The sequence below is a fragment of the Poecile atricapillus genome, chromosome 18 (assembly GCF_030490865.1).
Source record: "Poecile atricapillus isolate bPoeAtr1 chromosome 18, bPoeAtr1.hap1, whole genome shotgun sequence".
NCBI classification, from domain to species: Eukaryota; Metazoa; Chordata; class Aves; order Passeriformes; family Paridae; genus Poecile; species Poecile atricapillus.
The window spans coordinates 3912625-3984713 of record NC_081266.1 but is presented as its reverse complement, the minus strand read 5'-3'; the positions used below and the strand labels follow the sequence as shown (position 1 = coordinate 3984713).

At 39.1% G+C, this 72089-nt stretch overlaps 1 protein-coding gene across 1 annotated transcript; it reads right to left on the bottom strand.

Moving 5' to 3' along the window:
- Window positions 1–20212: 20212 nt before the first annotated feature.
- Window positions 20213–50470, bottom strand: SLC15A5 (solute carrier family 15 member 5). Its single transcript, XM_058852791.1, has 9 exons — window positions 50158–50470; window positions 47868–48090; window positions 43393–43562; window positions 40671–40891; window positions 38046–38232; window positions 34311–34499; window positions 30003–30134; window positions 22019–22127; window positions 20213–20357 (listed from the first exon to the last, which is right to left on the bottom strand). Exons 1-9 carry the CDS (start codon window positions 50468–50470, stop codon window positions 20213–20215), a joined length of 1689 nt encoding a protein of 562 aa, XP_058708774.1.
- Between the last annotated feature and the right edge of the window lie 21619 nt (window positions 50471–72089).

The following is a 72089-nucleotide window of genomic DNA, read 5'->3' as shown; positions in this document are numbered from 1 at the left end:
GTCTTGCTGCATTACAACTGGTAGTGAGCAGAACTAACACACTGAGCAAAACAAGTGGACTGGGACATACCCCGTGCCTTGACAGAAAAACAGCTGAAGGGAACACTCTTAGATTCTCCTTTCTTCTTCTCTGCAAGTAACCTGTGATAAATATTGCATTTCTCAGTATCATTGGGAAAAATCAAAACTGTTTGATCCTTTCCATATGATATAGGTAGCTATATATGAGAGGGAGAAGGATATATAAAGTAGCAGGTACAGAACAGCCAGCAGCATTTTATCAAAGGAGAAAAGACCCCAGAAGACACCAATCAGCCAGCTACACAGTCCTGGGTATTTTGGATAGAGCTGCAAAACAAAGTGGGCACACACACAGAAAACAAGGGGAAGAAAAACATATGAAAGGGCTGTGTTTAAAAAAGAACCCCAAACCAGCTATGATAGAAGGGGTTTTTTTTATGTTTTAATTTCTTCCTAGAGTACAGAACCTCTAGGTGGGGATGTGGTAATGTGGGCAAGGCAGGGCAGAGAGCAGCAGGAGGCCTGAGGGGCAGTGCTGAGCACAGGTGAGCTCTGCATGCTGGAGGAGCAGAGACACTTCTGTTCTCAGTCTCTGGTGCACAGCAGCCCTCCCTCCTCCTCCTCCCTCCCTCCCGTGTGACAGTGGGCACATCACCGAGTCTGTCAGATCTCCAGCTCTCCCAGCTGGAAAAACACTGACTATCCTACCCACTGCTCAGGCACATCGGGTTGTTTCGTGCAGGCTCTGAAAGGGAATTTTGAGTTGAGTTGCAGTAACTGGAGAAGCGCAGAATGTGATTGCTGGAGTTGTGGCTGCTCATCGCAGATCAAGGGCTCCACCAGAAGAGGAAAAGCCTCCTTCCAGAGGCTCAGAACAGCAGAAAAGGTGTCCACACAGTCTCACCAGAAATACCACGAGCTGCTGATTTCTGGGATGCTCTCAGGAGCTTCTTCCCAGTTACTATCAGTAGGACAGAACAAAGCAAAAATTTTTCTCTGTCAAGCAGAAAATTCCTGAGCTCTAACTTCTCAGTCTGTTCAACTTTTCACTGTTTTGTACTGCTTTGCATCTGAGCCCAGAGATATTCCAGGGGTTTGCCTAGCAAGAACACAAAGCCATGCCTGGACAGCACAGATCTCTCCAAGCAGGCTCTGGAAAATCAGCCATTCCCTACCACACTGAGAGGTCTCAGCACCTGGAGAGGAGAACAAAAAGCATCCCTGGAACGCCCCACGCTGCTGTGGAGGACACTGGTGCTCTGGTAGGGGCTGAACAGCCCAGCTGAGTGACCCAGAGCCCCTCTCAGCCACGGAGGGAAGTCCGTGCTCACTTTTCTGCCAGCACAGAAAATCTGCCTTTAAATTCTGTCCCACGCTTCAGGAAAACTTCATGCCAGGAGTTTCATCAAAGCATATGCTTCTGCAAAAGAGCTTTAATGAATCAATGTTTCCTGACAAAAAATAGCTTTTGCCAGAAATCCTGTCCAGCTCCCCTATTCAGTTATCTATCTCTAAAGACCACAGTCCTCCATCTGCAAAACAAGGATAAGAATTTTACCTTATTTTTATGAAGCACATTAGGATCTAGGGGTGAGCAGCTCACAAAATAAAGAGCTATTAAAAACTGGTGCTTTCACAGGCGGATCTGAGAGCTGCCTCACTCTAAGATTGGACAATGGTATTTAAATGGGCCTGACAAAGCAGCAATTTTGGCACAAACAGGCCCACATTACATTATTTTAAGATATGCAGTCATTCCCCTGCAATTGGAGTCCAAGGATGATGCCAAGAGCTTTGGGGAAAGGAGGGAGCAGGAGGAGGGTGTATTTCTTTCATGTGTGCTTTACTTTTTAATAGCTGTTGGGATACCTGTTAAACTAAACAGCAATAGCTGTTTATTGTAATAACAGCAGCATTATAAAACTGATCAGCTCCATTTTCAGAAGCAGGCTGTGCCTCTGTTTGTTTTTCTGTTGAGGAGGGACGTGTCCCAGAGGATCTCCCTTTGGGAACCCCTGTCTCAGCATGAAATGAGTAACACGATTTATGTAGACACTGCCAGCTTCTTTCCCTCCTCAGACAGAAAATGGCTTTATCTAGTCAGGTAATGTCACAATAAAGTGGTACAGTAGAAATTTCATCACTGAGTGGTCTAAAAGAGACAGATCACCCAATCTGTATTTCCACAGGCAAACAACGTGCTGTGCTCAAATGGCAGCGAGCAGCAAAGAGAGAAGGGAAAAATCCCCAAACAACCACAACACCAAACTCCTGACGCTAAAACACAGATTTTTAAGCCAAATATTTTCATGAGGGGCCAATTATAGCAGTATCAAAGTGGGATAAATAGGAATGAAGACAATGCAATGTGCTGATCAGATTTAGAGAATCTATTAGATTTGCTTTTGGTGAGTTTTTCAAAACAATTCTTGATTTATCAACACACAGGGTTTGAGTTCAGAGGACAGGCCCCAGCTAACAGCATTCAGAAGGATGCTAGCATCTCTCCAGCACAGCTGCTCCTCTCCAGCTCAGAATGGGGCTTTTCCCAGTGTATTTGCACATGTAAAGATTATTATGGGGATTATTAATAGCTATTTTTTTTTAATAAAAGGGGAAACATAACCAAGTGGGCTTTTTTGCTATAATTCTTGCTTTTATAACATTTTTCCTGAGTCAGAGCCTGGTAGTGGGTACAAAGCTCCCTGCCCAGGCAATGCCCAGCAGTGTCACTAATCTTGCAGCTAACCTGGAGCATCTTTCTCATCTCTCTGTCTAAATAAAACACCATCACTTCCACGTCTTTGTGGTTTTCAATACCTGAATACAAAACCTCAGAAACAAGCTGCAGCCACATTAAATACATAATGTCAGTGTCACATCACTCATGATTTCAGCATAGAAGAGTTTCTCAGCCTAAGGAAAGCCCCAGTGGATGTAGTTTGAGGGAAAAGAACATCATGTATGAGGCAGTTGGCTTGGTCCACTTTTGCTGGAAAAGACCAATTAGTGCCTCAGAAAATAAGATCCTTCCAAAAAAATCCAGGCTTTTCTTGCAGCTCCTCTCAGTGGCTCTGTACCACATCACCAAAGAGGGATGGGGATGCAGGAACTGGTGATGGGATTTGGTAAATGAAGGGAAAGGAGGTGCCTCACCACCTACAGAGACTTTTACTTGTTTTCAGAGGTGTGAGAGCTTACAAGCTCCCCGCCCTCAAAAGCAAAAGCAGATATAAAACAAAATGATGTAAATCACTACTGTCTCAACTGATTTAGGCAGCTGTTGTTGCTGATGGTATTTTTGCATCTCAACATTCATGAATAAATTCCTTCATCTTAAACCTTATAAACATATAAGTTCATGAAAGAAACCCACATGACTCCTTTTATTTTTAGGAGACTGAATAAAATATTTATATTCCTCTGTGTCCCAAATATCAATTACTTCTTTCCACAAAAAAAAAAAAAGTATACATGCAACGTGATTAAAAATTTACCCTACTACAAAACAATATACAATTAACTCATACATTTCCAGCTTTCCTTGACAGACACATACTGCACACATCCACATCCATCCTGTTTAAACCACACACGCCATCAATTCAGCCTTTCAAATCTGACAGGTGAGTAAAAAATACAGCTATTATCAGACAATGCATCCACATGATCTCCTGACAGCTGCAAGCACACACTGGAAGAAGTCAGCATCCACTAATGTGTGTTGGATTGTTGGATACCAGTCTTTTTTTCCTAGGTTATAAGATTATCCTAAAGTGCTTTAGCTTTAGAATTAATTTTTAGAGGAATTTAGACAAACACAGATTCTGAAATGTCCATCTATTTTCTTCTTTCTTGTGGCAGCTTCCCTCTTCCAAAAAAAAGAATATCCAGCAAAACCCATTAAAACTTTCTCCCAGTAAAGCTTTCAATTTTTTTCTCTTCTGGAAGAAAGAACACAAAATTCAACAGCAACATTTGCTTTCATCACTGCAGTTTACATGTGAGAGATGAGAAAATTAAAACTTTACTTAGAAATGCTTTTTAAATGTCTCTGTAATCATCTTACAGTAACAGCCATGAAAATCAGTGGGATTAAAAAAAATTGAATAAAAAATACCTAGTTAAAGAACCCAATCCAATCAACAAATCCAACCAGGAAATCAATGCTCACAAAGCAGAAGCAGCACTGAAAAGATGTGTTGTTGTTGGTTTTTTTTAAAATCCTACATCACCTTCAAAATGTTTCTTTCTAGAAACTGTCCTCGATCTCTCTAAAAATTAGCTTTAGTGATATTTTAATATTCAGACCTTATGAGTCAAGAAAGGCTGAAATCAATAATGAAATATGCACTGAAATGCCATTTATGAAGACCAGATCCTGCAGCAAAATACAACAACTAGCCAAAATTTATTTTCCAGCCCAGAAAACTAAGGGGTTATTCCAATTATTCTTTAAAATTAAGTAGCTGTGCTACAAGCAAGTGTCAGCTGGTTACACTTAAATCAGCATAAACCAATGTAGATCTTCTAATGTGGTAAATCTTTTAAAGAAGATTTTTCTTTGTACCAATAGGAAAGGGACCCTGCTGCATTCACATGAGACATATTGAAAAAGCTACTTTTTTAATATTTTTAGTAGCTACTTCTTAGTTTTTTTGTCTTCAAAAAGTGCTCAAACTTCCTAAAAGTAAAGATTTTGCTGGTTTTGGGTTTTTTTTTCAGATATTTAGTGACATCACCTCGCTAAGCTGAACCCCCAGGAAGGCCCCCATACTGCTCCTGTCATTTCTGTGGCCCCCCAAGATGTAATTTTTGCAGTTATAAGGCTCACTCCAACATTAGAGGAGCCACTCTCAAGCAGAGGAGAGCAGAAAAAAAAACAAAGAGAAAAGGAGAAAAAAAATTTTTGAGAAAGAAACTCCCCAAGTCTGTTTGGTGATCTGCATCCCCACAGCCACAGGGCATTTGTGGATTTAGTTCCTTAGCTGTGGATCTGCTGTGGCAATCATTTCCAAGATGAGAGGAACTGCCTGACCTGTTGGAAACGCCCCCTAAAGTGGAGAAAAGAAACATTAAAAAGCTGTTCAAGGCTCACAGTAGAAAGATTGCACAGATAAAAGTAAGGAATAAGTGAAACTTCTCAAGTTCTCTTGGGAGGTTGATTACACTCCTGTATTCAGTTTTGGAAGATGGTGAGGCTGTCTCCACTTCCCTATTTCTGGCTTCCTACAGCCTCTGCTAATATAAAATAGAAGGACTTCCCATCTGGATGGGTCTTCTGACAAGCAATAACAACATATGACTCGATGATTTCCAGCAGGAGCATGGAAGAATGCACAGTGGAGAAATGGATCTTGGAATTCAGCATTTTGGAACTTTTTTCCATTCTCAATTCCATGAAAAATTCATTTGTGCTATTAAAAACTGTTATGGCGGAAACCCAAAAACCCAAGCCAATTTCATAATGGGAGGCAATTAAGTTGATTGCTGAATGATAAACACCACATCTTTCTTCAATGGGATACTGTTTTTGAGTAAGCAAACTGCTTTTCTGTTCATGATTTTAAGAGAATGCATCACAAATCTCTCTCTCAAAAGTTCAATGGGAAGCAAACATTGATTAGAGTGTTCTTTAAAATCTCAGCCAATTAAAGAGCTTATATACCAATACTGGAGGCAGAAAAGAAAAAGCAAAGTTACTCTCATGCTAAAGTACAGGAATTAGGAAAAGTGCCTCTATGAATCCTGACCTGTATTTTTGCTTTCCAGGTGTCTACTCATTTTTAGAACGTCTTCCTCTGGAATCTGCAGGCTGATTTGAGACTGGAATGAGGGAGTTACTAAAAAAGAAATAATTATTGCTTTGCTTATACTTAAATGGCAAAGTTTATTTCCTAAGCAGGGCCACAAATGTGCTACAGAAGTTTATTGATTTATTCTCTTGGTCCAGCCTATGTGAACTGTATAGATTAAGATCCTTTATTCTGAAAGCAAAATCAACCCCATCAAGAATTGACTCTTCCAACCTAGGAGTTAACAGAGAACACAGAGAAATTTAGTGCTGGGGAAACCTGAAAAGAAAAATACAAGATTAAATCTGCAGTAGAGATCAGCTTTGAAAATAGTCAGGTAAGAGCTGGGGGAAATAATTATTTGCAGATTCCTAGATTTCGGGATTTTTCTGCTGCAATGAAATCATCAATGACAAAATGCCAGACCTTATTTTGGTTTGATCATAAAAACCTAAGTTTAGATTCCATCTTCTGTAAACCATATACATGACAGGTGAAATGTAGGAAATGTAAAAAACCCAAACCCAATAACAATAACAAACAAAACCTTATAGCAATGTTTGGACTTTATATGGTTGAAAAGTTCCACAGACCATACCATACAATGGAAAAGACCTCTTAGACCATCATGTCCAACCTTCAGGCACACCCTGATGCTCATAAATGATCAAGTCAAGCCAGGCAGCAGAATGAAACCAGGTATTAAACCCCAAAATGTGCAGTCATGATTCTCATGATCTGGAACAGACAACATTCACCAAGAGCTGAGAGGAAACTCAGATCACATGGAGTGATGTTTTCAAATAGCACAAGCTGGAGAAAAAGCTTTAGTTGGTTGGGATATGTGATATTCCTCTCTTGTTTCTCAGAATTCTGGTTTTATTGTTTCATAGGGCAGTGACAATTTCCCGAGGTTAGACGCTCTCCATCTGCTGTATTTGAACAATACACAGAGAAACCAACTCTGCACGTAATCTGAATCTTTGGACACACTGAGGAAAGCAACAATGACACTAAAAAAAGGTGAATATTCTTGGCAAGTTGCTCCTCCCTTCAACTCTCTTCTGTATAGGTGAGACACAGCATTGACCAAAAATAATACACCATTTAAAAAAAAAAAAAAAAAGCATTTTACACCGTTTCATTAGGGAAACCTAAGGCTTTTGATGCTTTGCTGTGTCAAGAGACAGGAGGAGCTCATTGAACGATGTATTAAAAAAGAAACTAAATAAGAAGTACTTTGTGAAGCCATGAATGTGGCAGGGACAGGGAAACAGTGCAAGCTACAATAACTCCTCTCAGAAAAGCCACGGTGTGCAGAAGCACCGGGTGATTAAAGCACAGCAGATTGCAAGGAAGGTATTCCAAGCCAGGAGCCCCAAAGCCTACACGAGGACAGGATCATTTTTAGAGCAATCTGAGAATGTTTTGTGGGAAATGCTGGCTTATCGTGTGCTGACAGCAGGGTCTGGGTGCTCAAGGTGATGTTTCACCAGAGCTGGATTTTCACAGGGTGCTGGGGACTCCTCCAGATCACACCTCCTAAAGGGCAGCCCAAAGGGACTGCAAGGTCCTGCCAGAGCCATGGAAGTGATCCCAGAATTTCCCCTCTCATTGCAGAGGTCAACTGGCTGGGGTGGATTTGAGGAAATCTGTACCTTCAGCAGCTCAACTCAGTCTTTGAGATCTCTCTCTCAAAAGACGTGCTTCAATTGCATTTATTCTAACCAAGTGCAATCCTCTGCAGGCTGCAGAGTTTCTCCTTAGGTTTCTATTTGGATAAAGACTGGGCTTAATTAATTTGTGAAGCTCTTAAAAGGCATACAGTCAGATAATTTAAAAAAAAAAAAAAGTGTGGCAGCCTGACATGACTCAGCAGTCAAATATTTTCATTCAGAGCCATTTAGCATTAAAATTCAAACAGATTCAGGTGCCGTTAGTTATTTATGAGGGAACGAATCTCAATTAAATATCCTTGATTTGTTCAGAATTCAAGTTAGAATGAAGTTTTTATTTCCTTTTAATTGCAAGCAAACAATATTAGTGCTGAAGGCAGACAAAACAGCGGTATTATCTTTATTCATTCACCATTATTACTAAAGAGTAACAAGAAAAAGCAGCAGAAGCCCCCCAAACCTCCATGTCTTCCTCCACCCCTCAAGATATCCTTTCTAATCCCATAAAAGCATCTGTCTATGATTTCAAGTGGAGTACCTGCTGTGCAGGATGCAATGCCAATCCAATTTGTGTGCAACAAAACCAAATGGGTTGAAATGAACTCTGCATTTTAAAGATGTTTTTGTTTAATCATTACCGTCACTCCTCTCTAATGAATACATTAATCAAGCAAAACTTCAAGCGCGAGCGGAAAGGCTCATCTCGAGAAACGAAAAAACAAACAACAAAAAAAAACCCAACAAACCCCCCCAACCTTCATGATATCCGCTGCTGCTGTCAGACACCCTACACTTCCCTTTGGCAGGGATTGAAAATGCGTTTTCCTGAGGGTTGTTGGGAGATGTGAAGTAGGAGCAGCAGAAGGAAGTGGAGGAGGAAACAGCTGAGCTGATTAATGGCCTGGGACACAGGATGTACAGCCCAGAGCTTTCCTGACACCCCCTCAGATGTCCAGAATCCCACTTTACTTTAAGGAAATATTAACAGCCTCCCCTGCAGTTAAAGGCCAGGTACATAATGTTTATTTGGACCTTTGAAATGCATTTATTTCAAAACTCAGTGTTGGGTAGGAACGATTCACCATGCGGAAGATTTCCAGCAGACAGCAAAAAGCGCAAGACTTTGGCCTAAGGACAAAGTGGTTTTTAAAAATTAGGCTTTGTTAATGCTCACTTCTGACATAAATTTAATCACACCCATTATTAGCTTACGATGTTCATCCATATTTTTGAGGTAGGTATTGAAGATGAATTTGCATGGGAAAATACCAGCAGGGAAGAGAAAAAGAGAGAACACCACGGCTTTTCCAGTCTGGTATTCCCACCATCTCCATCACCCAGGAAAAACGAAGGATTTGTTGAAATTTAGCCATCATGGTACACCAGAAAAAGCCAGTTATTCTGCAAATAAAGTGGAGGTAATCCAATATAATTTGCTTGAATGTCAAATGCATTTTAGTTGGTGTTTTTTTTTTTTCATTTATCTGAGTTTGCCTTGTTGAAACTGTCACACTCTTCCACAGAGATAAAATTTAAAATCCATTACTTCTTTCTTGCTGTTTTTGTACATCATATTTTTTCCAAATGATGGAAGCATTTTGGCTGGTCACTGCCACCGTGGTACCACGTGGGAAGAGAATTGCTGTACCAGAGTTGCAGCGTTCCTTCAAAGGCTTTGCTCCAGAGCTAGATCTTTTCCAGGAGGAATTATCATACTGCACTCCATTAAAGGATCATAAAACTTTTAAAGGCATTTTATGATTAGGCCAGTGACCTTTACTAGAATTTCTCCCGTGGCTTCCACAAATTTTATCTCAGTGTGGAAATGGTAAACAGCAGAGGAACAATCATACTGTTTAAATTAATTTGCAATTTGACAACAAAATAGAGGCAGTCTTTCCACTATTAGAGGAACTAAGAGAAATGTAGTAATATTACACAAGATTATAATTAAGTAATTTAAAAATAAGTTAATATTTTTATGTGCTCTGTCAGTCCCTGGAGTATTCCATACCTTTTTAAATATTTCTGAATAAAATGAGGGAGCGGATTTGACCCCACTGATACAGAGGAAAAAAAGACATTTTTCTGTTCTGATGCTAAAATCAGCTTATGCCATTTTTGGAGTTATCAAGAGAGCAAAGGACAGTTGGATCTTCTGCATGACAACAACAACAACAATATATATATATTCAGTTAATTTAAATTGATTAAACTTAAATTAACAAATTAAAGAAATATATATATATACATATAGTACGAATTTAGCAGGACAGGATAAGAAGCATCTCCCATCCTCTGATGGAAAGGTCTGGAATTCACAGTTATGCTATATTGTGACAACCACAGAACAGGTCTATTTTTATTTGTATATTTTAAAGTCTATCTTGTTCAGAATCATTCCAGAAAAAAAAAAACCCAAAAAACAACACTCAGTCGGGGAAAATGGGAGGTTCTGCTTCCAGGACGAGCAGGGGCTGAATCTGATCACTGCCAAGTTCAGAAAAGGGAAGGAGACAGCTCCTCTCAGCCTCATTACAGACGCCAGATGAACCAAGGTGCACATGCATTATGCATGAGGTAATTTGAAAAAGTTGTATAAAAAGTTTAAGTTGTGATTATTTGTCATCCCTTTTTAAAAAAAAAAAAATAAAAAAAGTTCCCTGTGACCACTAGCAATAACATTTATTTACCAGTTATTCCGGTGTTCTGCATTCAAAAGAATAGCTCATATTTCCTTTACTCTTTCTTCCAAATCCTCAATTTGAAAAGCAATTAAAAGATATCCCCAGATATTTGTCTGCGAGAGACTCAACTTCCTGATTTCTGTTGCTGATAGATACGAAGCAACATCACATAAGGGGAAGAAAAAGACGAGAGAAAACAAGTCATCCCAACCTTCTGTCAGACACTTTACAGCATAATGAGCTATGATGAAAAACAAGTCAAACGCTGAGAAAACAAGAAAGCTTGGAAATTTGATCTCCTTGACGGGATCGGGAGTAATTAATTATAACCCATGTGACCACTGGATGTCCCCACTGTTCCTGGAATGTGGCACAGGCACCAATTCCTTGGCAGCTCCAAAAAAATGACAAAGAGCCTGCACTGATGGTTCCTGCAGAAATCAAATTCCCAGCGCACGCAGAGACGCGCGGGGAGCAAAGCAGAGACCAGGGGAACAGCAGGTCTCACACACACTCAGAAACACTCTTTGAATCCAGCCTCCACCAGCTTCACTCGCTGCCTACTTGCTGGTTAATAATGCAGCAGAGGGTGAGGCTGGGGGACAGATCCTCAGAGGGAGCCAGGAGAGCAGAATTACTTCTGAGGAGATGTGAAGGGAGGCTGGATTAGAGCCCTGCGTGCCACGGGGCAGACAAAAAACACCCTTGTGCCATAACAGGTGAGAGGAAAGGTGAGCAGGAGCAGGGATGCCAGCACAAGGCCACTGAGAGCTGCCTGTCAAAAGCAGCCAAAAGAGCTGAAAAAACAAGGAGAACATCTGTAACGCCGTGGGAGGCTCTTCATATCAAAAGCTTCGAGGGCCCCGGTGGATGAAAGCTGGAGAAGGCAAAGGAAAACAAAAACAAACCCCAAAATACCCCAGGATGACTGCTTGTACACATCCTTCTTTTGAGGTCAGGTCATGAAAGGTTTAAGTTCATGTAAAGGTACAGAAGGCAACGAATTTTTATTTATTTTCAAGTGTGACAAAAAGCTATACCTAATTCTTCCATCAAAGAAGTGTCTCGCTTACTACGATAAAAAGGAAAGATCTCATCCTTTTTTTAAAGGAAAGGATTTCCTACAAATAGATTCTAAAACTATCTTCAAATCAACCACGTGCCTATTTTGTGGACTTAGAAAACTCAAGCTCTCATATGACTTATTTCACTCTTCTAATGAGAGGTTACACCACAAAAAGCCCCAGATCTGTCCCCACCTCCTGTCATTAGCACAGCTCCCTGATGTTAGATGTTGAACTACAAAGCTATGGAAAGGGCAGCAGTGGCTCAGACAAAATAATATCTGAAGAATGTGCACTCTGTAAAGGTGATGTGCAAGTTTATTCTCCCTCCTCCATCCAAAATCCCCTTCCTACTACTTGTAGAAGCCTGACCAGGGAAGTGGCTGGACCACAGCCAGCTTCACCTTGGGCTTCAAAGAGCAAGGCACCAAAACCCCAGGAGTAAAAGCACTAGCAGACAGAAATGTAAACTGAAAACAAGCTCCTGAATTGAACATTAAACTAGATCACACCAAACTGGCAATTAGGATTATGTTTAGCTATTGTTTGTATTCTGATTTGTTACAGAAGCTTTTGGGACAGAGGAAACACAGAAGTAAAGGGATCTCCTTCAGCCTGGGCTGCTCAAAGGGTTGATTCAGAAGGCTTTTGTGTTTTGTCCTTCATTTTCCCCCCCTCACACATTGTGTGAAAGGATGACTGGTCTGACACACTGTGGATATTCTTTTGTTCAGATTTCAGATGTTCACAAAACAGAGCTGCACTGAAAATGCAGCAGTTTTTAGGGGGAGAGCCATGGGGGAGGGAAGTACATGAATATATTTGAATAATAAACTAATTTGAGGATGTAATGGTTTGCAGTTAAATTAATTAGGCACTCTGACTTACTGGACAGTGTCTTCAAGCTTGTTCTACTTGTTTTGAAGTGATGCATATGTACAAATGTTCCAAAAAACCTCTGGATAGCTTCTGTTCCCTCCCTTTGATCTCATCTGTACCTTCAGATCAGTGAGTGACCATAATACAGGCACTTTGTATGAAAAATCAAATGGATAAAGTGATTTGCTGAGATTTCACAGTAATAATAACAAAAAGATATTGTTACCTGTTAGGCTGACTTCTGGTAGCCACCACTCTCTTTTGCAGCACGTTGTCTGACAGACAGAATTCATTGTGTACATCTCAGCCTTCCAAAAAGTAGAGTTACTATCATGGCTCTTCATCCAAAGATCTGAGATTGCTAAAAAAACGTCAGGGATGCTTTATGACAGCTGCTCAAATTCTGAGCAGCTTCTTTACAGCTTTTGGCTCTCAGAGAGGATAAGTAACATATCTAATCCTGATTACTTTCCCAGGGTTGAAAGGGAGACTGTGCACTCTCATTTTCAGACTCACTGTTGGAAAGCTGGTGCTCTGGCACCTCCTCCCTTCTCAAAACATTGCATCTCCACTTGAACCCAGGTTGAAGTCAAGTAAGAGGGCCCAGCCCTCTTCAGCACTCAGTTTTTTGCACCTTAACCAGGTGCTATAACTGAATAGACCTCAATTATTGCTAACTTGTAAACTTAGGAGAAAGTAGTAGCAAAAGCAATTGCAAGGGTTAAAATCCCTTGAGCCAAATATTTTGGACACAAAAATTCAAGATCCCATCCAGTCTCTTGGGCCTGCAGGCCAGAGGAGGAAGAGTTTAATTATACTTATGTAAGCAAAAGAGGGATTATTGAGGTATTGCTAAGGATCCTCTCCAGTGCCTCCACAGGAAAGGCTTTGCCCATGCAAGCCAATGACAATTGAATGCAAAAATATTAAATTATGCCCACAACAAAGAAAAACAATGACAAGACTTGGGCCAAGTTTAGTCATGCCTTTATTTTGTGGCATTTTTTTCCTTATCACAGTCATTAACTCAGCAGAGAAAAACTCGGTCCAGCATTGCTACACTGATCTCTGATTAATGTTTTAGCTAATCATCTGTGATATAAAAATTTGTGGCTGTGTAGTCCAGCCTCAAACACTCACACTGCCTTCCTAGAGCCCTGGTAAATCAGAACAAGGCTACACAGAAAATCCTGTCTTGCGCTAAGGAGTCTCACAAATTCAGTTTTGACTTTAATAAACAGATTGCTTCCTGAGTTGTTATTATTAGTGTGAGCTGGACAGCTTGAATTAGAGAATAATTTATTCCCTGTGCATTTCTAATTACAGAAAAGAGGTTCACTCACTGACACACTTGTCCGTCTTGTTCTTTCCTGTCTTTCAGGCATGGCTGATTGCAGCTAAATAGACAGACCAGCACAAACTGCATGAGAAACACAACTCTGTCAAAAAAGGACTGAAGTGTTACCATTAATTATTCTGGACCATGTGCTCATTTACAACAGATCTAACACGAGAAATATTCTCAGAGGTGTCAAACAGCCTCAGTTTCATAGGTGCATGGGGGTAGCACTGACTAAATGTTTGACTGACTGGTAGGATGTGACCTGCCAGAGACCCTTGAAGCTTGGGGATTTCATGTGCAATTTGTGTTTCAGCATTCAATAGATAATTTAAATTGGGCCACTCTCTCTGAGCATTTCTGAAGGATCTACATGCCTGAGCCTGTATCAGATCTGCACAAGTATCTAAAAAAACCCACAACAACCCCCCCCTGAAAAGCAGACAAACAAACTCAAAACACTTATGAACATCTGTGCAAGTGATTGTTTGGAATTCATTGCATCTTAAAGCTCGAAGAAAGTAAAAATGCCACTTACTATAGAATGTTGAAAGGTAGGTGCAACAATCACTGGGTGCATAGGAAGAGAGCTTGAAAATGCTAGCTGGGGGAAAAGAGCAAACCCCAAACCACCTTGATTTAGTCAACCCTTGCTACAACACAGGCTATTGTTTTAAATAATTGAGCAGAGAATAGTCCATTTCAGCCATTAATCAGATGATTCTTGACTTTGCAAAGTTTGTCCAGCTGGCTGATAATTCACATTTGAGCTGTCAAGAGAAGCAACACTAGATTTACTAATTTATACCCTTCATCTATTTAAGCCAGAACTACAAAAGCAGCCTTTTCTGGCAATTTTAATTTGTTTTAAAATAATAATAATACACAAATAGATAATTCAGGTGTGCCCTTACTGCCACTGTATTTAGTCTTTTTAACACCTGTGCAATCTAACAGACAAGTCCTTCCTCCACTCTCACATATTCCCATAAACATGAATTTCCTATCCCAAGGAGCAGCAATCAAAAGCTGCAAGGAATAAAGTAATACCATTTTCAAATGGCTAATAATCACCTCCCTCCCCTCTTCATACAGTTTGCTTTTCTCTGTCCTTGAAACTGTTTGCTGATTTTTGCAAGGCCTGCATAATTTCTCTACTTGTATCTCTGCAATGAAGTTTCTTCCTTAAAGTCAGACATTTCCTAGTTCTTTTTAACAGAATGTGTAAGGCTGCATAATATTTTTTGCTGTTAAGGTTTTACACAATATTCTCACCTTTAAAGTTTAGTTTACAAACAGCTTAAGTTTAAAGAGCATTTCCACTAAATGACAGCTCTTTATAACCAGTGACAAAGCTTGTTGAGGGGGTTTTCATCTGTCAGCATGATATTAAAATCTCTCAGGTTTTTCTCCTGAATACTTTAAAAGGGAACAATTTCAAGACAACAGCAAAACCCTATGAGCTAAGGTGAGGAAATTCAGAATTTCATGTAACTCTGGATTTGCTTTCAAGCAGAATCCTCTTGCAACCTTTTGGTCAACATTAATTTTGAATTAACAGTTTTTCTTGTTATGAAAGATTGCTCCATCCTGCCAGCTAAACAGGCAATATCTTCATGTCACAGTCATTGACCATGCAGAAAAACCAAAACAGATAACTCACTGTGACTTTTTATTGAGTGCTACTACTACCCCCAATCCCATGGCAATCCTGCTTCTGAACTTCACACAAAATGACAATAAAAGCATTCTGGGTCTGCTTTCAAAAGCTGCTTTTTAGCAGGCTACAAAGCAGGTAGGACAAACATCCACTGCTTTAAGGTTTGTTTTTGTGTTGATGTCCCCACTGACTCCTCCTGGACTATTGGGTTTTTCAGATTGTTTGCTAAGCGTTACAACTTTCAAAACATTTCTTCTGATCTGAAAGGAAAAAAGAATGTATATTTTTAAATAATAAAAAGAGAATCCAGAAAATATGCATAGCCCTGCATTCAGCTCCAACACTCTGCTGGGTATTGAAGATTCAGTTTCAAAACCTCTGCTCAAAGCTAAGCTGTGACAGTGCAACCACTTGAACAGGAGTTTCCCATCTGAGCAGAAAAGAAGCCAAAGCCTCAAAAACATAAAGCTAATATCTGCAATATTTTCTAAACTTGGGCATTTTCTCAGTAGTTAGATAGGAATGAGAATATTTTGCCTCTACATAAAATTGTGGTGATGTCATGGACTACTCCAATTCCTTTATATAAGCTGGGGAGAAAAAACAAACAAAAATTCAGCCTCAAGACAAAATAAACAAAGTGGGAAAAGATGTTGGTCCTGCAATATTTAAAAAGAAAAAAATTCTGCCGATTTTATTTTGGAAATAAAAAAAAAAAAAATCTATAAATTGTGTTTACAACTTGGTAGTCATAAGGTGTAATATCCAGTACTCTCTGGAGATGAAATATTTCTGAAACACTGAAAAATCCCTGTCAGAACAGCTTCTTTCACTCTTATTACCACTGAGTATTAGAACTGATTAAAGAGTCATCATCAATACTAGTAGATTTCACAAGTTTTAGATGTCAGCCTTCTCTGATTAATAGAAATCTATGTTTAAAGTTACAGACTGAAACCAGAATAATTTAAATAATTTTTATAATATAAATGATAACTTAATAATTTAATTTAAAATAATAATTTAAATAATTTAAAGCACAACATCACCAGAATATGACGTCTGTGGTGAGACTTCCTAGAGACCAGGTAGGAGAAAGAGGAAAAAGTAATTTTTATTCTATTCAGAACTGAGAAATCATGAGGAGACTTGTGAATTTCCTTTTTTTTTTCAGATGAAAAAAAAGCAGACTTCCAAAACATTCTCTGGAAGGCAGCTGCATTTGCCCTTGCCAGGACAAATCTAATACATGTTATAACAAACAGACACCAAGCTTCAGTTCAAAGCTTTAGTTCTGCAGTTCTACTCTATAATGCCACAAGGAAGGGATTCTCCTACCTCACAATTCCCACAGGAACTGAACAAGACTGATTTTCATGTCTAGTGGATCATGCACCTCTTTCTTCCATCCCTGGCAGAAAACAAGAGATTCTAGAAAATTTACAAGGATTTTCAAGGTGCGTCAAGAATTTTCAAGTAAAATCTTCCACTAAAAGAAGGGAAAAGAAATCCAACATCGAATGAGACAGCTCAGTTTAGTGCTGTAAAATTACCTCCAAGGTATTTTGATCAGACATTCTAAGAGTTCTCTACCAAAAAAAAAAAAAAAAAAATTAAAAAATTATAAATGTTATTCTTTTGTACTTAGCCATACTGACTGAAACAAGTTAAGTAACTTGCACAAGGATATTCAAAAGCCTGTGTAATTGTCTAATGTAGGTTTTACCTTCTGACTACCACTGCTGAGCCTTAACAACTCCCTCTTTCCTTCACAAAGCTGCAGGCTTCAGCAAACAAAGCATTCCTTATAGCTAATTGGTATTACATAGGAATTCAACTGCTCTTATTTACAAAACTACAGATTTATGTCAAGCAAAGCCAATTATGCCTAATGTTTAAACTATTGCAGGTGCTCAATGACATTGTTGCTAGGCAGTAGAAGTGAAATTGCTCTTTTAATGCATCTTGTTCCAACTGGGAGCATGTGTTTTATCATCAGTGCAAACTTAACAGATGGAGATCTTAATCCTCTCCATCGAGTTCTCTTCAGCCCCTCCCTCACACAAAATGGTGTCCCATACATTTAGACTTAACTGGGGTGGTCTCTGAGCTGTCTGGGACAGAACTCACATTTTGTTTTCTGTGTGTCCATGAATACAGTATAAAACAGACATTTAATCATCAAAAAGACACCCCCAAACTGTGTCAGCAGTAATCAGAAATACATCTGGCTATTCAAGGCTAGCAATGACCTTTGAGGAGCACAGCATCTACTCAGTTATAACCAGAGCTGCACAAAAAGCGACTTCTTCCCAAGCCAAGTCCAAATCTAGAGTCCTTTATACTAATTTCACTCTGTGCTGGGAGAACAGTCAGAAAATCTAGGCAGTAATCAAACAGAAAACTGAACTGGGATGTTTCTGGTCACTCCTCCTCTAGGAGGCAACTTTTTCCACAATACTTTTCAAAACTATAGAAACACGTGTATCCCAAATTTACTTTGTGCACAGCAATGCAGAATGGCAATGGGTGACCTCAAACACAAGCAATCAGATTCTAGTGCTTCGTTATCTCCCCAGAAAACTGCCATGGATCAACAAAAGAAGGCTCCCCTAATATTTTCCAGCTGTTTATTGCATCATTTTGTATGCACACACACATCCTTGTTTTTTTCTGTCCTCTAATTTTTTTTATGTAAAAAACCCACTAAGTTTTTCCAGAAGTGAAAAGCAGCTTCCTTCAAAGTAAAGGCCAAATCTTTGGAGCCCTTTATGCTGATTTCACTGTGTGCTGGCACGAGATTTACATAATTTAGGCAGTGCCCCGTATGTACAAAGGATTCCATCAGCTGGGAATGGAGTCCTAGATGCTGCAGCTCAGGAAAAATTCCTGTCTGTTGGTTTTAAGTGCTAAATTGCCCTGTCACAACAGTGAGATTGATTGATAGATTTTTGCATGTAGATTCCTCTGCTCCACCAAATGAACTAAGCCCAAATTCAGCAGCCAGCGCCCCCTTTTCTTCTGCCATCCATCTGAAAGGCCAAACTCTTTATTAAATCTGATAGAAGTGCTCTTCCTGTCCATGTGAAGAAGGCAGGGAGCTTTCAATATTCAACTCCTTGTCCCAAAGCCCATTTCTAAGGAAGTCCTATCCAAGGAGTTAACTGATCTTCTTTTTCTTGCAGAATTATCATCAGACAATTCAACTCAAATGGCTGCATTCTGTTATCTGCTGTCATCTATTCTCATGTTTCAGTTTCTGAAAAAGAGGAGAGGAATGAGGAGAAAAAGAAAATGAAAATGGTCTTGGGAAGTTTGAGGCCATTCAGCCTGGGCATGCAGCAGACTAAACATTTTACCTTAAAACAGTTAAGTTTCTTGTTCTTGATGTAAATGGTTCCAAACCACTGTTACATTTGCAGTTAAAAAAAAAAAAATTAAAAAAATTATCATTAGTTAATAAAAACATCAACAGCCCAATCATATTCATCTGCACAAAATTTAAATTTTACCCTTCCATTCTCCTTTTGTGTACAACTCTCAAAAATGCATTGAAAGAAATCACATCCCTCTGTCAAGCAGACTCCAACCATCATTTCTGCAGCTCTTCTACAAGGACAAAGGTTAAGTATCCAATAATTTCTCAGGAAAGAAACAAAGAGCTTTCATGGCTTAAACCTGAGTCTATTGCAGTACAAATACGATTTAGAAAATCATAACTTGCAAGCAAATAACTGCCAGGTGTCATGGATAAATTTACTCAAATATGTAGAAATTAGCCTGTCTCACAATTTCCAGTGCCCTCTGAGGAGAGGATCCTTCAGCCTTTTGCTGCCTCTCCTCTTACAGCCCCAGCTCCATCCCAGCTCATGCAGCCACTTTTGGAGAAATAGCCTGTCCCTTGCTGGGAGAGGGGATATTCATTATATTTTTCTCCCACTCCACAATGCCCAAGCTAAAGTTAGGGCATTAAGTGTGGTTAATGGTGCAGAAGAGATTTTCTTTCCCAGTTCTTGCACAGTTTCAGCTCACAAACTGTGTCACTTCAGTAGATTACATCATTTTAATGTAGCTTGTGCTGTGGTAGATCATTCCTCATATTTAGCAAGCATTCTGATTTAACCACCCCTCCTCTTTGAACATCTTGATATCAAGGTGCTTCTTTAATTTTTTTGGGTTCAATATGTTTCCTTATCACATAAAGACCCCACTTCTCTCATAGGTCTCAAAGTCTTCTAAAAAGAAATGTTAAGGGTTAGATTATCATCTCTTACAATAATAAAATCAGACAAGTTTGGGAGTGCTTAACACTGTCTAGATCTTTAAACTGGAAATACTAATAATTATTTCCCCCCACCTCCAGCTGCATCTACCCTTTCCCAATCTTCTCTTAATTCCCTTCACCCCTCTTCAGATGGGCTGCAATTAGTAATTTTGATGTTAATATATTCCAGTCTCCCCTTGTCCTGTTAGCAATTTCCTTTATATTATCTTTTTGGAAAGGCAAATCTCAGGGACTGATGCCTGTTATCTTCCTTCCAGCGTGTTTTTGGTAGATCTCAGGGCAATTTGCCAAGAGGGTGGATATGTTTGTGTCCATTTCACTGACAGGACCTTGCAGCACCTGGCTGGAGGCTGGGGAGGAGATCAGCAAGAGCCAAGAGCTGCTCACAAAGCTCCCAGCACTGCAGATATCAACAGCTAATTCCAGATTGCAAAATCACTTGTAAATTATACTACCACAAAGTCATTTTCTAAGCAAATGTCTGCAGGTTTATTAACTTTTGACCACTCCTAAGTACAAATATATGTGGATACCTATTTCCATATTAAGATTAAAAGCCTCTCTCTGCCAGCTGTGGCAAGCAGTGAGCTCTCCTTGGCCTCAGTGTGAATTATGACAGTGCAGCCTCCTTCAAGGCCAAATCCTATGAAGAATGCTATTTTGTCAACTTATAAATAACATTATTATTCAGCAGATAATTCATGGATACCAGGACATAGCTCCACTTAAGTGTGCTGGGTAATTTATCATTAGACAGCTGGTGGATAAAAAAAATCAAAATTTAGTCAAATGAGGGTGAAATTTTATCAGGTTTTCTCCACAGGAGACAAAATGGGAGAACTTTCCAGGACAGCATTATAATGCTTGATGGCTTTTTCATGCTTCAAGAGTTTTTCTCCAGGAAGAATTCTTCTGAATTCATTGGTGCAATCCTCATGCAGATTGTTGTATCTGGGGGAGATGATACAGAAAGAAAACAACAAAATAATCATCCTTTAAGGGATAAACCCACTGTTTATACACAATACTTTTGAAGTTGTAGTGCTTTCTGAATCCTGGATTTCAAGACAGCTAAAAAAGTAGGAAAATGCAAATACAGATTTTCCTAGGACCTTTCAGAATTTCAGGATGAGAAGAATCAAACTGGGTGCAGATGTTAATGATACCTGTACTGTGTCCTTTAAAAAAAATTCTAATAATTAACATGCTTTTTTCCCCTCAGAGAAATTTTATTGTATTTTTTCTTATTCCAAGTTTTAAAGACTGTTTTCTCCCCCGCCTAAATCAATGTTTATCTGAATAGTCCTCACTTTTTCCCTCCCCACTTAGAGAATTCTTATTCATCAAAAAATGAAACAAATTACAGTTGATTTCAAAATAACGTCTTTCTAGTAAGTCAAAACTTGTATTATTGAAAGATAAAGCACCTTGGTTCTGAAGTGAAATGCTGATTTGAAATAAACTTTTTTAAATATTTGCTTTTCTATTTTTATGAAAATTAGAGGTCAACAGATTCCTTAATAAAAATGTTAAGCTGTGGTGTGAATTTTTTTTTTTTTTTTAGTTTAAACCCATTTTATGGTAACATTTTGACAACTAAAATCTTTTCATTTTCAACAGTAAATGTTACAAATGAGAATTTCAATTTACAGAAGAATAAAATCCTATATGAGGACTAAAAAGTACACTCAGGAGAAATGTTTTTAGTTGTGATCCAGTTCACATCTAAGAGAACAGAATCATATTGGAATAACCAACAAGATACTAAACTTAGGTGCTGCAAAGATGGTGCTATATGTAATAGAAAATAAATTTGTTTTGTCAAGAGTTCTATGAGTGCACCACCCTTGGAAGTTTCCTGTTGCTCTCATCACATCCCTGCCTCATCAAGGTTGTGAAGGATTTCCACAGAGCTGCCTCCCAATCCCAAGACCCACTTTCACTTGACCCATCCCTCCCTCTTCTTGACTCCAAGGGTTACTTGTAGTGCTGTCAATAGAAAATTCACTGGGATTCCATGTCCTGGAGTTGTGAGTTCCTTGCATTTTACAGGCAAAATATAGGGATTAAACCTGGGCTTTATAGGTGGCATAAAAATTGCTTCTTGTGAGTGGGCTGAGAAATTCTCTTGTCTCCAGCAGGAAGTTTCTTTCCTCCCATGCTCAGTAGAGTATCAGAAAATATTTGGGGGCTGTTCTGCTGCAGCTGCTGCTGTCTCAGCACCCCTCTGCCCCACACAGCTCACTGGGACAGCAGCAAGGCTTTCTACAAATGGGTACAAAAGCAGGGGCAGTGGAGGTCAGCTCCATGGCCACTACAGCTTTGTGTGCCCATCTAAACTCCATGCCAAAGTATTTACACCCTTCTAGAAGGAATACGATGCTCTTCTTTCTTTAGAGTTTTTTTTTAATATTAATAAGACCCCTTAACTATTTAAGGTTTTAATGACATCAGTTTGTTTTAGCTCTTTTTAGCTATTTCTGCTGTGAAATCTCTCTCCACATATCATCTACTGCTACCAATTCTTTATTGCACTCTAGTCCACAGGTTTTACAAGAATTTCTACCTGCACCTACAAATGAAACATCATGTTTTCATTTCCTCACACGTACCTGTGTGCAATGGTCCAGAACCCCAGGGTGTTCACCATCATTAAGGAAGCCAAGAAGAAGAAGAATCTCTCCAATTTCCCTTCATGCAGCAAGTGTGGGAACCAGTTGCCTGGTGGAGCAGACATTTGCAGCAGAATTAGTTTGCCTTGCAGCACGAGACGTGGCTCATGTGGAAGACACGAAGATAACTCAGAGTGAGACACAATTCCCTGCAGCTTCTCTGACCTGTTGATACAGATTTCATTCTCACAACATCCTTGGGGGTTTTTAAGCCCACTCTTGCTCTGCAGACAGGCAGTAGATATCTAAAGAAACTACAGAACTTCCCTAATAAATCTGAAGTGCACTGGAAAACTTAATCCTGCACAGCTACTGCTGTAAAGACTGGACCATCTTCCATCTGAACTGCCCTGTGCTAAATCAAAGTCAACTGTGAAAATTTTAGGAAGAGCTAGAATTAAGGTGGGCTGTAGAAATCCTTTCTTGTATCTCTCATGCTTTGAAGAGTCTCTTTTTCATATAAACAATTAAAAAAAATATTTTTAAAACTCAAAATATTAAAAGCATTCACTCAGAGCCTTGGATGGTGCTCCAATACTAAGATACCATCTGACATTTTATTTTGCCTTTCTTTACAGCTGCCTTTAGCCATGAGCCTGTAAGTTGTCCTTTTCTTTCATTTAGTGTTTATTTACACAGATCAGACCTTTTCCAACCAAGGCTTTTGGCAATAGAGTCTGGGCCATTTTGGCACTTCATTTAGCAGAGAACAGAACACCTACATGCCCACAGAGACTTCCCTGTGTATTCCTGTGCACTCTTCAGTTTGTGGCTGCATTGCTTTCAGCACTGTTCACTGCAACCAGCCTGCAAACAAGCTCAGGTGACAATTAACCATCAAAGAAATCAAAATAGTTAAAAATAATAATAAAGCCCCAATCAGTCTGCAACTGAACACAATCAGTACCTGAAATGCCATAATCAACTTCAGCAAAACCACATCAAACCAAGGTGAAAAAAAAAAAGTTCCAGAATATCCAGAAGTTACAGAATATCAGAGACCTAAGCAGTGCTGTAATGACCATGTACATGATTTGGGAATCCAGGATATTTAGTGCCTTTGAAGAAGGCAGATAGACTGTCTTCATTAGCAATTAATGAAGAAATGCAGAGTGTGAAACAGCTGGTGCTGAGAATGTGATGTCCACACTCTCCACAGCCCAGGGGGTTTCACATCAGAGCACTTCCCATTAACAGCTGGAACATATCAGTCATGAGCTTATTTTTTTTTCTTGTTTAGTCCTCTCTAAAAAGAATTCAGTTGTTTTCACGCTCCAAGACCATTCTGTGATGTAAATCAGAGATTATTAGGAGATTTAGATTAAAAGCATAGCCCTGATCTGAACTATGCCAGCATCAGTGTGCCCAAAGCCACCTTTCTCTGCTTCATCAAAGTCTGGTATCAAATCCTGCCCATGTAAACAGTGTGGCTCTTCACCCCTTGGGTGAGCTAATGGGGAAAGAAGGATAACCAGCCTTCTTACCACAGCTGTATTGTAAAATCCTGATGGCCTTAACAGATTTTTTGGCCCCTAATGCCACTTTTACACACTGATTGTCATCCTTAGATTGTTCACATTTCTCTAATTAGAGACAAAGAGCAGTTCCACAGCACAGGAGAGACACCAGCCAAGGGATTACATCCTGCCAAACACACATTCATATATTTACATTTTTCTCTACATCTTAGAGCTATAAACACATTTCTTTTCAGAGCTGTTGCCTTTAGCTCTCCTGGGACTGACAGAACAACTGCCATCAGTTTTTCCTAAGGTCCTCCACAGTTCTCTCCAGCCCATGTTACTCTTTTTGCTTGTCACAGAGCAGCACCCACCACACTTCTGCCTGCTCCCTTCCTTTTGTAGCCTTATCTCAGAGCCAGGTTTAAAAACCTATCATCTAACACTGTAAAGCTGACTGAGCTCCTAGGTGCTGTAACTTCATTTTAGTAGCTTATAAACTTTTACTGTCATCATTCACAATCAGGTATTTTTTCAATCTGCATCCTCCAGGGGCCACTAGAAAGCAGAGACAGAGCACGTGGATGTGATGAAAGGGAAATCATGCACGGGGGTCTGTACTGCAGCTTGTCAAAGCAGAGTTCACACTGTCTGCCAGGTTATCCACCTTGGCTGGGCTAACCACAGGAGCATCCTAATGGAATGGCATTTACAGTGCAACCTGAACAGAAAAAAATATAATGAAAAAGTTAATAAAAACAATTTTATGGCTTCTGTGTTTCAAAGGTCCATTTGCACCATTCTCTGTCTTACCACTGGTAAAGGCACCAGAAAAAAGCACTGAAACTGGGGTTGGTTGGTTCTGTGAGGGTGGGATGGCAGTCTGGCAAGCAGATCTGGATTCTACTCCCACTTCACCATGGGCCTCCTCCATGGCCTGGGTCAAAGATCCTTGCTCTGTCTCCTCCCTGCTTCTTTTAGGAGTTGGTGTTTAAACAGTGAGGCCAGGATAATGACAGAGAGCCTTTGGAGGACCCAAAGGATCAACAGCACAGGCAGGGACAAAATCAGACAGGGTATGGTGAGGCCCCAGCTGCCACACTTTTTCTCTCAAGTTTGCTGCTCTGTCCAAAGCAAGATGTAGGATCGAGGCTTCCTTTTCCTCTCAGAGAGGGACAAAGTTTGTCAGGGGTAGGTTTTCCTCTACAGAGGGACAAGGATGGCAGCAGTCCTAAGGGTATCCAGACTATATCCTTCCATTTTCATCAGTGGATGCAGCAAAAATTAATACGACCATTTCCTACTTTCAGCCAAAAAAAAATTACTTCTCACTCTTTTTCCTTTCATTACTTTTCCTTTTAATTTTTGTTTTCCCCTCATGAAACAGGGGATAAACCTGGACTACATTTACATCTACTTATACTCACTTGACAGAGAATCCTCCCCTGTGGTTGCAGGAAGTCTTGAGAGAAGAGTCAACAGTGCTGAAACTTCACCCACGTGTTTCAGGCACCAAAACTCCCTTTAGATGCTCTCACCCCTGACCCCACTAACACCTCCCACAAGCTGTCTGCAGACTCCAGCACCCTCCACTGACTGCCTTTGGGGTTCATTCTCTCAGGATATTGCTCTCAGCCATGAACTTCAGGGACTCCCTGGGCCAGTTTTTTGGTTTTGCTGGAATTGGGCACTGCTGTGATTCCAAAAGTCCAGCACTTTCCCATCCTTGCCTCAGCATGCAACATGCTAACTATTCACTTTTCCCCAAAAGATACTGCCTTTGGGCTCTGTGCATCCTTTACTTTTCTGTGGAGATTGCCAACAGAAGTGGCAATTACAAGGTTGGTTTGTCACACAGATAATTCACTCACTGGGAATTAACTTTCCTCAACAAGCTCCTGATTTCCATTTTTATTCCAACAATAGAAACACTTAGCAGCATGAATCACCACAAAGAAACAGAAGTTTCCTTTAGGTGCATTATTTTAAATAGACTTTCTCTGCTGGTTAGAGGAGGATTGGTTATGTATTTTATGGCAAATTTAGAACAAGTTAGAAAATGAAGCCTAGGCAGAGTTGGTTCCTCATGTCTGCTCTATAGTCATGGAAAAGAAGTACCTGGGAAACTTACACTGATATTTTGGAGTCTTATCAATTTTGCATCAAAATTACTCAGTTCAAGAAGAAGGAATAATTTACAATACCAAGAGGAAACAACAGATCCTACCAAAACAGGCAGAGCTGGAGGTGAAGCAGAGATTAGGACAGCTTTAAGGACAAAAACTTTCCTGGGCTGTTTCTGGTGGGTGACTGACAGCAAGGAGCTGCTGGCAACTCCAGCCATTGAACAAAACCTGAAAAGGGCCAGTCTTTGACAAATATTAGCACACACAGCAAATCTGCTGCTGTGGTGGCACCCTCAGAGGGCTCAAGGGGAAGTTGCACAGGGATTTTTCACTGAATAACACCGTCCTATTTTATTATGAGGGAAACCTTGAAGAAAGAACAAGAAAGTCACATGCCAGGAGTTACTCTATCCTGTACCATTCCTGCATTTTTGCAGCTATTCTGCAACTTATGCTGTGATTGTAGAGAAAAATTAATTCTTATTTAAAAAAAAAAAGGTTTGTAATGCCTTCCTTCATTTCATCAACTTAGTGGGCATATATTCAGTGTTTAATCATATCCAAATTAAAGTCTCACTCTGCCTCTAATCCCTATTAGCTAAGTAGGCACCAGTGGCCACCACCATCTGGACTGCAAGAAATATCCTTTAGCTTTATCATCTTTGGTATTTAGAATCACACAAGACTAAAATGATAAAAAGAACCAAAAAACCCTACCTAAAACAAAATTAAAAAAAACCCAAACTCAAATCACAACCCCCCTAGCGATTCTCTAAATACAAGCAGGAAAACTGTGTCTGGGACAGTTTCCTTCCTCTGACCTTTTATTTTTATTTCCTTCTTTCATATTTATATTAATATTTTTGGAGAAATATATTCTGAAATGATTGGCATAAGAGGACAGGTTTTGTCTTGCATCTTCTTCCGTTAAAATGTTAGGAGAGGTAAGAGATCCAAAAGAAAGCAGTTTCCCAGCTTGTACTGAAAATATCACTGTCACCCATCATCTGTTTGCACTCGTCAGATTTTTTAAAAAAAGTCTTATTTTATCATATTCACACCATCCTCCATAGATGCGTTAAAAATGATTAATGCAGCTTTGACTGTGACTGATATCTGATCAACTTTGCCAATAAAAACCCAAATAAAATTCTAAACGAGCGACATAAAGTAGGATATAAAAACGTTTAAATTTTGTCAACACCCTCTGTGCTTCAACACTTCAAAATCCTCAGTGGAGGATCTACTTCAGTGCAGGAACATGGAAAACATGGGCTCACTGCTCAGAGATGGGAGAACCAGAAATAGTCTTGGCTCAGGTTTTAGTGAAACAAGAATCATGGGACAAGACAAAAACATTCATAGCCCAAGAGTCACTCACTAAGCCTTGTTAAATCTTACAGAACCATTTCATCTATCAAGAGACTATCTTTGCAGCAAAAGAGAAAGGACTTGCTCTTCCAATATAAATAAATTAGGAAATTATCTGAGCCTTTTTTTAAGGAAGGAAAAAAAAAAAAAAAAAAAGAATTCTGGTTGGTTTGCTTTACTCCCAGTTTCATAAATTGTCCAGGCACTGAATATTTACAAGCTCTTTAAACAGATCTAAAAAAAAAAAATAAAAAAATTTAAAAAAAGCTTAATTTGTGTCATTGGACTCTAATTTGACTTGAGAGGCCACAAATTTGTTCCTTACAGCAACCATCTTTAAGGGGTTCATTAGGCAACCACTAGGTTTTAATAAATTTTGAAAAATATTATTTTTCTGATTGTTATGAGCATCAAAGTCCACTGTAAGAAGCACAGTTGGAAGAAACACAGATGGAACAAAAAAAAAGTATGCATAACATTTCCTACCAAATTAGGAGAAAACCAAAACTGAGCCTAAAATGCATTTTTTGTTTTGCTATAGTGTATCCCCACCTACAAAAGTCTGATCCTAAACCTACTCTGACTTAGGAGTCAGCAGGAGAACAGGCTGGCACGAGCAGGGCAGTGATATAACACAAATGAGCTTACAGGAATATCAGCATCATTTGCAAGCTGTGAATTGAGTGAATTGTGGTAACTTGGAATTATTCATCTTATTCAAGCAAGGAACAGAGGGAAAGAGATACCCAGCGAGATCCCAATTATTTTTAAAAATAAAAATAAATAAAAATAAAAATAAAAAGTGAGAGCCCACTAATATGTTGTTTACATATTAATAGGGCAAGTAATCTCTAACACTCTTCTAGCTAAAGCAACAGAGCAATCACCAAGCATTTTTCACTTTATTTTCCCTGAAGCTTTTCAGGTTTTGCAGAGGACATTTGCTGCTTAGCAGTAGTCATTCCCATTACAGCACCTTCATCTGAATACAGACTGTCACTGATTCCCTTGGAAATTTCAGAGTGACTTCTGCTCAGGATAATGGTGCAGTCAAATCCCACCTACAGGAACAGCAGGTCTGACAAAGTTAAACAAAGACATAAGTTACAGCTTGGGAAAAAGAAATAAAGAAAAGCTAAGCTGAGAAGTTTGCCACCCAACTTTCTAAGAGTGAGGAATATTTAAGACAGGAAACTTTTCAGTTTGCACAAGAATCCTGAGTGAAAGGGGTTAGGATGTGGCAACTGCAGTCTGTGGAGAATTTAGAGTTCAGCCTTTTTGGTCTCAGCCAGGATAAAAAACTCACAATATCTCCGTTCAAACAGTATTTCTGGCGAGAAAAGAACGTTTGCTTTTTTGAATCAATTAAATGATTTCATACAGACTCACGGAAAAAGGATGAATCACCTTGATAGAAAACCAGACAAAAATCCACTGAATTGCAAATCAAATGCAAAAATTTGTATCCTCTACCACAGAGTACAGAAATACTCTGTAAAGAAATTAATTACATAGCAGTGACACAACACAGGCAAAATATTTTGGTGCTGACATTATGCTTAATTATTTTGCAATTATTTAATTATTTCCAAAGTCAAGTTGCAGTAAAATATGTCAGTTTTAACAAGTATTTCAATCTCATAAAAATTAATAGTTTCCATACTTTGGAGGGGAAAGAAAAAATCATCAACACAGTCTGTCTTAAACTGTTTGTTTCATTTACCCCATATTACACTGAACTCACAATAATGAAAAACATTTTCCACTGGGGGATATTCAAGGAGCTCAGTTCTCCACACTGGATAGCTTGGTGTTTAATAGTTCTTTGCCTGATTCATTTGTGTAAACATTCCTGCTTTTTACTCATCTCCAGGTGATGTTTTATACCTTGTCATAAAATTTTAATTGAATTTTTAACTTAAAAACAGGACTGCGTGTCAAAGCATCATTTGTTTGTTCAGATCTTGCGAGTAGGAATAAAAATTTCTTGTCACACTTTCAAGACACCCACTTCTGCTTGTTTTTAAATGACATGATTCTGTACATAGGAAAGAGAAGAGCCCAAAACTTTAACCCTGAGCTGTTACAACATCCTGCAGCCGTGGCAATTGCAGTGGTGTCATGCATTGGGGCCAGCTCCCTGTGACAGTTCCACCAGAGCTTGTTGGTGGCATCTTTAGAAATATTCCTTCAGCAAGCAAGAATATTTCAAATTTGTGAACAAAGGGATGGATCCCTGTCCCTCAGTTTGAGAACTCAAGCACTTTACTTGTTAAATTTACTTGTGAAACAAGACTGTTCTGAACCTGAATCTGAACAAAGATTCATTAGCAAAGAGAAAATGACTTTAAGAAGTTCCTGGCTTATCTTGAAAGTCAGTAACCCAGGAACTACTCCAGAGCTTCCACTAAATACACCTCAACTGAATCTGCAATAACTCCTTTGAAACAGGAAGGTTTCTGGGAATTGCAGCATTCATCTGCCAAAGGGCAAGCCCACAGTGAGACTGGATTGTCACAGAATCTGACTCTTCCAAAAACTGGCTGAAGTCAGAGGGAACCACTGATTCCACAGGAAGGAATATTCTCCATTCTTTAAAGCACAGATCTTGCTCTCGAGGCCAGAGGCTTCCATGGAAGTGTGAATAACAGGAGTGTACTTCTCCAGGAGCACAGAAAGGTGCTCCCTAGACAATTTATTTTCAGTCTTCCAGAACAGAAGTAGAGAGATTGGACAGGAGGACTTCCTGCAAGATGCCATCCTCTAATTACTCTGACTATCAAAACTAAGATGACTCATTAAAATTGGATGAATACAGCTGGAAGGCTATTTCCTATCTTAATTCCATCTTAATTGTGAGAGCAAATCAATAAAACTTTGGCATCCCTTTTAATTCTGCTGCCTGATTCTCCAGATCAATAATATTAGAAAACTGCTCAGGAACACCCATCATGAGCATCCTCTTACCTTGAGTGCCTGTGTGGGCTGTCTGAACAAAGAGAGCTCCCAAAAAGCAGCCAGCTCCATTAAAGAGAGCTAAAAAATGCATGGAAATCCCTCTCATTCTTTCAGGCACAAGCTGGAATGAAAGTAAGGAACCTTAGGGAGAAAGCAGACACAGTTACAAGTTAAAATTAAGTCAAAAAAGCAAAAGAGAAGGGAGATGATACCATCTAAATGATGGTAGAACATAGATAACACAGAAAAAAAATTAAAGCATGGCTATTAGTGAATTTATGTATTTTATATAGAGAATGTGCTTGCTGCAGAAGAGCAATCAGATGTACCCTATAACATGTTAATATGTACCCTATAACAAAGCATTATCCAAACTGCTTAAATGAATATCTGTAATAAACTACCCACATACAGCTACCCATATTCCACAAGTACAGACAGATCTTTCACCCAGACATTTGCTCACACCTTTTAAAGCCTCAGGCATGAGCAGAGAAACACCAGCACAGTCAGTGAGCATGAAGACAATGGATGTGCTATTAACTGCAGAGCAGCAGGAACTTCTACCTCAGAGCCAGTGCAACACAGCCATTAGGAAATATTTCCAAAAATCTAGAACTCTGCCTTAATTTGGACAGTTAGCTTGCTTTACCTTCAGGCTGGACAACACTCTCATTCCCTGGAGTGCAACCCCCAGGCTCACTGGCTCATTTTTAGGACCTCATTCTTCACTTTCTTGCCAGAAGGCTAAACCAGAAGCAGCAACAGCTTTGGTGGAGAGGGGAATCTGTAGCATGCTGCTGTAGCATGGATGACTATAAATAATCCCACCAGCTGTAATTTGGCTGTAACAGCAAGACTTCATGATTGCTGTTCTTTTTGTGCAATTTTCACCCATCTTCAAAAACTTTTGTTTCCTAATTTTGCTCCTTGAGTTCTCCTCCACACTTTTTCTCCCAAGCTCAGTCTCCCCACCTGCTTTATTAGTTGAATTAGAATGACCTCCAGCTTGAAAAACTTGATAGCAGAGGATCCTATTTGGATGCTGAGTTGCTGAAACACCTCTGAATACAAATGAAACTTTACAATCACCATCGTTCCCCATTTTTAATTTGGATGTCCAAATGAGAGCTTTGAAGACATATCAAAAAAATACCACAGACAGTGTTTTCTCCCTCACTCCTCACAGGACCCAGAAGCCTGAGGGCAAAAGAAAGCAGGTGAGCCTGGGACACCATCTGTAGATTCAACAGTCTGAAGCATTGTACAGCTAACTTGAGACACTAAAATGCTTAAAAGTTTCTGGTTGTTCCTCCCTTCTAATAGCAGGGGTACAAAACATGCATCTTGGTCAAATTCAGCCTGGGTAATTGCATCCTACTTACCTAAATTACCCCTGCTGTTTCAATAGCCTGCTCCAAGCCTCCCTTTCCCCACGGTGCTGCTGGCAGCTATGAAACAGCTGCTGCATTTCCCCCTGGAGACTGCTGCATTTCATCAGTGGGCAAAGCCAGCCCCAATACATCCTCTCACTAACAGAGCTGTAGATTCCTGGTTTAAACCAAGCTAGGCTTGCAAATTCAGCCTGCCAAAGGCTAGTGAGAACTCTGTGGCACTGCGAAGGAGAGTAGTGCTGTTGTTTTATTTTATTTTTAAGACTTCCTTAGGGGCAGATATTACTCTAAGAGATGCTCATGCCACCTGAAGCAGATAATTATTCAAAACTCCTATCAAGAAGATAGTGAAATATGTTGTATAAACACAGTTCTAAGTAACAGGGACCAAATTATAGAATAGCTTGGGCTGAAAAGGACTTTTAAAGGTCAGCCAGTTCCAACCCCACTGCTATGGGCAAAGAAACCTTTCACTAAATAAAGCTATTGAGAGCCCAACCTGTCCTTGAGCGCTGCCAGGGAAAGGGGGATCAGCTTCTCTGGGTAACCTGTGCCAGAGCCTCACCACCCCCACAGGAAACAATCTCCTCCTGATATCTAATCTAAACCTACTCTCAGTCTGAAGCTGTTCCCCTTTGTCCTGTCACTACATGCCCTTGTAAATAATCTGTAGGCTCTTGTCAGGTACTGAAATGACACAATTAGGTCACCTTGAAGCCTTCTCTTTTCCAGGATGAACAACCTCAGTAAGAGAGGTCCTAATGAAGACAAAGAGTTCAATGTGCCAAATTTAACTTCTCTAACCAAGCTCTTCAGAAATTAGATATCTCCTTTCTTCCCCCTGCTTAAAAGAGTGACCATTTACCTCTTCAGCTTGGATCATGTACTTTCAGGTCCAGTAAATTATTATGATAATTGAATTTGACCTTCTGCATAAGAAAGGCAGTGAAATGTCAGGAAGGGTGAGACAACTCTGCAAGTGTCTAGGCTGTCACTGACATCCACTGGGATTCACCAAAGGGTTCCTGAACAGCAATTCAGTCCAAATTGAAGAAGAAATCCAGAGCTCAGTTCAGAAGCCTGAATGCAGAGCTTGAGGGCTGCTGGAGAGGATTCAGGAGACCTCAGCCACCTGATACAGTGCAAGACCTGGGGGAAAACCAGGCTCTTCTCCAGCAGCAGCTGGGAGAGCTGTAGAGAACCTGCTTGTCCTGCCTGCACAGCCAAGACACTCCCTGACAAACTGAGCCAGACACCAATTTGTGGGCAAACAAATGGAGGTCTTCTTCCCCATCCACTACAGCCACATCCTATTTTAGGCACCTCCCTCTAGCTTTTTACCTGCAGGTCTCCTGTTCAGACTTAGTCCCAATTTAGCTGGGGTCTTAAGTCACACCTCTCACTGCAGCTCTAAGCAGGATGTTTAATCTCTGCCTAAATGGGGAAGGACAGCTTTTCTTCCTAAGAAATTCTAACCACAATCCCTTAAAAAAGATCTTAAAAAAAAAAAAAGGGAAGAAAACCTCTAAGATGGAGTTTTATTTCTTTTCTAAAGGCTAATGTAATCTTCCAGTCATTGGACTCCAGTTGTGTCCCATTGTGCTAGATTAAAAGGCCTTATTCTACCAGCAATATTCTTCTCATGCTTTTGCATGAGAAGACTGTAAGCAAGTCACCTCCTAACCTTTTTTTTTGTTAAGCTAAACAGAGAGGGTCACAGTTTTCAGTTACACTTAGCCTGTAACCTAGAAACCAAATTACCTGCCTAGAAACCTGTCGCAGTTAAGTACTTGAGAGCTATCAGATGAAGAGGCATTATGAAAGTGCTAAGTATTTAAAACTAGGGAAAATTACCTTTTTAGTGACAGACTGTGACCCACAGCTCTCAGTAGTCTCAGAGTATAAGAATGAAGCTGAGACACTGAAGTTATTTCCTGCTCTTAAATAAAAACCTGAACATTTCTGGGGTTGTACTGGAACAAGAGACATTCAACCCATAGAATTAAATACCTGCAGAGATCAGCCAGTCAATTACTTTATCTGTGTCTCAAAGTGAATGTTGCTTAGATTATTTTTATAATACTTTTTTTTTTAAAATCTCTGCAAGGTAAAACACTGGTAAGCACTCTAAATGCTCCTCAGAAGAAAATAAGCCTTAAAAATGTCAGTGTAGACAAAGAAAAGTAAATTACAGAAAGCAGAAGAGGTTCAGACTCACAATCAAGAGTATGACTACAAAATGTGTGGATGGCAGGCACAAGCTGAGCGCTGAAAAACAGGAGTGTTTATCTCTGGCTCCATGTCACAAGCTGTGATGTGATGATCTGTGGAGGATCTCATGGCTCCTGATTGGAGCACTCACAAAAACCTTGCAGCTGCCTACACCATTCTCTAGGTTAACCTGTCACTGTTACCTGCCCACATATGCTCTGTGCCAGTGAAAAACATGTAATAATTCTATTAGCTGGGACCAAAAAGAAAAGGTGTTCAATTGCTTTACCTTGCTCTGACTGTGGCCTTTAAGGTGGTCACAGAGTACAACCATGGCTCAGCTCTCACATGCGTTTTTATTCCATCTCAATAAAATCATCACAGGAGAGTTCAGGTCAGAAGGGGCCTTGTGAGCTCCTCCAGCCCAGCCCCTGCCTGAAGATGCTTCAGCTTCATCACCAAAGAGGGGATTGTGTCCCCAGGGACCTGACTGGACTGTGCTCCCTCCTTCCAGTTAGTCTGGAACATCACTGCTGGTCCTGAGTTACAGCCAGCAAGACAAATCACGCTTCTCTGAAGCAGGTAAAGCACAGATCTCTGCTCATTAAGCCCGTGGAAGAGAGCCAGGGATAAAATATCAGATGACAGTAATTATTTTTAGGAAGCTGATATAGTTCTCTGAGAATCAGGAGACCTATTTGCTTTTACTTACAGGAGGGAGTTACCAAGGCTTCAGCCACTCCGAGCAGGATGTACTGAGGAGCCAAGTGGAAGCAGGGCATGGAGGAGACCAGGAGAACCTCCTCAGAGAGAGTCTGCTCCACCTGAGGGAAGTGCTTTCGGTGCATCTCAGAGAAGCCAGCAACCATCACAGAAAGTGCAGCACATAAGTGACCTACAACTGGGTAAAGAGCACAGAGAGCACTCACCAAAATTGTAGTTACAGGACCACCATGTGTTTAGAGCCAGGCAAACTCCTAGGAAATGCAAAAGAAGCTTCCTACCCCCACCCCAAATCACTTTTTCTGAACACCTAAACATGAATAAAGAGTATTTGCTATGTGTGTATGGCAAATATGGCAAAAGGACAACAGCTCAGTCCAGAGATGGTTTCAGAGTTCAGAATAAATGAGAGAGAAAAAGCTTTTCTGAAAACCAAAGTCACAAATGATTTTTTACTATTTTTTGAAGATTGAGGGAGAAAAGGAAGGAGAAAAGAAAGAAGGAAATGTCCTTCCAGATAGTACAAGAGAAAGGGTAGGAACAAAACTACCAGGCAGCAGGAAATTCTTCCAAAACTCAGATGGGTTATAACTACACACTTCACTCATTGCACAGAGGATACTATTAAAATGTTATTTTATATATTTTGTTGTTGGCAGTATGAAATGGTTGTATCTTCTCAGAAAAGAAAACCACAAAGAAAGCAAAGTTTCCAAGTGAATCTGAATTATCCATACCCCTCATGGTTTGAGCTCCCATTGATTTTGACTAAAATTCTGATTTGCCAGCATTTCTAAGTCATAGTGGGAGGAGAATTTGGTAGCTTTTGACAGTTTTGGCTCAAATGCTTGGACCAAGCCTTCATGACTGGTAATTGCTACACTCATTAGATTGGACATCAACAGCCAAAAGCTTTTGCTTCATATTATATATATTTAACATACATACACTTTGTTTTTTTTAGTGTCAGGAGAGCAGAGATGAAGAGCTCCTATAGCTAAGTGGCCTTAGCCTTGTTGTGTTTCTTCCCTCAGCACCAAACTCTCACCCCCTTCCTCCAGCACAGTTTTCTTGTGTGTTCACAGCTTTAAATATCCTACCTCCCCTGCCCAACCTGAGCTTTTTGGAAGCTGTTTTGCTGTTTAGGCTCCTCTAGTGCTTAATGAGAATATCAATGAATTATTGCTTGAAAATTGATGACAGGAGGGAATTCAACAGCATTTTCTGGCCAATGCACCTTATCAAAGCCAGGTATAAAGCCCTCAAGGAGCTTCTTGTAGTCATCCAAAGCAAGAGTTCTCCTAGTGAAAAATTATGTTGGTACTAAAGAAGCCCCCAGCAGTTCAGTATTCCTAACAGTGCAACAAACTTGAAGCATTTTCCTTTACTAAAAGCCAATACATTTCTGAAAAAGTAACCTCTGGGTGCCCAAAAATTTCAACTTTTTTTCTCAAGATTTTATGTGGCAGGGGAAGAAACCAAGAGCCTTGGAGATTAGGTTTTCATTTTTATTCTTCTCCCTTCAATCCTCCTTAAAACAAGGGGCTTGGAATGAGTGTCTGAGGCATTGGTTTCATAGGAGAACAAGCTATTTCAGTAATATTTAGGGGTGATTCTGGGACAAGGTTCTTTATATTATCCAGAGACTAAGGTTGTATTGGACCTCTATGAATAAACCAACAACTATAGAGAGAACAACAAATTACAGTTTTTATGTAGACCCTTAATACAGAGCAATCAGATATTTCAGTTGTCTAATATGGTTCATCCTTGAAAACTGTTATTCTTAACTTGCTGAAAATTTCCAGAAAACTATTTAAATGTCTTCTTCTTCTTACAGGAGTTGAATTAAAATATAGTTATAGGCTGGCTTAACACCAACTGCCTATTTATACTTCCAATTTTGCTGCTGAAAATAATTGAGAACCTAATTAACTGTTGGCAAAAATATTGGCACTTAGAGGTCTACCATACTTGCAGGTGCAGTCATATACTTGGATATCTAAAGCCATTGCCTGTACTCACAGGTATTTTTATGCCTCAGGTAGTTTATAACCCTAACAGGAGGCTATTTTGATAAATGAACCTATTAAGAATAAACCACTGCATATATTCTGCTGCTGTTCAACATAACAGGATAATACATTAATACTAACTTGAAATTTCCGTGGTTTAAAGGAAAGTGATTATCTGAATGTGCTTTTTGTGTTTTAATGCAGATGTTATTTTAAAAACTAGGCTAATTGCAACCTGCTGTGTTATATGCTTCTGGTTTGTATAAAACTTAATAACACTCTTAATTAGGCTAATTTAGTCAGATTAATACCTCTGTGTGTGTCAGTGCTCACTGTGCTGCCTGCCATGGGGCACTGAATTAATAGCAGCACACTGAGAAAATAGCGGTTTATAAATATTTTCATCTGAGGTTTGCAATGCAGACTGGAAGATAAAAAATGTAAGGAGTTTAATGAGAGTTTCTATGAAAGGGAATAGTTTTAAGTGAATACAGAATGGAAACTGCTTTGCTGTTGCTACTACATGTAGCTGACATCTGAAGAGCATTGCAGAGGAGCCCTCCAGATCCTGGAACATAAGAGTTTTGAAGGCAATTAAAAAAAAAAATAAATAAAAGAAACCACATTAGTCTCAAGAGAAGGTAGCCCAACTCTTATTAAAGTCATCATTCCTTCTAGGCTATGAACTTCTCTGGAACGAGTGCCAATCTACAGCAGGGAAGACTTTTACCACTTTATGGGAGAAAGAGGTAACCCTTCACCTTTGGAGATCCCTTTGTGCTGTGACTGAGGATACAATAAAGATTTTAATAATGAAAATACCAAACACTTGAACAATTACGTCCTATTAGGCATTCTAATGAAAACTCTAGTGGTTGGGGAGGAAGGCTGTAGCTCTCCAAGTAACCTTCCACCTGTGAAATACTCAGCCTGTTCAATGGGAACAGAAGCCAGTGACACACACCCATTTGCTTTGCATAGTTTTCTGAATGTTTTCTTTTGCTTATCCATTCTAAAAAACCACAAACCCTATTGTACATACAGAATTAGCCTAGATACTTTTATTTCATTTATGATGCCACTGCAGTGTCTGGAAGAAACTGTTCTAATGGTAATACAATTTCCCTCTTATGAGCTGCAGTCCTAACAATAATGCATTTACAGCATAAAAAATACAGAAAAAGAAAGCTTTTATTCCTGAGTTATCAGAATCCAAAATCATCATTCTGAGCAGCATATTTCTCCAGTATCAGAGAGCAACTAACTGAAGAAATCTTTAATTTCTAAAAAAGACTTGGATTGTAAATTAACTTTCCAGAAGTTAATGGATAAAGAAACATATAGAAGATAACCAAGTGAAAGTAATTCTCAGGCATAAATAGTTAATATTCTTCTCTCCAATACCTATTCCATAGGATAACTCCTAGTTATTTGTGAGTGTGCCTCAAAATTTTTATTGGTCAGAGGAGTCTGCCCTACACAAAACCCATACTTTTTTTTCGGTATCTTTTGTTTTCAGGACTTTTTTTTCAATAATGCCTTTGAAACATAATTACTTCTGAGCATCATCCCAAAACAAGTCCATGTTAACATTTATAGTCAGATATAATTGTCTAGGATCATCCATCACACTGAAATTTCTCTTTCAAAAAGAGAAAGACTATTAAATAAGAATATTAAAGCTGCATAAATACACATTTTTTACATACCAATGTAAATTGTTGGAGAGTGTCCAGTGTCCTTGGAGCTAAAGAGCCATGAGTTAACGCACTCCAAAACAGGAACAAGAATCAGTAGGGGCACGATGCTGACCACGTTCATTGCTGCAACTGGCAAGACAAATCCACTGAAGTGCAAGTTGGAATTCATGGTTTGGAGATAATATCCTGAAGGAATCTGTATTGAAGCATAAAACCACAATCCATGGATAAGATTTTCACTGTATTTGGCAACTTCTCCAAGTTTTTCCTTCTGAAGAAGTCACATTAAACCAAATACCTGCTGGCAAAAAGGAATGGGCATTCATGAAGAAAGCCCTTCAGATAGTGACAATATTGTTCTCTGCCAGAACATTTCCCTTTTATAAGATTTTCTCCTACATTTAACAAATTAAGCAACAGTCTAAAAGTTTGTTTGATCACCCCTAATTAGAACCATCAGCCAATATACTGAATAATTCCACCCAAAACTTCAGTCACTTCACCCAGTGTGCAACAGAACAATCTCAAAAGGGCAAAATGCAGAGTGGTTTGATTTTAGAATTGCAAGGTACAGACTGATTTTGGATTTATGGTTGTGTGCTCAGGGTAGGAGCACTTTAAAAGCTACAGGGAATGAAGATTTGGGTACAGCCTTAGAACCAGCTTAATGCAACTCGCAGTCAGAGCACCTCTAAAGGACTTCCCTTTTAGGGGAGCTGAAAACCAAAGACAAAAAGAAGCAGATGAGGAACCTCCCAGTGGCAGTCAACAGGGTACACAATAAAGTAGATCTGTGAGACTCTCACTACAAAAGCAAATAATTCCTCCTGATTGTGTGAGGCTATGCAGAAGAGCTGTTGAGGTAATTAAAAAGTATAAAATCAAAATCCTGATGGCTTTTACCAACAGATTTACAGACTTTTCAGTGGGGTGTTTTTTGTTTGTTTGGGGATTTTTTTTTTTGAGAAAGCTTGATTAACTAATTTCATGTGCAGCAGGGAGTCATGATCCGCTCTATTTTACAGACTGGAAAACTCCAACTTGAGCAAATCACAGATTACAGTCATGACAGAACTTAACCTAGAACTTCATATTTTTACCCTGTATCTGTTTTTACTGAGTTCTAGATTGCTGCAGCATCCTGCACACTCTTCAATAAAATCAGTGATTTTAAACTCAGGTAGAATATTGCTGCTTTTTAGTTGTCTGAAAATTAATGTATAATTGTTAACTGAGCTGTGTAGGGTTTCTCATCAATGGTTATAGAGTCAACCCTGCCCACCATGAGTCCATGCTAAAGAATTACTCCAATACACAAAATATTTTTCACCTACGTTCCTCCTTCAAAAGGAAATACAAATTGTAAAAGGGAGAATAAATAGAAACAAAATTATGTATGTTTAGAACCAAGTCAAATTTTGTTGGTTCCTCATTTCCAAGGCCTATTGCAAATAAGAATTGACTTCTTAATAGGAATTAAAATATCATCAACATGAATCACGGGCACTGAAAGCTGTTAACTTAATAATTTGAAGAAAATGCTATTAATCTTTACAAAAAAGATACTGATCTATTTCTGAGTGAGAAAGAGCCCTAAACTTATTGGAAATTCTGCCAAAGAATTAATTTATTTCAGCAGTGGAAAGACATCTGTATTTTCTAGAGAAATACTTTATAATAAACTTGATAAGTGATAATATCTGTTTGATTTTTATATAGTCACTAATGCATAATTTTGGTCATGTAGGCGTGACTGTTGGTTTTGAACAAAGTTTTTTTTTGTTTGCTTGGGATTTTTCGTGCTTCTGGGAGGAGGGGAGGAATTAAGGAGGGAAGAGGAGAAAGAATGAGGCAGATGGATGGAAACATGGAATGATGGCATGAGGAAGTGCTAATGGAGCAGGATAAGCCACATATTTGTAAGAATTTCCTTAAGCAACATTTAAACACCAATGAGTGAAAACAAATTTCCAAGACAAGTTTGTCATTCCAGTTGCCAAAGGGGAACCCTCTAACTCCTGCTTCTCCAGGATCACCCAGACAAAGGAATCTGAAGGAATCATGTCAGCTTAAGGAATTTATTGACACATTTATGTTTGCAGAAGTGAAAAGAACCTCACAGCCCGACAGAGGGGCTGTGAAAGGGCTGCTGCTCTCCACAAATGGAAACCCACACACTTCCACTGTAGGTACAACAGCCACATGATCCTGTCAAAACAGTCAGGGGAAAATGCAACCAAAACAGCAAATAAAGATTTTTCTACTTCTCCCCAAAAGGGAGGGAACACTTAGGAAATTGGAAAATTCTGTTTTAATCAGCCTGAGTCTCAGTGTTGATAGCTGTGACGTGGCATCATGGGGAGAACAGGGCTCTCACACGAGATGGTTCAGCCACTAAAAAGGTTCCTAGAAAGGAGTAGCAAGCACACAAGCTTCTTAATGAGCCTTGACCAAGTCAATTTTTATTATTTGAGGAGTTCAGAGGCTGCAGCAAGGTATATTCTTAGGCAATTAAAGCTATGCAAGGCTGCTCAGCTGGCAAAACAACAGTTAGGAGAAAAGCGCCTAGAGAGATAATATTAAGCACGTGTCAGAGTCTATATCAAGATTTTTGTTCCAAAGCCGCGTACCCACCTGCATAACGCACGTTCTGTACAGGATCTGGAAAGTGAACAAGGGGAAGAGTCTGGTGAGTGACTTGGTGCCTTCCACCTGGCTCTCGCTGTACTGACCACCCTGGTTTTCCTTGGCATGGTCCAGCCAGCTGGCCAGGGCTGTGCTCAAGTAGCGATACCGCACACCACACGTCTTCAGGGCGCTAAAAATGACCCCAAAAGTCGTCAGCAGGGAGCTGTCTGCAAACAATCAGAGACATCAGACATTGGTGTCTCATTAAGGACTTTTGGGTTTGGGTTCTTTTTCCCTTTGAACTGAAGATTGGCGAGAGGGAGGCAGTTTTCTCTTGTTCGGTCTCAGTTGTTTATTCTTTTCTGATCAGCATTACAAGGTACAAGGAGCTATGTGCACTATGATAGAAAAGGGGTAAAATGGCTCACAAAGATCCTCTTCAAGGTCTTTTACATGTCCATTTACCCAATTAACAGATGCCAACCAAGTTATTTTTCTTAGTGACCCAATGACCCAACACCTGTGAGCTGCACTGATGCATTTTCTACCCAATCACCTACTACTACCCAAAAACCTCTGGAAGAAGAAGATGAAGAAGAAAGAAGAAGGAAAAGAGACAACACCCTAAATCCTCCATCTTGTCTTTTGCTCTCTAAACTACCTTAAACTCTAAACCTCAACCCATTCACCCAGTGACTCAAGAAACTTTCTAATTCACACACTTACATTTTAACTACTACTTAACTCTAACCATTGTCTTCATGGTGCTATGTGAAACTCACTGCTTTCTTGGGTGTCAGAGTTAGGCATGACAGATAAAGGTATACACCTTGCATCTCTGAACCCAACACATTGGTATGGTTTTTACCTGCTGTCAAGATAAACAAGCCAAGACAAAACATTTTGGGATCAAAAATATAAGCTGAAATATTCAGCTTTATGTCTTTTTAGGGAGGGGAAGGTCATAACTCTGGATTTGTTTAAAAAAAATTCATTTTTGAACCCAGGTGGTTCACAAGCCAATTGTTACAAAAGCAATCCTGTCCAACAGCCATGGAGAAGAGTCCCTTTTATTACCAAACATTTGACACACCAAAATGTGTTTCTCTGGTTGAGCAGGTTAAGTATTAATTTACTCTGTTTTTTCTTTCCATTTATTGAATATCTATCAAATGCCTGCTGAAGTCCCATAGCAAGGGAAAGGAAGTAGCAAAGTGAGAAGGAAAAGGAGTTAAAAAAACTCATTTGGAAAATGTTCTTGGGTGGATTTCAAGGCCAGAATGATCATCTCAGGTCTTCCAAGTGGCATGCAGAACAAAAGAGGAGTTTCCAGTCTAGGCATATTAAAGCTTATTGACTGGTTACTGGGTTCACGAATTGCCAGCTTGGTTCTCAGATGAAACAGAAGTAGAATGAGCACAAAACTGTTAGCTTCAGGCTTGGGAATGCAGGTTCATTTACCTTTGGCAAATTACCATCCATACAAATAGGGGTTATGGCACTTCTATGCTTTTCTGAGTGCTGAAGCACTACAATAAATTGAGTATCTCTGAATAAATACTTTCCAAAACCCAAAGTGAACTAAGACTGCAGAATGAAAATGTCTCCCTACTATCTCTGATGTGAAAATGATCTGATCTAGAAATATCCATTGACACCTGCTTGAAGCACTTGCTTTAAAGTACTAAGCAAGGGTGTTTTATTAGATAAACTAATATTTAAAACTCCCTGGCTACATGGTATTAACCTGCAGAATGTTGTCACTATGGAATAAAATCTGAAATAGCATATCAAAACCTGAAAACAGAGAGTTGGTAGAGTTTCTGTTGTTCTGTAGGACTGTACTAGGTAACTATTCTCACCATTCATTGTAAGTGATGTTTAAGTTTCAGACCTAGATTATTTTAAGAGCAACTCTGAAGACTAAAAGAAAAAAAAAAAGTGCAGAATTCCACAGTGAATTGAGTAAGAAGCTAACCAGAAAACAAGTGGGACCTGGGGGCTCTTCTCAAAGCAGAGTTAGTTTCAGAAGTAAATAAAAGATAAGAGGAAATTTGGTACTAGCTCAATTCACTGCCAGAGCTTGAAATGAGATGTTTCAAGTTAGAAACTTTCAATGAGATGTTTCAAGTTTGAGAAATGTTATTTTGCTTTGCCCTACAGTAGAAAGTGGACATTCACAGAAAGGGAATAAGAAGTAATGTGATGTTACTGCTCTGCAAGTAACCTCTGAACCCAGTCAGGTTTGACATCAGAAGATGCACTGAGTGCTCCATGACAAGCCCAGCAGAGAGCTCAATGAAGCAGCAGCTCTGCTGTGTCCTGGCTCATCTGACCTGGGCTCCAAGGTGGTCATGGCCCTCTCCTTTCCTCTGGAATGTGAGGGGTTGGGCAGACAAAAGGTTGAATGAAACGTGACAAAATCAATTCCACCAGCAGCAGGAATTATTAAACCTCTTCCTGCACAGGCAAAGGCTGTGACACCTGTGCTGACACAACAGAAAACAAACAGGAGTTTGGTTACCAGAGACTGCTTCCCACTTTTCCCACAACCTACCCAGAGTCTCTAGAGAATGGATATCCTTCCTCACACGCAGATTTTGGAGGGCTAAACCCCAAGGATTGTCAGCCAAACAGGGCAGAGTCATAGAAGAAATAGTTTAGATATGCAGATTGATTTCTTCTGTGAAAGTAAATCTCTAAAGATGTTTCCTGAGTTGCCTCTTACCTGTTTTGGGTTTGTAAATCATTTCACCCCGAACCATGTGAATTGTGATCATAGCCATAAGCCCAGACACAAATGGGATAAGAAAGCCAAGGTTCCTGGCCACGGACTGCTGGATGTAAGAAATGCTGACAAAGACCACTGCTGAATTCAAGTTAACCAACCAATGAAACCTGGAACACAGAGACAAGAGAGAGAAAAGTGGAGTGTCTGAATAGTATAAAAACCTTTGCAGAAGATTAAAACAGCCAATTAAAGGCATGGTTAAGTATAGTAATCATGGACACATCAGTACCATGCACACATTAGCACAGCAATTAAAACAGATTTTCACTCAAATGTCTCAGCTCCAAGAGGTATATGATTAAAGTAAGTGTACTAAGGCAGTAGAGCTGAACAAATTATCAGTCTAGTACTGGAAATATTCTTGTGGGTGACATTAATTAAATACATCAACATTTACCATTTACACATTTAATATCTGGTAACAAGTTTTGTGTATGAAATATCATCTAATCATATGCTTCAAGCTTGAGAAATGTCTTAATGCCACCACCTTTTGGTTAAGAAATATTAAATGCTAAAAAAATGTAAGAAATATTAAAATTTGTTTTATCAGTTATTAGCTGGAAGGCTCTGTTTGAATTTTTGTTAGCTTCTGGAATACCTTGATAAGGAGGTTCCCCTACAAAACTTTCTCTGAGACTGTAACTGGTAGCAGAGGTGCTTCCCAAACAAGTACTGAGCCCCTCCTAATCAGAGAAGATCTCCAAAGGATAAATCACACACTCCTGGAAGCAGATGGCATACCACTAGTGACAGGCCTACTGCAGTTTGGAACCCCTGAAAATAATATAATTATTGAGCAGTATTATCCCAATGTGTCAAAGATTACAGCTTGGATTCAACTCCAGGAAAGAGATTTCTTTGCCTTTGCTGGAGCCATAGCAAAATGGTTCACTTAAAGGTGAAATACACATCAATGCATAATTATAAAACTTATTGCATATTACTGGAAGAAGGAAAGCTTTTTTCTTGCTCAGTGCCACTTCTGCATCATGCATGCTGTTAGAACTTGAGTATTTGGGCCAATGAATCTAGAATTATCTTCTTGGTGACAAAAAGATTTGGAATTTATGTTGTTCAATGATGATACATTTGGAGGGATTTTGTACATAAAAATAATGACCCATTCAACTAAAGCTTTTAAAAAAATATACTTGGATGACTCATTTGGCTAGAACTTGTGTAAAAGTTTTGAATCAATTTTTAACTGACAGTGTTTAAGTTAGGAGCTTCAGTGGCTGTTTTCCAGACTTGCTAAAGAAGTATCCTGAACACTCTTCATGACTCTATGAGTGCTTGGAAAAAGGAGCATCCAAATAAAACCCTGGAGTACAGGAGAGCACTTTCATTTTTCACTGCTGCATAGCAATGCACTTTAAGACTGAAATGTAAAGTTCCTATACTCTTACAAAAGTGAAAAGGAAAAGAAGCCCAACAAATGTGTTAGCAATCCCTATGGCCAAAACAAGAAAGATGAACTAACCTCGACACACACACCAGAATTCTGGGATGTGCTCATATCATACTGACAGCAGCAGATCAGTATTCAGGCCTTTATTGCATAAAGAGTCCCAGAGCTCACATCAGGGCATGTCAGATTAGTCAGATACATCAAACTGAATATCCTGGCCAGCTTTGCAGGGAAGAGCTCCTTCCTGAAGCTTCAGCACTCTGAGGCCTCTTCACAATGAGAGCCAAAATCCAACTTGAGAGGTTCACTTCAAGAATGCAGTGCAGGTACAAATTTAAATGATACAAGCCCACATAAACCTAAAACTCTTCTTAAAACATTTTAAAGAGATGCTTTAGTGCTGAGAACTTTAAAGAAGTAACATCCAGGTGATTCTTATTGAAAAGTATTGTTTATGTTTGTACATCTTTGTAGGAGGAGGTCAGTTTTTTGAAAATTACTTTCAAAACACAAAGTGGGGGGAAAAATCCCAAAGAAGCAGAATTTTTTTTTTAAAAAAGTCCAAGTGTATTGAGGAAAATGGCAGAAATTGATATGTGGAAGCAAAGCAGAGTGAGGGTGGGAAATGCCATTGGTGCCATGTTCTCTGCAGCTTTTACAGCAAGGCTGTAAGACAAGATCCAGCTCTTCTCATTCTCACTGCACCCTTGGCTCTCACTCTCTGCCCCCACAGACAGAATGTATTTCTCCTGCTGCAAAATAGTGCCAGACCATAACCTTAACCCCAGAAATGCAGAAGGCTCTAGAAAAATTTAATCTGACAGAATCCAAGTTTTTCTTCACTTACAATTGGTATATTCTACTTATTTATAAGGTCAGAGCCAGAGTACATACTGCAGGTTAGAACCAAGCTGTAAGATGTGCAAAGAAATCTTCTTGAAGGATGGAATTAGAAAACAGGTAATTACCAGGACTTTTAACCCAGTCTTTAATTCAATAATTCTTAATTGCTTAAACAGAACTTGGCTAAGACCAGACTCAAATTCATCAAGAGTATGCCATCTCATTTTATATAATTTTAAAATTCAATCCCGGGACAAACATCCACCAAGAGAGAACAGGCTACCAAGAAAAAGTGATTATATTCTGAGATGTTTAATGAGATTAAAAATGCTTAGAATGAAACCCCCATTTTTCTAAATTTTGAGATTGCATCCCAGCAGCCCCTCCTTGGGTGCCAGTGTAAAAATTAATTTTTTTTTCAAATCACACATGTGCCTTTCTTGATATTTCCAAAGTTCCAAGAACTGACCCATTTGGATTCCCCCAAAGAACTTTTTATTTGTATTATATTTCCTTTGTAATCAACACTGAGACATGTCACTTTGATTAAACACAATTCTGAATGGCTAAGACCACAGTACAATAAACTCTCCAGAGCTATCATTCAGAACAACTGATTGCTCTCCACTCTTAATCCCCGAGAGTCTTATTTAATCAAAATGATGTTGCTAATTAAGGATTAAAACTCAGAATAGAGTAAAAAGGAAGGATTTTTTTTCCTCTTCTTTCCTATGGGCAGGTCAAGGAGACAGAATCTGCTCTAAGGAACTAAACACTCTCATCCACCTTTGGTAAAGCTACTTTATTCACTGAAGTTTGGATTTAATTCAAAACTCCTTGATATTAACATAATTGGAGGAAAAAAGAATAGCCAGGAAAGCCATCCCCAAAGGAGGAGAGATCTGATTCACCAAGATCTTCATTGATTCTTCAGCATTGCATTGTTAATATGCAAATGGGCTCCATTTTTAATAACCATGTGTATAAAGGAGAAAAAAGAGGGAAAAGCTTTCTTTCACCCTGCCTTGAAGTAGGAGTATGGAGACTCCTGCTGCAACTCCCTCACTGCATGGTTTATATGAAAATATATGATATTAGAAAATATATGATATTAGAAAATATATGATATTAGAAAATATATGATATTAGAAAATATATGATATTAGAAAATATATGATATTAGAAAATATATGATATTAGAAAATATATGATATTAGAAAATATATGATATTAGAAAATATATGATATTAGAAAATATATGATATTAGAAAATATATGATATTAGAAAATATATGATATTAGAAAATATATGATATTAGAAAATATATGATATTAGAAGATATATGATATTAGAAGATATATGATATTAGAAGATATATTATATTAGAAAATATATTATATTAGAAAATATATTATATTAGAAAATATAGCACTCTCTATATGGCTACAGAAGGGGCAAATAAGGGCAAACAAATCATCAAAAATTATCTCCCTGGTAATGCACGGAGAAAGAAATAGTTAATAAAAAAATGCATAAAAGAAATGCAAACCCTAATTTTTAAGATAATTTTCAGAGCAATTTTTCCTAAAGAATGAGAAAAAATTTAACACAAACACAAATGCTAAGTGGCTTATCAGATGCCAGAACCTCACAGCAAGAAAGCTGAAATAATACAGCAGATCTCTACCACTGAGTTCAGTTTGAGATTACTCACAATCCTGATTTCCAGCAAACCAGCAGCCTACTGCTGCCTGAAACTGCTAAAAATTTATCCTGGTGTAAATCCCAATATATCATTGAATTTTGCCACTGTTTAGGAGCAAAACATCCTAAAGTCATAGCCATGTTAAAGGCAAAAAAGCAAATCAGTATGTTGTTCCAACAGTAAGGTTAGCAAGTCTTTTGAGTATTTGGGCAAACAGAAAACTCTGACTGAACACTTCCCTAGGAGGACAAAAATAGATTCTCACCTACTAGCAAAAGGAAAAAGCCAGGAAAAGTTTTAACTCCTGGAAACTCTTCCAAAATCTCAAAGTTTTACCATTAAAAACAAAACACGAAGCCCACCATGCACAGAACCTTTGAATTTCAGCCGCGCATTTCAAGGCACCTCTCCATCATTCCTGGCGGATATTTAACCAACAACGAGTTACCAACCAGTTGAAAAATGAGAGCAGCTCCTTTGGGCCACAGTCCTCGAGGCTGTAGGCACTCAGTGGACACACAATGGCTCTTATGCCTCCTATTCCCAGGCTGGCTGTGAGGAGGGCAAAGTAGAAGATGATTTTCTGCTCCCTCTTGGGCAGGGTGAGAAGAATGTGGCGTCTGTCCATGTGAATGTCTTCAAAGGGGAATGACACCACAGGTAACAGTGCTGTGCCTGGAGTGGAAAGAAAATTGTCATTTGAAAGGAATTAGAATCAGATGAATAAGACATTTTTTTTGGAGTAGTTATGTTGAAAAGACAGATGGAAACACAAACAGAAAAGCGTAAAGAGGGAGAGGCAGAATTCTGTAGAGACAGAAACATTTTGGATGTTGCTATGTAAACCAATACCACTATGGACCTCTGAAAACCAAACCTCCTCTGAAGGGCTTGTAAAGATTCAGATACTTCTACCAACTGAACTACCAATCAGCTAAAAAAACCCCACAAAACATCCTACAGTGGAGTGCAGCTTTTTTTTTTCCCCCCGTCTTCTAAAATCTCAGAATTGCAGTAGCAACCATAATTTAAGAAATAAATTCTCAAAATTTCTGTGGAAAACATTTTTTTTTTTCGGTAGCAGCTTCATAGAAAATATAATTTTCATAGAATTTAACTATAGAAACACTGCCATGAATTGCATTTGCCACTTTTAGTCTGCAAAGCAAGTCTTTCAAATTTAGTTATAGATTGTTCAAGTTTTACTGGACACTAAGTTTAAAATATATTGATGTTTCAACAACACCAGTATTAGCCACTACTATAAGTGTGCATTAAACTTTAATATATCAGGAATGTTTAATGATTTACCTCCAAAGGAAGAAATGTTCTAGATAAAACAATACCCAAAAGCATCAAATTGTGTTTGTGTCTCCAATATTCTGCTTTAAGAAATGAACTGAAAGGACAAGTGGCAGGAAGAGGTTTGAACCAGAATACCAGGGGAGAAACGGTGGAACACAAAGCAAACATTTTTCCAGACTACTTGAATAATGATTTTGCAATCAGCTCAAGAACATAACAGGAATTACTCTGATTTTATTTTTTTACTTGTTTTGTTGCACATCTTAATAACAATGTGGCTGGCTAGTGTAGAAATCAGACTTGCTCAACAACTGGTTCAAGCAAGAAGCATTTCTATCCACTTGGTTTAATTTGACAGAGTAACCAGCAGATTGTGCTGGGAGATGTTCTACTCTAGGAGGCCAAAATGGTGCATGGGAGATGCCCTTCCTGCTATAGAACAGGTGGATTTTGTTTGAGAAGTGCTTTTTCTGGTAAAAAAGTGCTCAAAATAATACCCAGGGAAGATTCAGAATGTGCCAACAGAAGACAGGCCCTCAGTGCAGGTATTAGGATACTGAAGGCAAAGTTTGTTTATAGTGGTATGTATTAAATACTTTTCCTCTTGACCAAATACAAAAGTCCTTTGTAGCTTTACACAGAACCTTACTCCTAGAAGCAGGGAAGCGGTTCCTAAATCCTCTTTCTCCCTGAAGCCTTGCATTTGTGCCAAACACTAATAACCTTAGGGACCAATGGGAAGAGCTGGGCACCCACGCTGTCAATAGCTGACCCACTTGAGAGGAGCCAAGTTTGTGCACCAGCTGCTCAAGATGCACACATAAATGTTGTTTTGTCTTGTTGAAAGCATTGCCTCAGAAAACTACAGAGGTGAAAACACTGCAGTGCATTTTGCAGAGGAGTGATGCCTTAAGTTTTAAATTTTGTGTTTTCCAGATTCTCTGCTGCATTAGTGTGTGACTCTGAACTTCATATAAAGTACTAGCATGTTCTCGTCACAGGGTAGTTAGACAAAACAATTTTCTGCCTGAGAACCAAGGACACTCTTGCAGCTTCAGGTCCAAAAATTATAAACTGTGATTTGAGGGGAGCAAACTGAGAGGATGGGATTTCATCACCTGAAGCTCTAATTGGACAATTAACCCCAATATGGAAATGGACCAAAACTTATAAAAGTGTGAAAACTCCTGACCCAGGGTCCATCTTGGGTGGAGCCACAGCCAGGCTCTTGCACTGCCCAAGGTGCATCTTTTGAAGGGTTTTTAATAAATACCCACTTTATTCCTTTATCTCTGTCTGGCCTCTGTTCCAGCCTCTCTAGGCATCAGGAGGAGCTGAGAATGTGTTAAAAGAAGCTGGGAAAAACAGTCAGATGCCAAACACAGCGCGTTTCTGCCAGACAATTAGTAAAACACGACACAGTCTCCAGTCACCCACCTAGGAAGTGCAGGAACATGCAGATGCACACCAGCTTGATCCTCCCCACCAGGTACTCTGCCAGCCAGCCCACCAGCACTGGTGTCAGCGTGGAGGTGCCCACGAAGCACATATTGACCATGGCTGCCTGGTGGCTGCGGTAGCCGAGCTTGGCGGTGCAGAAGAGGATCATGTTGCACACGATGCCGAAGAAGGTGAACCTCTCGCACAGCTCCACCAGCAGCACACAAACAGCCTCGTGGAGCTTCTTCTCAGCTTGGGGCAGCTTCCCAGCACGCTCACTCCTCCCAGCTCGCTGCTCCTTGTCAGCCATGGGGTTCCAAAAGCCTTTCTCCCGTTTCTCTCTGCTGTCTGCGTCAGGCTGGCTCGTATTTTGCTTTTTTTGAGATCAGCTTGAGTTTCAGGAATCCTTCTGTGCTCCCCCACTGTCATTAGCAGGCTGGGAAGAGTCTCGCTTTGAATTCCACACTCTGCTACTACAATTTCTTAGGGCACCTGTCACTTTTGAGATATTACATATAGGATCAAAGAGTATTAAAGCAAACCGAAACAAAATAATCAAAGAGCTATGTGAAACGTTTTGGCTTCTGAATTTAGCAACACTAGGAAGTTAAGTAGTTTATTTAATTAATTCATTTGGGGGTGAACAAGATTTTCACCCAGAATTATATTACATATTAACTTATGTGAATCCAATACTGTATGCTAAACTCAATTTATATGTTAAAGATAAAGGTTTACAAACACATGAAAGCTAACATTTTCAGCAGAATTCAAATAACAGATTGAGGAAATAATTTGGTTTAAGTAATCCAATACTTTAATTAGGCAACATGTGGAAAACAGTGAGTAGATAAAGACAAGGATTTTTTTTTTTTTAAGGTTAACATTATCCAGTGATTGTGTTATTTCCTTCTATTTTGGGTTGAAATTCAGATAAAGGTAATTATAGAAAAAAGTAATGCTACTAGGTATAAGTTAGAAGAGCATATGTTAAAATAAAGCAAGTTGAATTTCCTATCAAAAGAAAAAGGAGCAACCTAACCCATAACTATTTCCTAAGGCAAATTCTATCCTGTACCAGAAGGGGCACAGGCAATGCTCTTTAAAATCAAACAAAAGTCATTACAGCCTTGAAAGGGAATTAGGAAGAGCCCAACTCACGGTGCTTTATAATGTTCCTGCTACTTTATCCACAGCAAAATTTGCTGATTTCCATTTCCAGGCCAGTTTTTCCATTTTGTGGGGCTCATTAAGATCATTAACACCTGTTCAAAATGCTCCCACCTACAAGAGGAAGCATCCCACATCTATCTTGTGAATATTTAATGCCTACACATGTTAAGAGGAAGTAGAAAATCAGGTCAGTTCCTCTAAACAGAGCTCTTAGTGTTTCTGATGACATTTTTTTGAGACATGGGTTCTGCTGTTTGCTTCCATCTGTCCTTATAACTACTCAAATTTGGCCTCTTCAGATCTATTTAGAATCTGAGAAGTGCTAAACCACAAAACAGAAGCACAATAGTGTATAACCAGTATGGATAAAGATTCCAAGATTACCTACAATAAATAAAAAAATAAAAAGAGCAACCATGATTCAAACACCAAGCCTAAAAACTCTAAAGCTTAAATCTGAGTATTAATAGGCTTTTTCCTAAAACTTAATATATTTTTTAATCTATTACAAGTCTAAAGCAAGAACTCAGACAGCAAAAACCTCATAGTTTGCAGAGACACTCAATGGGGGATGAAAACAGCTGTAACTTATAACCTACTAGGAACTACTTCTGTTTTCTGATCTATGATAACCAAAATGGTTCTCCTTTGAGCAAACCAACTAGAGAAATCAAAAGTATAACTCAGGTTAGTTTCTTCATCAAAGCCTAAAGGAGCCCATCCCAAATCAAAACAGGGCAGAGAAAAGTGTTTTACCTCAGAGGTTCACATATCTTCTGTTGTGTGAAGCCACTTTTATTTAACTGCTCATAAAAAAACCCGAATTTTCTTTTTTTTTTTTTTTAAGCAAATACAACTGTATTTTAATACCAGGTAGAAAACATAAGGACAAAAACTCTTGCTCCAATAGACATTTGGATGTATAATACTGTTTTTTCCTTTAGAGTGCCAAGTTTACCTGTTCTCATGGGTGCTAGCAGCTCACAGAGAGTCACACCATGGCAACCAGCACAGAGAGCGGGGCTCTTAGCTGGGATAGCTTAGTCCTCATGTGGCTTCATTTATCCAAATTTGGGGTTACAAGGGAAAGGGAGTAATTGACTGAGCCTTATAAATGCCCTAGAAAGCAGGAAGTGGGTGATTTTCATGATTGCTTTCCAATTGCCTTTGCATGTGATCAATAAGGGTGTGGTGGTGACAGTCACAGATCAATCAGTATCAATCAGTGATTAACATGTTCAATCCAAGAGAATGGACAGCTCCATGTAACAACAGGATCTTTACTGATTTACTTTTTTAATCACTTCTGCAGCAATTATAGGTGGTCAGTCTATTTATTTGATGTGTTTTCTAGTGAATTCTACTTGAATCATCTGGCATTCAATTGGCTTATTCTTACACAAGGTAATAGAACTGCATAAAAACTGCATAAAACTGATGAAAAATCTCTATTATTTGCATTAACATATGTAGAGCTTTAAATATACTGAAGCTCCTAGAAACTGGACACACAAAATAACAGCTATTTCAAAATCCAGCCCTTCTGGCAGTACTTCTGCCTGCTAATAAGGACTTTTTGTGGGTTTTTTAAACAAATCTTCCTTAGTGATCTGAAAATGTGGCAGTCACATCTTGGAGAGAGGTTTATAAAAATTGTTCTCACATGGCAGTGTCAGCCCACTAGAGGTCTGGGTGTTAATAAAAGTGTTGCTGTTGGATGCCCCACCATCCCAGGTTAAAGGTTAATTCTTCTCATACTAGAACCTACACATTAATGTTGGGTAAGTGAATTAAGCTGGTCAGGTTGGGAATTTTCTACTAATTTTCTCTGACGAGGGATAAGTGTCAGTGTTTTTATTGTAGAGGTAATTTACTGAAATTGAATGGGCAGAAATCAGTGTCCAGCACAACAATTCTTCTAGCTAAGAGGTAGTGGTGCCTTTAGACCTCTGTTTGTGTTCTAGAAAGGTCAGTCTCTAATTTTTTAGTGAATTTAATTCTGCTTTACTCTTTATTTTAAAGAGCATGTGAGAGGTGTTACCCATCATCATAGCAGTGGTTGTGGTTCCTGGTAAATATCCAGAGTGGGACCATAATTGATATGAACAAGGCTGACAGTGCAACACAAGAATTTTGATACTTGTAAAAAAAAAAAAAATTATGTGGGTCAAATATTCCTAGCTAGCACCAGGATTCCCATAACTTACCTGGTTTGAGAAACTGGCTCAATGACCACTGACTTGAGGACTGCAATTCAAAGAAATGCAGAGTGAAAAGTTCATAGTTCAAAAAACCAACAGACAATTTAGCTTTTAAGATGAACTTTGTCTTTCTCTATTAACTTTTTAGATATTTTTTTTCCTTGGTCCCTTTTTTTTTTCAAGTTTAGGTGTCACGTTGGACAATGTGTTAATTCCTATGCCCTACATCCTATTTCACAGGTGAATAATGAAATTCTTTTGTTGAAATTGCTACCTCAGACAACTATTTTAGTGATTTCTGCACTGTCTGTCAGTGTGGCCTCTGAGTACTCTGGTCTGAAAGAGAACTGTGACAGAATATGGCAATGGTTTTTTTGGAGTTCTCAGCATTTCAAACCCATATCTGGTGCTTCTGAGAAACTTCATCAGCATCAGTAAAAATGCTGCCTAATATTTGTCTGACTCCATAGCAGGAGAATGAATATGTGCAAACCCCAAGTGCTTGTGAAGCACGTAAAAGGTCAATTAAGAAACTGAGGTGTAGTCATCATGACTTTGAGAAAGCAAATTTATGAAATCTGTTAGTAAATCCACTAAAATAAAATTGTTCTCTATTTTATAAAGATCTCTCAAATGTTTTAGAAGGACACTTTTAAATCTGAAGAATGGCATCTATGAAATAACCAGTTCTTAAAATTACTGATTATATGAGAAATTCTCTGAGAAGTTCTGGAACTATGGTACCACATCAACTTTGAGTAATTTTATTCTCCCTTTAGTAAGTATTTATGCAAAACTTTCAACACTTTAGCCAGATATTAATTGGTAACCTTACCCAGTTCTGCCTTGCTGCAGGAGGGATGTTATATCTGCCTTTTTCCATGGCCACTTTTATCTGTGAAAGTTCAAGACCAAAGTGAGACTTTAAATTTAGGGAAAAGCTGTTTTTTAAGGAATATATTTGTTTTTTCCTAATAAAATAATAATCACAAACAACGTGGGAAAGCCATTTTCTTCACTCTGCTGAAATGCAGCATAACCAAAAATGAGAATTAAATCCCTCTCCCAAGAATGCTCCAGAGGTCCTGGTGGAGAGCGTAGACAGGACATCTTCTGCTAGAAGCTTAATTTTCTCTGCTTGTCCTGCAAAAACCTTTTTCCTGAATCCCACATTTCCCCCAGTATAATTTTTTCCTTCTCTCTCTCTTTTTTTATGTTATTTAAGCAGTACATGAATGTACAAGATGTGAACACACTGGAGTAGGACCATGGAGATGCTGAGGGGACTGAAGCATCCTTCATATGAGGATGAAGTTTGAAAAGCTCAGGGGGTTCTTGTTAATGTATAAAAATACTTGAAGGGAAGATGCAAAGAGGACAGAGGCTCCTCTCAGCAGTGCCCAGTGACAGGACAAGAGGCAACAAAATGAAACAAAGGGAACTCAGTTTAGGAATAATTAAAAACTTGTGAGGTTGTTAAATACGGAAAGAGGTTGTCCAGAGAGGATGAAGCAGAATCTTCATTCCTGAAGATATTAAAAGCCTGATTGGAGACAATGCTGAGCAAGCTGCTGCAGGTGACTGCTCTGAGCAGGTGGGGTAGAGTAGAAAATTTCCAGAGGTTCCTTCCAGCCTCAACCATTCTGTGATGCTGAGCAGCAACACTATATCTTTTGGCAAAGTAGACTCTAAGCAAGGTGATAGGAGAAAAAAGTTTCTTGCCCAGTTGCTGGGCATGACCTCTCTGAGTGAGAAATTTACTTTACACTATATGAGTGCTAATTTATTTTGATTTTTTTTTTCAGGGGGATGGTTTTAAAATTGCTGATCCTCAAACCTTTACTATAAATGAGAATTATTTTGGCATGATTACCCTGTTCCTTCATACTGCACATGTTTTATTTTGGGAATTTTGTTCAAACATGTATAATTATCTATGCTAAGCAGTTTATCATATGTTCTAAGGCTTTTCTCTTTATTGCACCTAGCTGACGGTTTTATAATTCAGGAGTAATTGAATTGCAATTATTTTTCATGATGCATGGTGTAGTTTTATATCATGTTGTTGGCAGATATTCTTTATGGTGTCGTTTGGTCTAATGGGAAAATTAGAAGTAGCTCTATCATATAGAAAGATGGCTTTTTTGTGTCATGTTATAGTTTGTAGATGGCACCCAGGATATTTTCTTCTGACATATAGATTTTTAGGTAGAGGCTGAAATGAGATTCTAAAGCAGAGTTCACAGTTGAGACAATATTATCTGTACATCCAAGATGATTTCAGCTATTCTCCCGCAGTGACAGTTCATTTATGTTCAAGTCCATTTAGTAGACTGTGGTTAGTAGTCTAAAATACATATAGAAGTACTATGTGGTGGTGGAGCTTCTGCTCTAAATTCATCCCTGATCCAACAGAATTGCTTTCAGAGAAGCCAGGAAAAGGTGTCGGCATCTTTTTTAGAAGCAAATCTTCATCAGAGCAGGGGATTGACAGTAGATTTTCCCTCTCAGTGAAGAGATTTCCAACCACCACAGTGCCCAGGTAGTTTAATCTCTCCTGCTGGAGCCTTTACATTGTGTCAAGCTTTGTGAGCTGTACAGGAGTTGACTTTGTAACCTATAGATTAGGGCTGTTCTCCTGGAATTTGGGAAGAGGCAAATGCAAGGATCCATGTCAGTGAATAGTTAATTATGTCTACAGAACAGAAATTCTTCAACAGACAGGAGAGAGAAAGCATTGTCTGAGAAAAGTACAATTTTGGCCCAAGAATGGGGGAAAATGAGGGCTGAATGCTGGACCCAGCAGAGCACTCTTTTACAAAGGGAAAAAAGTTTCAGTTTTATCCACAAAATAATATCTGGAATCTCACAAATTTGCACAGGATGTGTCGATGCTCATATGAACCCCAGATTTTCTGCCCATATAAAATTCCCATTACATACACAGATGATCACATAAAAGTTGATGGCAGGAAATTTCAGACAGTCATCTTTAAACCTTTTTTATTTCCTTTATCTGTTCATACACATTTTTGCCTTGTAAAACTGGTACAGGAAGTAGTGAAACATAATTTTGTCTATTCATCTGCAAACTACAAGCTGAGAAAACTCTGAGTCGCTGCATACCCTGTCTGCAGTGCCTTGTTGAGGTTGAGGGAGAAACTGGCAGAATTTAAAGTCCTTCTCTTGTAATGGCCAATATTTTCTCAAAATATTGAGTCCAATCGAGTTTTTGGTCTTTATGAAAGGTTAGGAGAGGTGATCCTTCTGGGCACAATGTCATTTATTGTCAGCAATTTGTCTAAAATGAGCAAAAAACCTCCTAATCTGGGGATATGTACAGCAGAACTGCTTCAAAATTATCTTCAACCGAAAGACTCCAGATTAACTTTTTCAATTCCATTTATTGTTAAACCTGGCTGATTTGGACCAAAAACAGATGGCAGAAGGCTCACACAATCTTTTCCACTAGTGGAATGGATGGGTGCTGGGATGCTTTCAGCTGTAGAGGTTTATGAAGGAAGGGGAAGTTTTCCCATGCCTCAAACGCTGCTAACAACACATCACGTAACTTTATAGCTGCCTGCACCTCTGGGCCTCTGCTATTTGATGATGTGAATACACCTTTTCCTAACTGCATTTGGCCTTTAAGGAAATCACTGAATTTCCCAAAGCACAGTTATTCCCACTTAGATTGCAGTCTATGAGATCTGAGTTTGTATTTGGAAATGCTGCTTTCAATTCCCGCTTAAAAATCACACTGCAACCATCTGTGGCTCTTCCACCTGCTATTCAGTGCTCAGATGGAGTATTTGTCGTGTTCAATATAAGAGATGTCTGCAACATCTGTCCAGGCAGTTTTGAAAGCATGGAAGCAATTTAAGAGAAATAGAACTAGAATAATTATTACCTTTATTTTTATTTATATACACCTTTATAAACCTTTAAGATTCAGAGTTATTGGATTTTAAACACTGGACTTGAAATTTCAGTTTAAGTGCTGGTATGTGAATTTCAGGACAGAAATACAATTGTTTACATGGAATACACTGATTTTAAAAATAATCCTCCTCCATTTTGAGACATGAAATATACTACATTTTGAAAAATTCATTTTTTTTAGAGAGGTACACCTGAAGGTGTGATTCCAAAACAATATAATCAGACCAAATAGCTTTATCAAAGATAGCAATTCAAAGCTTTTAGTGCAAATGCATCGCAAATGCTCGCACTCAGAAATTCTCTTTCTAAGGTCGTGTTTACAGACTCTGCCACAATAAAAGAACAAAAATATCTTTGATGATTTAGCAGAGAAAAGGGTGGTACTGAAAAAGAGATGAGAAAGAATGGGATGTGAGACACTATTGAAAAATAATTGATACTGTTACAGGAAGAAAGCCTAAACTCAAAAAGAAAGAAAGGGAATAATAGAGAAATAAATTTGGTATTAGGTGCTCACATTTTACAGTTAGCTACATAAGTGTTTGCACATCAGTAGTTTTGTCACATTTATAATGCACATTGACCTAAACCCACATTTGAGTTTCTCAGCTTTTCTCTCTATTGCTTTCTCCTTGACAGACTTTTTGAAGATCTTAGATACGAAATCTCTTAGCAAGACGATCAAGTAATTATATTTGTGACAGAAGAGATGAAGGCAGAGGAATGCAAACCAAGTTTTGGCTATCACACTAGAATCTGACAGGAAAAGAAAACCACAAGGACACCCTAATTTCCTCAGCCAGCTCCCCTGGCTGAGCTGGGATGGTGAAGGAGAAGCCTGTGTGCCAAGTGATGCACACGGGCTGCAGTGTTTAACAGTGATACCAAATGACACCAAAATGTTTTCCTTTCTCTGTGTGTAACAGTGGGCATCGATTTCAGAGGGACCTCAGGTTTTAACAGAAAAAAAGGTTTGGTAAGAGTCTCAAGGGATGAGGAAGACACCTTTATTCCAGTGCCTTTTCACAATTTCGAGTTCCCATTCCATGGAAGACTTTCAATGAGTTTATTCTCTCAGATTACCACACTGCACTACCTGAAAATAAACATTGAATTCAGATCAGTTCTTACAGTTACTTATGGATGATAGAGCACACAGATTGGTCTAGCTCCTTCCAAGAGAAAAGAATCATGCTTCCTGCTAAAAAAAAAATGGCAGGGAGATGTTTAATATGATTGCAACTAACTGTTAAAATCCAGGCAGCTGTCAGAAGAAAAAATAGCAGAGTTATATTGTCCCACTGCAGAGACGTTACATTTATAAAATAATCTCCAGCACAGCGCTTGTAGCTCATGTTTGTTCACATACTTCAGAGGAATGTTTTCTAATCATCCAGAGAAGTTTACAGTGCTGTGTTGAGTTAACACCAGTGGAAATCAGGTCAGCAAGTGAGACATCCATCATGAACAGCTGTACAGCACCTGGGTGTGCTGTGCGAGCGGCTGCTGCTTCCAGTTTGGTGAAGAAATCACAAGGCGTATTTTTCACGGTGAAGGATTTTGGCAGTCACACAAGCACGCTTTCATGGAGTTGTAAAATCCTGATGGAGCTGTAAAATCCTGAGTAGATCTAAGCTTAAGTTTGAAGTTTTAAAATTCTTTCTTCTCATGGTTCAAAGCGTGCTTCACCTCTGGATTTTGCAGGTGGGATGGGCCTTCTCTGTTAGACAAAACAGAATACATGAGCAAAGAGTAGGTACGAGTTCAAGTCTTTGGCACTGAGTAGGGGAAAGAATTAGGTTTCAAAATATATGCGTGAAAGCAACCATTAATATATTTGCTGTGATATGCTGTAATGTGTTTAAAATGCATCTTATCAGTGCACCAACTGTTTTTCAAGTCATTTGTGAATTTTCAGCGTGAATGTGTATCCAGAGGCTCAAGCTGATAGTCTTGAAGAGCGTCAATTTTCACAGGATGTCTCTAACCAGTCACTTCTGAAAACATTGTCTGTTGCTAATTAAGTCTGGCACGTTTCTGTCAGATAGGCAAGGAATGTTATTTGCCCCTCTAGAGATGGGTCAGTTATGGTACAGAGAAATAAATTGTGGCTCCCTTGCAAATTAACAGCGGGGCCAAATATAGAAATGAAGAATCCTAAATAAGATCAAAGGAAAAACTAAGATCCTAAATAATGACTCTACTTACATAAAGAGGAATCAAGGGCACTACAAATTTTACATGGGAGAGGGAAAAAAAAGAAACATTTTCAAAATATTCAACAGTGTGACAATCAGACTGTGGGCTTTACGTGTGGGGCACACAATTTAAAGCCTTTCTGTCACAATACTGAACATTATGTTGATATTTGTCTTGCTGGGAGAATAAGCCACAGAAACCACAGAAATTTTCCAGACAGATATTCTCTAAATTGCTCTGCCTTGCAAAAAAGCAATTAATTTAAGTGAATCCGAGTGTTTGAAATCGGACATTAAAATAAGCTTTACCCAGCTGCAATCCTTATTGGAAACCCTTGGCAAGAATAGTTTTTTCATTGTTTGTTTGAAATCAGAAAACAAATACTATACTCCAAGTACTGTGAGACATTTGGCAATTTTTTACCACGGCCCAGACTTCAATTCTCAGGAGTGATTTTGTAACACGGTGACAATGTGACTGCTGAAAGAAAACATAAAATAGTCTTAATTCTGCACATGAGTTGGACACTAAGAAATCATTCTGTGCTCATTGGTAAGGTTACCGGCACAAACATTGTGTTTTTCTCTCTTGGTGAAATGTTTTTGCCACACTCTTGGAATTGTTAATGATATTTAACGCAGATTATAATGTGCTACCATTATCCCTGGCCACAGAAAAATGTAGTTCGTACCTGAAGCTGCTCACAATCTTTCTGATTTAGATTTTATCTACACTCAAGACCTCTCCCAGCATAACATTTTAGTTGCTTTTTTTTTTTTTTTTCTCTTAGATGTAACTGTAACATCAATAAAAAGCTTCAGTGTGCAATAGAGTACAAAATCACCCCGCTCCCTTTGCTGTACAGGGACAAGTACATGACAGAATGATGTTTTACAGGGCTGTAACAACAGCCAATGGGTTGTAGCACTTTAATTACAGCGGTATATTTAAAGTGGCACAATTTTGGAGCACAGACAAAGCCTTATTTACCACTTGAGGTATAACAGCTGCATAAAAAGTTATGCTCCATAGATAAATCACCCCATGACAGTGGCAAAATACTGCATTTAGCATCTCACTGTGCCCGTAGGAGTGTCAGCAAAGCTTCAGACACCTGCTAATGGAAAATAGAGAGGCTGCTTGTTTTTATTACCTTCACAAGTTTTTGTGATACTAAGATTTGGATGTATCAGGAATTACTGATTTTATTCCCCCTTTGGAAATTCAAACTTTGCTGAAAAAGAAAGAACTCCTAGTGATTTCCTAATTGTTTTTAACAAGCTGTGGTACTGAGCTTTTGTATTCCCTAACCCTACTCTGTGCTGACCATATCTCAGGAGACCTTGATGAGGGGAAGAAAATTGAGCTGCATTGTCCCCACTCAGTGTGAATTTTTTGCCACAGAGAGACAGAATATTTGTCACCTGGCTACTTCTCCCTGAGTGTCAGGTAGGTTCCCAAAGTAAATCCAAACTTCCCTGTGGTGTGATAGTGTCTATCATCTGGGAACAGCTGGAGTATGAAAAGATCACTTAATTTTCCTTGGTTTTTTTCTTCTTTTTCAAAAATTCTAAGGGTATTTTGGGGTTTCCTGGAGATTCTTTTTTTTTTTTTTAATCTACTGTCTTTCCCAGCAGTTAGTTACTTAACCATACAAGCTGAAGAAAATATTGTCCAAGAATATTGTTTGGATTTTTGAAAGCAATTTAGACCCTGTTCTCTTTTTCACAACAAAAAAGTGAGCTGAAAGCATGTGACACATTGGAAAGCACAGCTGTACTTCCTCTTTTTTTAACTCCTTACATCTCCAGGCTATTCAGTACCTTTTTGTAAATATACAGCTTGAGTTAACACAGGAAGAGAAATGAGGGGATCAAATTAATATTTCTGGTAGTTATGGAAGTTCAGCATGGCAGGACTCCAGAGCAAGAAAGTGCATGGCAGTGGCACCTATTCCTGCTGGCTGTGAACACTTCTGTACAACTCACAAACCAAACTACAACTCACAAACTGTACAAACTGTACAACTCACTTAACCAAACCATCAGAAGGATTTATTGCTTTTATTTCTGATGCATTCAATATTACTTCTTTCAGGTCACAATCATTTCACTGATGTCCCACTGAAAAGTTCCAGGTTTTCACTGAGCAGGAGTTTGCCACACACCTGATGTCTCCTTCCACACCTGGCTGGGGATGGCTGGGCCACTGAGGAAAAGAGCAGCATGGAAATTCTGAATCCCAGGAGCCACCACCACCTCATTTCCAACGGGCAGTGTGCCCCAAAGCTGGTACAAGGGAGCTTCCTGTTAAAACAAGGCTTCAATATGTCTTCAGGAAATAAGGCTAATATACAGAATGTCAGCGTTTTTAGAGCTTTGTTAAAGTTTTAGTTCACTTTCCATTTTCACTCAACTGATTCTTTCTACTTTGGCTGATAGCAAGGATGTAGTGCAACTCTGGCCTTGAGACAGAAAGGTACCGACTAGAAAGTGAAAAGCTATCAGCCCCAGCAAGCCTGCAGACATTATGGTTCACTGCCTAAATTGCATTCATACAGCTCTCATCATAAAAAATATGCTGGGTAAGTTCAGGGGCAGGTTAACCTGCCATTGATGTATGAACTTTCTAATTAGTTGTTGTTTTTGTTTTTGCTTTGCATGTAACAGTTTCTAGAAAAGGGTTTGATTTTATTCTTGAAGCAGTTATGAAGTAAGCTAGATAGCAATGAACTCTGTCAAATACCCAGTAACTGATTCCTTTTTCTTCATTTTTTTTATTTGAACAGAATGGCAAGAAACAAGTTCTGCAATAAACTGTCATTTGGTGTTTTTAAATGCTGGTCAGGACAAGCCTCCTGCAGCAGTTTAAATTCCTGTAGTCCATTCAGCCTTCTGCCTGTTGGCCACAGCTGCCAAGCAAGGGTTATTTACTGAGTGCCAATTGTGACAGGACATTTTGCAATGCTGAAGGACCAAAGGGCACAGCGCAACTCGCTATGAGAAAAATGCCTCATCTTAATCAGGAAGCTTGTGAAGGAAAAAAAAATCTTCAGCCACCAAAAAAACAACTGGTATTGAGGGCCTTCTGCCTGATAAAGACTGAAAATATATTTTAAACCTCATTAGAAAAATAAAGTTTGCCTATTTCTCCTGTTTCATACACTGTGCAGGAAAGGAACACATATGCTGTCACATTCATATTTTACGGGCTCTTTTTTTCCCCCCAAACCTTCGTACCTCAGATTTGAACTTTAAACTTGTGACAGTGTTATGTTCATTAGAACAAAAATCACTTGCTATTTCCATTGCAAAGCTCCCCCCCAGAGGTTATCTTAGCTGTTTTATAAATCATATCAGGAGGAAAGCTGGCATAAAGGTTGACAGCTCACTCTAGATAATCACTTCCCCTTCTCTTAAGTGACTTTAAGCAGAAAGGAGCATGTAGCTTGCCAGTTCAGTTTTTAGTGGTCAAGCATCCACATCTAACCACCACCAACACACTGACTAAATTAGCTTGTAAGTATCCTACTGAAATGCAGGAGGATCACAGTCCTGCTCAGGAGAAAGAATCTCAAACATTCATCAGCTATCAAGGCATATTTTCTCTGTCCTTCCAGGGCAGAGCTCATTACACAGAATGACATGAACGCCAAAGCCCTTTAACACAGGGTCCTTGAAGGGAACCCAGGGTTCAGATTACTGTTGATTTATCAGCTTCCTCAAGAGCTGGGCTGATTAGACTAATGGCTTATAGGGGATATGATTTCAACATTAAAGTCCTGTACTGTGGAGGCAGACAAATGAAGCAAGTTAGATCTTGTAGTAAACAGAACTTACAACTCAAGGCAACAACCCATTAAGTAGAATCTTAAAGGGAATAAACACACACCAAAAGAATCCTGGGTTTAGGAGAAAAGTTCAGCATATGAATTATAATTTTTCTACATAAACCAACAAAACTAAATCCTAATCCTCTCTCAAAAGGCTGAAACAGTCTGACAATGGTGCCACATCTTTTTCCCAGGCTGAGTCAGAAGAGAAAAAAATCAAGAAGACTCTCCCTTTAACACCTCACTTCCCCATGACCTGATTACAGGCATTTCACAAAAAATAGGGACCTCCCCCTGTTTCTATTGGACTTTGGAGACAGAGTGCTTGGAAGAGAAAGGGTTAACTCTAGCAGGTAAAATGGGGGTGGGGGGGCACAGGAAGCAGATGGAAAGCCTTTCTTGGAAGCTGGTTGTGATAGAAGCAAATGTTAAGGAAGGAAAAACCTGAGAGTATTAGCCTGAAACATAAGTATGATTCAACTGCTAATCACTCCATCTATCCCTGAAACTGTTGTCTCTTAGTTAAATGAGGATAATAAGACTGTCCTTTATAAAAAGGGTAATCCTGAAAGTGAGTATCAGTAACAAAGATATAGGGAGCTTATTTTCTCGCTATCTCATTACACAGAATCAGAAGACAAATTCAGCTCAATGCCATTAGGAAGAAAAAAATCCAACCCTGAGAAAACAATATATTTTTACTCAGCTTATAATTGGACTTTGCTATTAATTTCTCTTGGAAGCCAAGAACTTGACAAGGTACAAAAAGGAACTGGATATTTATGCAGACAATGAAAATTATCTATAGAATCGTTAATTTTGAGGAACAAATGTTAGGAAAAGATATTAAATTTCATGCTTCAGATATTTGGCAACTATAAACTGAGCAGGTTAAACTGACAAAGACTAGTTAATTTGGTTGCCTCAATTAAATGGTTAACTGTAGTGTTGTGGAAATAAAGGAACTTGTGAAAGTAGAACAAAATCTGAATCTCTGGCAATCACTTGCACGAAAATACTTCCAGTTAAGACATGTTACACAAAGCACCAGACATTGCAGTTCTTGCTGGTTCTCGGTCTTCCCCGTACTTTTATTAAGCTGATCTTGTACAACACCCCCAGGAACCAGATGAACCTTATTTCTAGTACACCCTGGTATCTTCAGAACTTGGCAGCCTCTTTACAATGGTGAAAGATGTATATATAAGTATTATTCAGTTATTTACACACACAAATCTTAAAAAGGTGAAGGAATACATGAGACACCACCCAGCAAAGTGGGTCAGAGTTGAGGGTGTGTTTGCAGGTGGGTGGGAGGACACAACATCTTTCATTACCAGATTCTTGCAACATAGTACTGGTCTTCATTTTTCAGACCTGTCAGGTTCCCTCAGGTCCTCATGAAGGAGATGTTGTAAAATGCAGAGATTCCTAGTTTGGTGCAAAACTGCTGAGTAATGATTACCTGGCTTTTTGACATGGGAAATTGTCATGAGCCATAGCAGAGATGGGTGTGCACTGGCTGTTAAGCAGATATTGTGCCTGTCTCTCACCTGTCACTGGGTTCAATGCCCAGGAACAGAACTGGGAGACAGCTACAAAGTCAATATTGTGCTTGCTGTAAAGGAAGAAAGGAGGTGAGGAAACTCTGAACCAAAACCTCTCTATTGTGTCTTCCACCTATCTTCATACTTACTAAATGCAAATATTTGTGAATGAAAAGTGGGAACTATTAAAAAAGAGCCAATGATTGAGGGAAGAAGGACCATGCTCGATTTCTAGTGCAACACCCTTTGGAAGAAAGGTAGCTAGAACTAGCTTAATTTTTCATGTAGCCATCAACTTCTTTAATGAGAATCTGCTGGAACAAAGATGCAGCTATTCCAGAGTATGGCTGAGCATTGTTATTGCATTTCAAACCAAACTGTGCTTCTAACTTTCCAGCTTGTGATGAAAGAAAGTTGTTGCATCAGTGGGAGTTCCTGGCAGTACTTAGTTTCCCAGAGAAGAGCTTGCCTTGGGTAATCTCACAGAAAAAGAAACAGTGCAATGTGAATGGGTGCCAAGGTCAGTGACAAGCTTAGGACACAAAATAAGAATCAATTGAGTTCATTGTCTCCAGGAGCCCAAGTGACATAAAGCATCTTTCAAGAAGCCAGAATATTCTTCTCCCACTGGGAAACCAGTTTTGCCCTGTTTTGCTGCTTATTTTAGCTTTGGTCAGAGATGTGAAAAGGCACAGGGTGGTGCTTGTTCCTCCCTGGCAGTTTCTAATGGCATGGTTTCACTTCACCATGTACACTCCCTGAAGAGAGACAGTTCATGGGTGCTGGGAATTGCGTGGGACAAGAAAGGCCTTGGAAGCAGCCAGTGGTGTGTGTGTGTGTGTCCATTTCAACAAGAATTAAATATCAGTGCATCAAGAAGGCCATTCCCATTTTGCCTTTGATTTGGACTCTGGAGATATTCTTATAAAAATGTAATTTCTGCAGAATGTTTTCTGAGAGCATCAGCATGTGCTGTGGGATGAAGATATTGCCTTATTTACTCCAGACTCACCTCAACCTTGCCCCAATTTTACACAGTCTTTTTGCATTTTGCTGTTAGAAATGCTAAGCCATTAGTGTGACTATCTTGTTGTACTAACCTGAAATTATTAAATTAAATGTTGATGAATTTGGCTGCATTTCCTTGCTCCTTGAATGTGGACAGTTCAATACACTTTCTAACCTGCACATGCTCGCAGCCTGGGGGATGTGAGTCATGTTTGCTTTAAAAGAGGCAGCACTTCCAGACTGTCACTCACCTGGGTTATTAGAAACAGAGCACTTTAAGAATTACTCTGCCACCTCCTCGCCTCTAAATATAGCTGGTGTGCGTGGGTCTTAAGCGATTTAGCTAGTCTGAGAAAAGGTCTCATTCCAAATAATCAATTAAAAATCCATCATTTTAAGAACTGTGCGGGCCTCAGGCCAAATGCATCTTGGATGTAATACCTTTGACTGTTTAATGCTGATATTAATTATTTGTATTACAGCTGCAGATCTTAACTCAGAATGAAATTTCTCTGCACTACCCAGTAGCAAGACCTGCTCCAGAGAGTGCGCTATTTAAGCAGGCATGATGGACAAAGAGAAGCAGCAGAAAATCATCATTATTCCCTGCTTCACGGATGGGGAACTGAAAGACAGATTCAATGACCTGCCAAGGGTCACATAGGAAAAGGACTAATTCATAAATCCCACTACAAGGTCTTAAACCATGAGATTTCCTCTCATTCTTTAATCAATAATAAAACACCGCAGATGTCTAAGAATCTAATATCTGCAAAACTGCTCCAAGGTCTATAGGCATGATACAATTAATTTCCATTAAGAGCAATGTGATGTGAGTGCACTCTGTACTGGCCAGAAAAGTAGGCCTTGCAGACTCTGCAGTTTTTAAATACTGGTTTAATAGACAATATAAAAATCAGGGATAGTCTCATTAAAATGAAAATATGGGGAAACAGTTGCCAAACCTTGACCCAAGTTAAAATCAAAGGAACTGATTCAGGAAGTAAACCAATGTTTTAAAAATAATCAGGTCTAGAAAAAGCAAAGTCTTTAAGTGAAAAATTATTATTATTTATATTATTATTATTTATATTATTATTTATATTATTATTTATATTATTATTTATAATGGATTTTCCCTTTCTGAATGAAGATTGTGTTTCTCAGTGACATGTGTGTTGTTGTTTGACCTTCAGGGCTGTTCTCAGCCACGTTTTTAAACTCCTTCCTCTCCTGCGAGCACAAAGGATTACCAAGAGAAATTCTCAGAGATTCACCTGCCTGAAGGACTCGGATTTCAGGAAAAACATTGAGTATCAAAGAACTTGCAACATGATCCCAAGCATCAACAACGCTGATGTGACAACCCCTGCAGGTTACAAGGAAGAAGTTAAGCACTGTGAGAAAAGTTCATCTCACTCAGCCCCCACCAGGCCAACACAGGGAGCTTCCATAAACACCTCAACTCCTTCTGTTCAAATCCCTCTGCAGTTTCCTTCATGTATTTCCAAAAATGTAACAGGAATCATCACTAGGTTGTACAATCAGACTTACCAGGTAGAACTTTTGAATCTTCCCCTCACCCTCTATTATTGTTTGCCAAATGAGTAGAAAAAATAAAATTAAAAAATTATTACTGCTCCAATAAGCCTGAATGTTGCAGTGAGTTATAGTCATGTCTAAATTTTTGTGCAATATACACATTATTGACCTTAATGCAATTGCACAGTTAAGCATAAATATCCATTTTTAGGTGTTGTGACAGGTCTGACTTTTATTTTATGCTTTTGAAGCATGTAGCTAAACTGGAACCTGTAGCTACTGGCCCATTTAAAAAAATCAAACAACAGTACTCGTATTATTTTAATACTGCATGATACACTTAGAGCATTGATGCCACCAAAAAAATAGAGAAATTAAATTTGTTTCTTTGCAACCGGTCTTTAACCTCCAACATTCCCAATACGTAAATCAAACTGACAAAACATTAAGAAAACCTCTGGCTAGCACATTTTAACCACCATTCTGGAGAAATGCAGAAATTCTGGTTTAACAATTCATTCTGTAGAAAGACATTACAATACAATAGAGTACAATACAATACAACACAATACAATATAATACAATACTATTTTCCTTCCTTTCGGTGGTACACAATGAACTTTGATTCTCTAAGGAATTTGCACAGGGAACCACCCACTATTCTTTGTTAAAACTATTGCACAAAAGCACAGAAGTAAAAACTCAAGTTCACTGCTTTATCAGAGGTGCCAAATTTTCTGTCTGGCACGGACTAACTAGTTAGAAACTTTGGCCCATCAGTGTTTATTCTGATAAGTTATCTCAAGCTGTTGTAGGGTAAAGTTCTTAGAAAATAGATGCCATTGCTGTTGCTTTCTGCACTTGTGAGAGGTGCATTGTGACAGGCCCTACTCATTTGACATCTACTCTTAATCTTCTTCATCAACAGGAAAATTCATGTTTAAAGGAGGTGCTGCTACTTGTGACTGTGGTTATTTTTCAAAACTGTGAGAATGAGTGAAATCCTTGTGTGTCACTTAAGTTGGATGTAAGCCATGTCCCCAAAAATAAAATAATAAAAAAAAAATACATTGGGTTCCATAGGATTTGGATTGGGTCTATTGCAGAGGAAGAAACAAATCAACTACATTTATTTCTAGAAGAATAATAGTTTAAAAACTTGAAATCAAGTCAGTATAGCTCATTAAGCAACAGCTATATTTTAGGTGTTCTTGAACATATTGTAAAAGGTCATGAAACCTTGTAGGTGGCTTGTTTATTCAATAAAATTTAGTGAAGGAAGGAAACTTGCACTCCTCCTCATGGAATTAATGGAATGTCCACAGATTTTAACAGTACCTTCTGTAGAAGGCCAGTAGCAGAAAGACTGCATTCAGGCAAATCAGGCCACTCTAATGTGCCCTTGACCTCCCTTATGTAGCATTAATATCAATTTATCTGCTTTGTCAAGGGAAGAGCAGAGGGAATACTGAGTGGCAAGAATGAGTGATAAGAGTCCCTGAACTGGTTCCAAAAGTAGAGGAGGCACAATTTCAGAGAGGCTTTTCAGGGGCTAAAAATGAGATGGAGCACCTGAAATTTCAGAATTAAGTGACTGAAGTAACTTCATGAAAGTTTTAAAGAGAACGTGAATGAAATGTATTGGTGGACACACATCAAATGTAAGAATATGGGGCTAGAAATTGCTCTTGGCTTGGAAGGTTATGTAGGGCAGCTAAAGGGGCTCACTTAAGCTGCTGAGCAGCTCTTTGTGTTGGCTGCTCTACACTGGGAAGGCAATGAAGTGTCTGAGTGCATCATGCAGTGCAATGTTAATAGCTGGAAAAAGAATGATAAAAGGATGGAAAAAGTCTACACTTCCAAACCAAGTTTAATCACTTAACTCTGTTAAAAGTTAATTAAGTACATTATAAAGTTAAGGGATAAATCCTGTAGTCTTGCCAGGAGGAACAGTCAGCTCCAGCACAAGGGAAAGAAGAATTTGGCTTCCATCCTTCATCTGAAGCTTCCTCTTCAAAAGCCTTCTCTCACCTCTTCTTGTTGATCATTCAGGTCATTGTTGAGGTAAGAGCCCAGGTTGTGATCTGCATACTCTGGGAGGCTTTTGCCAGGGCAGTATGATGTGGACTGGGAGGACATGGTGTGTCAGGGATTTTGGCATTGATCTGTTCTTAGGATATAGCCAAGCACATTTCTCCAACACTCTTCAACCTGAATAAATGTATATGTAATATACATATATTAATAATGTAATATATGAATATGTAATACCCTGAAAATCCTTTACTCTGCTTCACAAGAAAGTAATTTTTCTTGTACAAAGGCAGTTAATGCTGCCATTGGAGGCCAACATTGCCTTTTGCAAATAGGCACCTGTGTGGAAATCAGGATAGGGTGAAAAGCACCAAGAGCTCAATTCCAAATGGTCTTGGTGCAGCTACTGTGGTGGAAAGCCAATCTTCCAAAGAAAGGAGAAAAATCCTGCTCTTCTTAAAGTGGGAAGATGCTCACTTTTCTTTTAGGAACTCATTCTCTCTTGCTGCACAGCTCCTACACTCATTCTATACATATGCATACATTGATGATTCACTAGAGCTACTGTCAAGGATACATTTTCCCCTCAGCTTTGGTACACCCAAATATATAGTAAAATGCCTTCTCCTGCAGGAAAGTGGCTCATTGCAGCTGGAAGAAGGCAAGGTTACTGCTTTGCCATCCCTCCCATGTAAGGAGGCACAAGCACTGCTTTTCACAGCTCAGAAAAGCAGCGTGCTTTGCTCCATGAGGAAGTAACCTGCCTCAGATCTGTAACATCTCACATTGTGATGACTTCTCTCCAACTCTGAGTTCAACACTCCTTGTCAGAGTTCTGGATTTGGGAATAGAAAAGGGGGGAATTCAAGGTCTTTGCCCGTTGCATGATAAAAAGCAGCTCTGTTCCTCCTGCTAGCCTTCACCCCAGGCAAGGCCTGTGGACACCTTCCCTGTAGAAGGGCACAAGGGAGTGTTTCAGAGCATAAGAAAAACCTGGCCTAAGTGTGAAAAGACAGATTATTGCTAAGAAAAAACAACAACCCAACAAAAACTTGCACAGCTCCCAGAATTATGTTATTGAGGATGCTATTTGTCATCTGCTATATAACAGAGCGTACATTTTGAAACAGGCTGGCAATTCCATTTCATTCACTCTTCTCTTTCCTATTCCACTAGTGTCATTGAAGGTAAGCAGCAAAGTCACCCTCTTCATGAATTTCTCAAACTGAAATGCTCTCCTGAGGATTGTTATCCTGCTGCTATGTGATCTAGTCTGGAAGGCTGCATGTACCAAATTAAAGAGAACTCTATGAATCAAAGCTGAGAGACTTGGTGCTGAGATATATAATGAGCACAAGAGCACATGAAGCCCAGTCCTGCTCCCACAGAAATGAGCAGCAAGGGTCTGATTCTGATTTTGCTGATCCAGCTATAAATCAAGAGCAACTTCACATGAGTAAAAAAGTGAACAAGCAGTCTTTCAGCCACTAAATTCCCAACATATCACACACTGTATTTAGTGCAAAACATTGTCCCAGCTTGACTTTGCCTGCATGGCCATCCTGGGACAAAATGGTGAGGATATATTCAGAGTGTGTCTTAAGAGAAAAGCAGTTATGATCCAGCAGAGGTGTGGGTAAGCAGAGCCCACTGAGCCCTCACCAACTGCCCAGCTGAATTAAGAAGACACAGGGAGCCTCTCAGAGAATAAACTAAGCAAGTGTATTCTCCTCCCTTGCTCTACTTCAGATCCTCCTGAGTCCTGAGCTGGAGGCAGCTTTTGATGACCAGATACCTGTTAAGAGATTCCATAAAATTTTATGTGTTTATGAGCACTCTTTATTCAAGCAAAATTGACAGCACAGCTGAAAATCCCTTTGTATTTTGAGATTTAACAGAGAGCATCAAGCTAAGCCACAATATGTTGTAGCAGCCAGAAGATTTTCACCAGGACTAGTTAGAATTGCAATGGCAAGGAAATTAATTAGTTGCAGCAGAGTGTAACAGAGAAACACAGGTTATAGCCGCTTGGAGGGGAAAAAATATAAATGGTATTTTTGTTAAGGCATGGTATTCATCAGAAAAGCAAGGCTGAGGCTTTGAGAAAGGAAATTGCCCATATTTACCAGTGGAATGTATGATTTTGTGATGTTCTTTGTAAACAGGATTGCACCAAAGAAGATCACCACTACTGAAGAGAATAATTGCACCCCTATCTAATCATCTTTTTAACATTTTAATGAGAGTTGCCTGGCAAAGAACCATACACTGGGTCACAGCACTGCCCAAAGAGGATTTGTGTTTGAGTAGAGACTGAGTATGTATTTGTAGCCTATTATTAGTGGGCATTAAAAGGACCACTAAATGAAAAATGGTCCCTGTCCCAATTAACTTTTAAATCAATTACACAACTCCTTTTTTTCTACAAGCTGAAAGATGGAGTAAGCAACA

Bases quoted from the DNA above. Each gene is read 5' to 3' on its own strand.
- SLC15A5 (XM_058852791.1), bottom strand. From the start codon at position 50,470: ATGGCTGACAAGGAGCAGCGAGCTGGGAGGAGTGAGCGTGCTGGGAAG. The intron at 43,563-47,867 runs GTTGGTAACTCG...TCTGTGTTCCAG, and splicing joins CTGCTCTCATTTTTCAACTG to GTTTCATTGGTTGGTTAACT. The intron at 30,135-34,310 runs GTAAGTAAAAGC...TTTCTCCCTAAG, and splicing joins AGCCTTGGTAACTCCCTCCT to GTTCCTTACTTTCATTCCAG.